The sequence below is a fragment of the Petromyzon marinus genome, unplaced genomic scaffold, assembly GCF_048934315.1.
Source record: "Petromyzon marinus isolate PM22_M1 ecotype Great Lakes invasive population unplaced genomic scaffold, UKy_Petmar_22M1.pri1.0 PM_Scaffold_28, whole genome shotgun sequence".
In the NCBI taxonomy this organism is placed as follows: Eukaryota; Metazoa; Chordata; class Hyperoartia; order Petromyzontiformes; family Petromyzontidae; genus Petromyzon; species Petromyzon marinus.
The window spans coordinates 954406-1026494 of NW_027423257.1; the positions used below are offsets into that span (position 1 = coordinate 954406).

Here is a 72089-nt window from a genome sequence, read left to right on the forward strand (position 1 = left end):
AGAGCTGCCGTGGCAAGATGTTAAATAGGTAAGAAAGGGGGGTAGGAGCAAGGAGGTCAGAGAGAGGGAGGGGGGGAGTGGGGTAGGGGGATGGGGGGGGGGGCTGCGTGAGCGCTAAGGGGAGAGAGGACGTGAAGCTGGGGGGGAAGTGGGCGGGGCTGCAAGTGGGAGGCTGGGAACGCTGGGGATGCAGAGGGAAATTAACTTTGATAAATAGACTAGTACCCGACAGATGTGATGGAACAACCATCAACAGTTAAGGTTTTACTTGGTTAATAACATCCTTCCAATGATTGCTCAATTTGTATCCATCTTCTCTTTTGAAGTTATGTCTATGTTTATAAATCTGGATGGCTTCATGAACAAAACTTTGATGGTAGCCCGAAGGTTTGCAGAGTACCTTGGTATCTGAAAAAACAATATCATGCGAGCCCACAGTGTTATAATAATGGTCAGCCATGGCAGAGGTATTGGTTCTGCCGTGTTTCAGATCTGCCTTGTGTTCGCGAACACGGTCCGAGACATGTCGTTTTGTTTCCTCAATGTAGCTGCTACCGCAGGTACAAATCAGTTTGTAGACTCCAGATGGGATTAGATCACGGATTAAGAAGGTATTCCACTTCGGCCAATCGTTTCCACTATCAACTCACCTACCTACAAACTGGCCCGTTTTCTGTCTAATACCTTGCTTCCATTCACGGGCAAGACTACCTCAGCAGTACGTAACTCAGCTCACTTGGTCTCTCTAATCAAGGGAATTTCACTGTCCCCAGATGATTTGCTAGTCAGCTTTCATGTGGTTTCTCTGTTCACCAAGGTTCCTGTACCTGACACTTTAGCAATAATTGAAGATTTAGTCCAACATGGACTGAATCTTGATGTACCTACTCTGCTTAGGCACTGCCTTACCAACACGTACTTCACCTGGAATGGTACTTTCTACAAACAAAATGAAGGTACCCCCATGGGTACCCCCTCATCACCAGTGATAGCGAATGTTTTCATGGAGAAATGTGAAACAGATGCCATCCAGACATTCACCCTACGTCCTTCCTCGTGGAAGAGATATGTAGATGACACTTTCGCCATTTGCCCACATGGCTTGCCAGCATTGAACGAATTTCTCAACCACATCAATTACATACACCCATCCATCAAATTCACCATTGAAGTAGAGAAGGATGGTAAGCTACCATTCCAGGATGTTTTGTTTGAGAAGAGACCTGACGGCTCGTTGGGACACGCTGTCTACAGGAAGCCACCCACACATATTCCTATCTGAAACCTGATTCCCACCACCATCCGGCACAGAAGAATTCCCTCATCAAAACACTGCACCATAGGACCCACTGCATTTCCGACCAACACCACCGAGCAAGTGAACTGGAACACGTACACCATGCCCTCAAGATGAAAGTTTTCTCGGACCGCATTATTCGTAAAGCTGTTTCTCCAACCATTGGAGAAACAACCCCCTCAGAAGCCAATCAAAACCATCACGTTACCAAACATAGCAGGTGTTACCAAAAATATGTCCAAAATCTTAAACAAACACAAGATCCAGGTCCGATTCAATAAAGTACACAAAATCCGTGATCTAATCCCATCTGGAGTCTACAAATTGAGTTGTACCTGCGGTAGCAGTTACATTGGGGAAACGAAACGACACGTCTCTGACCGTGTTCGCGAACACAAGGCAGATCTGAAACACGGCAGAACCAATACCTCTGCCGTGGCTGAAAATTGTTATAACGCGGTGAGCTCGCATGATATTGTTTTTTCCGAGACCAAGGTACTCTGCAAACCTTCGGGCTACTATCAAAGGTTTGTTCATGAAGCCATCCAGATATATAAACATAGACATAAATTCAACGGAGAAGATGGATACAATTTGAGCAATCATTGGAAGGATGTTATTAACCAGGTAAAACCTTAACTGTTTATGGTTGTTCCATCATATCTGCCGGGTACTAGTCTACTTTTCAGAGTTAATTTCAGCCTGCATCCCCAACGTTCCCAGCCTCCCACTTGCAGCCCCGCCCACTTCCCCCCCCCCCCCAGCTTCACGTCCTCTCTCCCCTTAGCACTCACGCAGCGCCACCCCCCATCCCCCTACCCCACTCCCCCCCTCCTTCTCTCCCCTCTTGCTCCTCTCCTCTTTCTTACCTATCTAACCTCTTGCCACAGCAGCTCTCTCACCCACTGCATTCGCATTGTTGCGGCATTGGCATTGTTGCTACATTGGCATTGTTGCTGCATTGGCATTGTTGCTACATTGGCATTGTTGCTGCATTGGCATTGTTGCTGCGTTGGCGCTCGTGCACCACCCATGCTCCTGGTGCTGTTGATACACTTGGGCTACGTCTATCCCCAAACCCTTATAAACAGTTTGCCTTTAGAGGCTGACTCCTCTGCCTGATGACGACTGCTTGTGTTGCGATCGAAACGTGGTGATTTGTTTTATTTTATTTCTAAAGACACAAAGTTTATCACATTAACAAAAACTTCCAATTAGTTTCTCCTATAGCACACTGGTGTGTTGGAGACTAACCCAAAAAACCTTTATTATGGATAATATTAGTTGTGAAAGTCGAGCTCTTAAATCCTCTACACCCCTAACCCTCTCAACCCCTAAACCTCATCACCCTATAAACCTCTAATCCTCAAAACCCCTAAACTTTGAAAACCCAAATCTTCTAATCCCCCAAACATCTAAACCCCTAAACTTATAACCTTCTAAACTCCAAACCCTCCAAACCAATAAACATCTAACAATCGAAACCCATAAACTCTCTAAACTTCTTAAACACCTAACTCTCTAAACTCATAAACTTCTAAACCCTAACCCAATGAACCCCTAACCCTCAAAACCCCTCACCCTCTAAGCACCTATACCATAAAACCCTAAACCTCTAACCCCCTAACCGTCTAAACCCCTAAAAAACCCCCAAACTCTAAAACCTATACCCTTATAAACTACTAAACTTCTAACCCTCTAAACCACTAAACCTCTACATATCGAAACCCATAAAGCATCTAGACCTCTAAACACCTAACTATCTAAATCCCTAACTCTCTTAACCCATAATATTCTAAACCTTAACCTTCTAAAACCCTAATCCATAAAACCCTAACCCTCTCAACCCCGAACCCTTTAATTCCCTAAACCCCGAAAACAATAACCATCTAAACACTTAACCCTCTAAACCCCTTATGCTTGAAAACCCTCACCCTCTAAATCTCTAAAACCTCTAAACCCTTAAAACCCTAACCCTCTAAACCCCTTACCCTTTAAACCCCTCCCTCTAAAACCTTAAACCCATCATCCTTTAAACCTGTAAACCCCTAAACTCTTAGTCCAATAAATGTCTAACCATCTAAACTTCCAACCCTCTAAACCCATAACCCTCTAAACCCCTATACCCTCTTAAACCCCTAACCCTCTTAAACCACTAACCCTCTTAAACCACTAACCCTCTTAAACCACTAACCCTCTTAAACCACGAACCCTCTGTGTGGAGTATGTTGAGTAGTCGGTATCACGCTGTGGGTGGGTGCAGGGTGTGTGTGATGGGTTCAGGTTGTGTGTGGTGGGTGCAGGGTGTGTGTGGTGGGATCAGGTTGTGTGTGGTGGGTGCAGGGTGTGAGTGGTGGGTGCAGGGTGTGTGTGGTAGGTGCAGGGTGTGTGTGGTGTGTGGTGGGTGCAGGGTGTGTGTGGTGTGTGGTGGATGCGGGGTATCACAGACTGGGTGCGTGCAGGGTGTGTGTGGTGGGTGCAGGTTGTGTGTGGTGGGTGCAGGGTGTGGGTGGTGGGTGGAGGGTATCACACGGTGGGTGAGTGCAGGGTGTGTGTGGTGAGTGTGGTGAACGTGGTCATGGTTCACACCATGCCTACTGTGCAGTGGACCGGCCACCACAAAGCAGCACGCGTCGGAAGAGTGAGCGGATGGCTCTCCCTATGCGGGCCAGGCTCCCTTGCTTCTTCTTCTCCTCTTGTACCACCAACTCCTCCACAAGGGTCTCCTTAAGTACCACAAACTCCTCCACAAGGGTCTCCTCCAGTACCTCCAGCTCCTCTATCAGCGTCTCCTCCTGTACCACCAACTCCTCCACCACGATCTCCTCCTGTACCACCAACTCCTCCACCAGGGTCTCCTCTTGTACATCCAGCTCCTCCACCAGGGTCTCCTGCTGTACCACCAACTCCTCCCCCAGGGTCTCCTCCTGTACCACCAACTCCTCTACCAGGGTCTCCTCCTGTACCTCCAGCTCCTCCACCATGATCTCCTCCTGTACCACCAACTCCTCCACCAGGGTCTCCTCAAGTACCTCCAGAACCTCCACCAGGGTCTCCTCCGGTGCCTCCAGATCCCAAACCAGGGTCTCCTGCTGTACCACCAACTCCTCCACCAGAGTCTCCTCCTGTACCACCAACTCCTCCAACAGAGTCTCCTCTTCCTCCAGCAGCACCAGCTCCTCCACCATGGTCTCTTCTTCCTCCACAACCTTCAACTTCTCTTTAGAGGCCTTGGCGAGCAAGGAGGATGGGCGCTGTGCCGGCTCCACTCTGTGAAGAGATGCGCATGACACCGTTCCAACTTCCTGCTCCAGCAGAGATCAGTCCCCCCCCCCTCCTCCCCCCCGCCCCCCCATCGTCCATGGGTGGACTGTGTGCCGCAGAAGATTAACCCATATAATTAACAGTGCCGCTATAATGCAGCATAGCTTTGCCCACCGTGAGTCTGGTTATGAAATGGGCATTAGTCTGGCGGTGTCTCAGTGGATGCAGGGCAAAATGGCAAAGAAATTGCCGCTTCATTATCTGTCCTAACCCAGAAACCAATTATGGAATCTACACGTTCTTTATGGCTGGAACTCACAGCCAGAGAGGACCTGGGTTTGATTCCCATACGTGGGCCACTTTCTCCGTGTGGAATGTGGAGTGTGTTCTACCAACCCCCCTACCCTGCGCCCGCCCCCTGCATGGGTTTCCAGAATCAGAATCTTTATTTAGACTGGATGAAGAGGAGTCTGATGAGCTATTAAGCTCTTCTTTCACAGATGTCCAGTCAAGGCACAGGATCAGCAAGTTACAACAACAAACAAAACAAAAGGAGTACAAAGTATAGAAGAGTCACTAAAAAAAAATGTAGGCGTATAAATACAAATGGCATAAATAAATAAAATCCTGTCAGTTTTTCAACACTAAATGCAAGCTTGGGCAAGGCAGCGAAACAACAACAAAAACAGCCTCACACCACACCAAGACAACACAATCCTTCAATAAAATTGCACATTAAAATTTCACTTCCATTCCTCTGGGTTTGGCAACGGAACCCTCAGAAACACGCCGTGCAACCAGTGTTGGATGGACATCTCCGCCAGTGTTGTAAATTGCACCTCCAAATCACTCAATTGGGATCGTACAGCAGCAGTAGCAGTAGATTTGTTCTGTACAGCAAGCAACTTGGCAGGACCCTCCTGAAAAATAGTCTTGAGACTGAGTGAGGCTATTGCTGGCTAAATAAGCGTAAAAGTAGAATAAAGAGAAATCGATATTAAACACACACAGGAGCAGAGTCGTCCCCCAGGTACGGTGTATGGGGGTGACCACCCCGGGCCCTGAGCTTTGGGGGGCCCTGAGCTTTGGGGGGCCCTGCGCTTCGATGTCACGGTGCAAGACGTAATACTTCCGTTTAACACATAGGCTCTCGCTCCGGATTGGCTTACAAGTGGTGACATTACATTCATCCCTCTATTTAAGACCGAAAGAGGGTGATTTCTCCGGGATTCGAAAGGCCACACGGTGTAACTTGCCCCAGGCCCCGCACCCTCGTATAGACTGCCTTGACCACTGGACTAGCAGATAGTGGCTTACCGTCGCTTAGCAGTTCCAGGGCGCTTCACACTGCCAGGAGCAGCAGCGGTGGTGGTGGTGGCTTTGCTGGCCGTGGTGGTGCTGGTGGCTGCGGTCCGGAGCCAGCTATGAGCCAACGCCTGCGCTGGCGTCATACGGCAATTCGGATCCCATCTGTTGAGAGATGCACGGGGGACACACGCGGCCACGTGGTGAGAGAGGCATGCTGAGAGCTTTGATGTTCCTTCCTGTTCCCACGAGGTCCAGGAACGCACAGCAGCAGCGGAAGCCGCAGCAGCAGTGGGAGCCCTCTGATGCCCAGCAGTGGCTTGCACAGACCTCCCACTCCTCCACAGAGGGCTAACTTCACAGAGGGCCAGTGACACCGCTTATTGGCAGGTCCACTCAGCTCCACATCTTCCTGGTGATCGGTGCAGAGCGGTCGCTGATAAATTGGAGGGGGGAATCCTCGTGGGGAGGGGGGGGGGGGGAGTGGTGGGTGGCTCTTACCGCAGACAGGAGCTGATAAATTCGACAAACTCCGGGTCGTCGCTGTTGAGCACCTTGTGCAGTGGGAAGCTCCCCGGCACCCTTTTTTTGCCTGGGCAGAACATCTTCCCCCGATGGTCTGCAGGAGCCATGCACAGCGGGAGAGACGAAGTCACCAATCACCACGTCGCCCACCTACTCACTTACTGACCGATCCATCAACCCACTCATCCACCTACCCACGCATACTCTTCCACCTACCCAATTGCTCACCCACTCATCTACCCACCCACTCACCCACCCTCTCACTGACCCGCTGACCCACTCACTCACACACTCACCCATCCATTCGCGCAATTACCCACCAACCTACTCGCCTACTTACCCACATACCCACCCACTTGCCCACACACCCATTTACCCACCCACACACCCAAGGAATTAAAAATACAAAAACGCCCCCTCCAAAACAAAATAACAACAGCCTGAGGCTACTCCCTAAAACTGAATCCGGTCTGTCACTCACCCCACGCTTCAACTCACCAAAGAAGTCCGTTCTGTCGGGTGCTGCATTCACAAAGTATCTTGGAGGCATCCCCAGAATCTGCACATGGTTGACATGAAGACAAAGGTCACCCGTAAACTGTAGGGGCAAGTGCTGTTAGATCAAGTAGCAAAAGCAGCAGCGTTTGTTGAGGGCCAGCACTGTGGCGCACAGAGACAGGAGTGGCGGGCCACATTGACCCAGGTACTTCACACATTCCACGAGGTACTCAGTTGAGGCTGACTCAAACTAGAGGAGGCCCAGGACAGTTCCGACAATCGTCACTGGTGTTGGCCATGAGCTGGAATCGAACTCAGTTTCTAGCACAGCAGGCTGACCGCTATACTACCGCTCCCTTACACATACAAGACACACACGTGTACACGCAACATATGACGGCCGTTATTCACAGATCACCAAGTGGCCACCCCCCCTCCTGCCACCCCCATAGCCCACGACTCCACGGAAAGAGAGGGGGATCACGAGCGGACAGACGCCGTGTGGGAAATACCTCTATGCAGCGCGGGAGGTGATCTTCATGGCTGTTGGACCGGAATAATTCCCTGCCCGTCGCCAACTCCGCCACCGTGCAGCCCAACGCCCACATATCCACTCCACATGTCAAGCTATAACCCAGCAACAGCTCCGGAGCCAAGTATTCTAGGGTCCCACCAACATTCATAGCTGTACAATAATCACAAGAACAACAAACATTGGTGCGTGTGTACACACTGTGTCTTAAACAGCATCATCATTATACACATAAACAGTCACATGTACAGACACTCAGATACTCACACACAGACACACTCAGACAAACGCTAACATATAGACACTCACCCGGACGCAGAGACACCCATGCGTAAAGACAGCCATACAGACACCCACACGCAGACACTCACACACCCAGGTGAGGTCACTCACGTTGACTTTCCACAAAAAAGCTCGTGCCAAAGTCCGTGATCCTCACGGTGCCAGTCACGGTGTCTTTGACGAGAACATTTTCCTGGAGGAGGGGTAGAATTAATTCAAACTCAGAGGTTACGCTGATATCATTCATCCAGCAGTGGATCAATCACATACCACGACACGCGCTAAACAGGGGAACTAGATGAGGCATAGCGCTGTCGACTAGCGTCAGTCAAGTGCAATATTCGCTGTTTTCTGACAGCTGTCACTGGGTGGTGCCCCTTTCAAGTACGTCAAAATTGGAGATGTGAGTAGAGGCGTGTCATGTTCAAAGCACTCTCAGGCACCATCAAAGTAAAGGGGGTGGCTCTATTGACAACCGATTGCCGTTGCTCCAACAGGAGAGCTGCATGGAGCTCACAGCTGGATGAGTGCCCGTTAACGAGTTACAGACAAAAAGCCACTCACAAGAGAGTGCAAGGATTCCGTGATGGTTTCCACTGCACCTTTGTCTTTGGACGTTTTCAATTTGTAGAATGGGATTCGATAACGAGCAGTTGTCAGGCCAAAATGTACGTTATTTTAGACTCCGTTTCGTGTCTCCCAGGGTTTGGGGCAACGCTGATCAACGTTGCCGGTTTTGTCTCTGGTGAGTCCCCAAGAGCGACACGACTCTACACTATAGTTTAATTCATACCAGATCATCTTCACCAGAGGTAGCATGACCCTGCCTCCTTCCAGTGAGAAGGGCAGAGCTAACGTATCAACCTTGTGACCAACATGGCCGGTTTTCTCTGTGGAACGAGTCCCCAATGAAGATACACCTCTGCACCAAAGTGAAAGCTGAATGCTGTGTCCACTCACTGGCTTGATGTCTGCGTGGACGATTTTCCTGGAATTGATGTGGCACAAGAACTTGAGGATGCCCCTGGTGTAGGTTTTCACCATCGCCATGTCCAACCGCCGGAGCCCCGCTTTTCTATTCACTTCATGAAGGCTCTCCCTGCGAGAGAGGCAGAAGCAGCAACAAAAACAGCATCAGTGCCATCCCCTACAATGCTGCACTGATTCTGATAACGATAATCATGTTAATCTTGTACGTTCATGTGCACGTTCATGACCAATATTAAGAGTTATAGTTCCGTGTGGGTTGAGGTCGTCAGTTTGTCAATAAACCAAATAAATTGGCATATATGCCAACTTGACAACTTTATTTCATTGGCTTTGTTGCCGGGTGGTGGAGGGTTATCTATTGGGAGAAGATAAAAACTCCACACAGAAAAGAAGCTCGGATTCTCGCCGAGAGACACAAGCATCACCACTGCTATCCAGCCACCCTGCTGATTGAGTGGAGGCGTGGCTTGGTAAAAGTGTCAGGGCTAATGGAGAAAAGAGAAGTGGCCTCCAATGCACCCATGACACATGGCAGCTCCAAAGTATTGCAATGCATGGGTGGCGTGGGAATCTCAAAATTAACAGCTTGCCGCGGTGGCGAGATGACATCTCCCCCGCCTGGTATGGAGGAGGTCGTAGGTTTGATCCCGACCGTGACGCCTGTACATTTGGAGTTTGCATGTTCTCCCCGTGGGCACGTGGATTTTTCTGTGGGTCCACTGGTTTTCCCCTCCACATTTAGAAACTACATGTTACTTTTTAAATTTCGATTTAAAGCTTTCGTGACTGCAGGGATTCATATTCTTGGTTCTTTCGGTAAAGTCACGTAGAAGGGAAACAATAAAATAATAAAAATAAAAAACAATCAAATTCCCACGACGTTTTGACTGCAACACAAGCAATCATCATCAGGTGTGAAAACCACAACAAGAAAATTTGAAAAAAGTGGTGGTTATTTTTAACGTCGTGAGAATTGTATTGTTTTATATTTCTATTATTTTATTGTTTCCCTTCTACGTGACTTTACCGAAAGAATCAAGAATATACATGTTACTTTGTTAAGTTTTTATTTGTGGCCAGGTCGCTTCTAAAAAATAACGAAAGTTTGTTAAGTTAGTTAACCACATTATTGGCGGAGGCGGGGGGGGGGGGCATGCAGTACATACTTCAACAGCTCCAGGACGATACAGTGGTGTCCTCTGAAATAAAATGTATTCAGGACTTTGATGATGTTGAAATCTTCATCACTGCCCTCGCCCTGAAGTTCCAGAGCTATCTGGAGTTCCATCTTCTGGAATGTTTCTTGCTTGGAGCTGCACAGAGGAAGTCCACAAATGAAGATCCTATATTTGCTTAAGGGATATCCAGAGCCACATTCTAGCCAGAATAAATTAATTAAATATGAATTCACCAGGTCTAACAGCACCATGAGTTCCAGTAGTACACTCAACTATCATTGGTGAGGAGCTACCACAGAGGGAGCAGGAGCCGATGTAGTGCACCCGATAAGATTTGGAAGTGAAGAGCCATTCAAATCGGATTGGTCATTTGAGAAATATAAATGAAAAAGCATGTTAACACAACGCATCTTAGCTTCAATGTGGCTCTTCTATTAGGGCACACTTTTCGCACAACGCGGAATGTGCCCGTAATAACACGAACGCGTCCATTGCATAATGGAACGCTTTTCGATTTAAAACAAAACACACTTGTTAAAACGTGGAACATGCCTGTTAAAGCACGGAACCCGCGCGTTATAACACTATTTGTGAGTAGTCAACAACGAACTACTTTCTTGAGCTGCAATGATAAATTACTCGCAATGATAAAGTAACATGACGGTATACCCTCAGTTATTGGTCTCGTCATCTCAAGGTGTATGAGTGCATTGTATCTCGCCAAACATTATTATTACATTATTTATGGGTAAATTATTTTCGCTCAATACTTTTTTGCTGAACGCGGAACTTTTCAGGAATTTATCTACAGCATTAAATGAGGAATTACCGTAATGTGCAGGTAATCCTTCAGCAATGGGATGCTTTGCCCCAATATTAGTTTACACTGTGTGTGTATTTTAAGCTTCATGGAGTAAAAATTTGAGAACCCAGAAGGAACTGATGCAGAACAGGGGTATAACATGTAAACTCCATACAGGAGGGCACCCGAATCAGGAGTCGAACCCAGGCCCCCCTTCTCACTTTGATGCACAGGTGTCACCACCGCATCGCACGGCTGCCCGTGGCAACGGACTTAACAACATCGGCCTCGTGACGGCGCGGCTCTGAAGTCTTACCTTGATGGTGACACCAGGATCTTGATGGCCACCAGGATGTTCCTTTTGTGATCAAGGCACTGGATCACCTGGCCTTGACCTCCTTCTCCAATCTTCTTCAGCACCTCATAGCGGTAGTGGAGGTGCTCATGCCGGAACTGCACAAAAGGTACAATCATTTAAAGTGAAAATAATTCCAATCACAAAGTTTAAGAAGTGAGGATGTATATTCTTTGGGTCTTTCGGTAAAGGCACGTCGATAGGTTCAAAGAAAATAACCAAAAAACAATCAAAGGGCTGCCAGGTGAAAATTAGCATGTTATTGAGAGATTAGCATGTTAATGAGAGATTAGCATGTTAATGAGAGATTAGCATGTTAATGAGTCATGAGTATGCTAATTAGAGATTAGAATGCTAATGGAAGATCGCAGAGCAGCAACCGAGGGGTCGGCGCGCGAAGTGGCTGTGTTCGTGAGAATCCTGTGAAAGCGCAAGTTTGAAATGGGCATGAAGCACAACTAACATCGGAAGGTGGTAGGATGGGAACATCATAGCCAGTTATGACTTAAACTGGTTGATAACGTCCTTCTAATGATTGCACAGTTTGTACCCATCTTCTCGGTGGAAATTGTGTCTGTGTCTATATATATGGATGGCTTTATGAACAAATCTTTGTTGATAGCCAGTAGGCTTGCAAAGTACCTTCGTCTTAGAGAAATACATTTCGTGTGAGCCCACCGCGTTAAAACAATGATCAGCCACGGCTGAGGTATGGTCCTACCGTGTTTCAGATCCTAACGAGTTTCGGATCTGCCTTCTGTTCCCGAACATAAGGCAGATCTGAAACTGTCGGGTTGGCTGCCCACCACTTGCATTAATATTGGCTGCTGACATTTGGGCTACGCCCAATTCAAACCCTTATAAACAGTTTGCCTTGGGAAGCTAACCCCCCTTTTCCTGAAGACGACCACTTGTGTTGCGATCGAAACGTCATAGTTTTTGTTTTTTGTTCTTTTCTTTGAACCTATATATGTGACTTTACCGAAAGACCCAAAGAATATGAATTCCTGCAGTCACAAAAGCTTTAATTCAAGATTTAAGTGAGAATGTAATTTTCAAAAGTATTCTCTGTAATTATTACGTTTTTTTTTTACCTGTCATTGTGGAATATTCTAATGTCCGCTGGCTCAGTCACCCTTGAAAAAAGAGCTTCTTAGCTCAATGGGCTTTACTCGGGATTAAAAATTCTGATTCTGAAGTACATTGGTGTGTGTGTGTGTGTAATAGCCCTGGTTGGTACTTCAGGTGCAATAACAAGAAGCCGCAAACCCCGCTACCGATGGGCCCTGTGACCGCCCCCACAGTTGGTGTTTTGTGACAAGCCTCACCAGAATGTAATTTCGTTCGTAGTCGTCGTATCCACCATTGTTGAATCCCTCAGATTTGTTGTAGAGTGCAAAGTACCACACTTCCTGCATGGCTGCGAGTTCCAGCTTCTCACGGTTGGTCAAGTGAGGGCCAAAGAGAGCCATGATTTCTGCAGACATGAGAAGAACAACAACAGCTGTGTGATCCCAAATTTGAGCAATTTGTAGGAAAATATTTCAGGATTGGGATATTTTGGCCAATACCAGGTATGTCTGTATGTATGCTAAACTTCTTTTGCACCGTACGTTGGCCACCTGGATATCACCCATGCATCATGGTCGCTATGAAATCTCCACTGCATCATGGCCACTGTGACATCCACCATACAACATGGCCATCGTGATGTTACAGCATTCACCATGGCCCTCTGTGACGTCCCTCATTACCGTTCTTACCTTGCGGTGATTTGCTGCAGGCGGAGGCGGTGCCCTCTGGGGACAGCGCACTCCACGTGGTGCAAGATTCGCCCTTACTCCTCGCCTCTCCAGCTCGGCTCATCTACACGCACACAAAGACAAAGGTCCACCACATAAGCTTTAGCAAGATGTTGGAGAAAGCGCAGGAGGCGAGCACTGAGCCAGGATCTCTGAGATCCTGGGCTCCACAATCAGGAGGGTCCTGCCAAGATGTTGTAAGTTCTCAGCGTTGGGATATTTGGCTGATATCTGATGTCACACCTGGATTTACAATGAGACACGTGTGGATTTAGAGGACACACGCAGGTGAATGGCATCCTTCAAACTGTTAAGAGAAGTGGGGCTGGGCCAGGAAATGCCACGGCCAGGAGGAACAACGATGGCCGATGGTCAAGAACAATAACGGAGCTGCAGCCAAGTATCGGAGCATGTCTGAGAGGACCGCTGCCGGAAAGATGGAGCGACAAAATCGGCGCTTGGTGGATTATTCAATCGCAGGATCATGAGGGGTGGTAGCAGGGTCTCAGGGAAGGAGGCCTTCATCCAGTAGTGGATAGATAAAAGTACTGTAGATTATTCACGTGTAGACAGGCAGGTACACAGGATCTCGGGGGAGATACTCTGATAGATGCACACACACTCAGGCAGGCAAGCAGATGCACACTCAGGTATATGGATAGGTGACTGGTAGCCACACGCAAAGTGGAGAGCACACGTCCATCCATACTTCACCACACGAGTGGAGGAGCCACACGTACCTCCATGGTGGCAACTTGCAGAGCAGGGTGCACAGAACTCGCAGCGTCTCTCGCACAGTCCGGGTCTCTGCATGCGGAGCAGGAGACGAAGGCGAGGATCACAAATAGTCGAGGGGGCGTGACGGCACCCAGATCTCAACACGAGGACTCACATCCTCACCATGAACCCACATCATCAACGCAGACTCACATCATCACCACTTACTCACAACACGAAACACAAAAACAACCAACATTCGCCACAAAGTAGCGGTGATGTCACCACGGCGCCTGTGCCGGGCCAGGTGCACTTTTAGGCCACATCAAGTGCCGAAGGCTGTCAAGACGTCACGGGATAGACCCAGGTTCCAAAGGTTGGCTGAGATGACTGGTAGATACACCAGCTGTATCCCAAACTGTGCCAACTTGCTGAATTTTATCCGCCACTCGTTGTGAGCGTCACTCCTCTGCCCTCAGTTGTTGTTGGAGGGCGACTGCCTCCAACTGCCCAGTAGCATCCTTCACGAGCTTCCTCGTGAAGGATGCTATTTACACCGCTGATACCACTCTTCTGCAAGTCCACTCAGCTCCACATCCTCCCAGACAGCATCAGTGCATATTTTCGACAGCCCATGTCATGCCCGTCTAGCCCCCTTTATGCGGCCAAAAAAACTGCTTGGATATTCGGGCTACAAGACCCAGCCAACGCAGCCTTGCCTGCCGGAGGAGCTTACTGGTGGGAAAGTGTCCAGATCTTTCAAGGATTTGTGAGCCCCTCACACAATCCAGCCTGTTTAAAGCCATGACGGATCGTAGGAACCACCACTAACACCACGAACAACACCACCACCAACAACACCAGCACCACCACCAACAAGAATATCACCACCATCAACACCATCACCAAAAACATCACTAACACCACTAACAATACCAACACCACCCCCATCAACACCACCTACATCAACACCACCCCCATCAACACCAACAACACCACCATCAACAACACCACCACCAACTCGACTACCAACACCACCAACAGCACCACCAACAGCACCACCAACAACACCAATACGACCACTAAAACCACCAACACCACCACCATCAACACCACCAACACAACCACCAACAACACCCCAATCAACACCACCAACACCACGAACACCACCACGACCACCAAAACCACCAACAACACCATCACCACCACCATCAAAACCACCAACAACACCACCAACACCACCAGCAACACCACCACCATCAACAACACCACCATCAAAAACACCACCACCAACTCGAGTACCAACACCACCAACAGCACCACCAACAACACCACCACCATCAACACCAACAACACCACCATCAACAACACCACCATCAACAACACCACCACCAACTCGACTACCAACACCACCAACAGCACCACCAACAACACCACCACCACCACCAACACAACCACCATCAACACCAACACCATCAACACCACCAACAACACCACTAGCAACAAAGATAAAGATCCCCCTTATAGATGAAATAGACTGTTGGGGAAGTGCTGATAGCCAGCAGTACCTATGAAGGCCAGAACGGCACACGAGGGAATGGGTGGCCAACACAACGCCCGACCGCCTTTGTCTCCCTAGTGGCGACGCTTTCACACCACACGAGGTACTCATTTGAGGCTGAGTCGACCTAGGGGAGGCCCAGGACCGGTTCACATAATCGCCACCGTGTTGGCCTTGAGAGGGAATCCAACTCGGGATCACCGGGTTCATAGCGCGGCGCGTTAACCACTACACACACACAGACTCACACACACACACAGACTCACACACACACAGACACACACACACAGACTCACACACACACAGACACACAGACTCACACACACACAGACTCACACACACAGACTCACATCACCTCACCGCTCCTCACCTTCGCCAGATGCGCTCCCCGCCTCTCCAACGGACAAACTGCCAGGGGGAAGCGCGTGGCTCGAGACGAGGGGGCGGTACCATGAGACCACGCCCATCGTGACGTAAACAGCCCTGAGCCCCTCCCCCCACCGGAGCTCCTCCCCCCCATGGCCACACCCCCTCGCCCCACCCCTTTACCCCCCTCACCCCGCCCCCTCTCCCCACCCCACCCCCCGCTGCTTCTTCCGCTGAGGCCGGGGCGAGTGGAGGCGGCGCTGTGCATTGTGGGTGGCGAGCGGCCGATTTGGATTCCCGCTCACGGCCACCGTCGGTGGCTCGCGAGCTTCTGAAGCGGCGGCTCGCTGGCTGGGCCACCTCTACGTCGACTCAGCCCGAAGAAGGCGAGAAGCTTGCACGGTGTGGACACAGCAGCAGTGGCGGTGGTGCGGGGGAGGCAGAGGAGGCGCCTGGCCCACAGCCGTCACGCGCTAGGCGCCTGCTGAGTTCACGGCCCTGCTGCTGCTGCTGATGATGAGGAGAGGCACTGGCAGATTGCGGCTGATGGGATGAGTTAAATTTAGTTTTTTTGTATCTCTGGAGGGACGGATTTGCTGTCGTGGCAGAAATGGTCTCCACTAGAGGCCGCGATGTGGAGTATTTGGTCTCCCCTTCCACGCTGGGCGTAGCCACACTTTACCCCTCCACACGCGGGCCGTGAGCTCACTGGACTTGCAATGCAGAGGTGCAGGTTCGAGTCCATTTCACACTCAGCCACCCACTCACTCAGCCACCCACTCACTCAGCCACCCACTCACCCACCCACTCACTCAGCCACTCACTCACCCACCCACTCACCCACAGAGGGATAAAGACCCTTCATGCAGTGGTTGTGTAGTATCTGCGTTAATATTTTTGTTGTTTGGTTATGGTGGTGGTTGTGGTGGTGGTTGTGATTATATTTGGTTGTAGTGGTGGTTGAGGTTACAGTTGTGTTGTAGGTGGTTATATTGGTTGTTATGGTAATTGTGGCTCTGGTTGTGGTGGTTTTGGTTGTGGTTATAATTGTGGTTGTGTAGGTTGTGGTTAAATGTGCGGTTGTGGTCTTTGTGGTTATATTTGTTATAATTGTGTAGGTGGTGGTTGTAATGGTCATAGTTGTGGTGTAGGTGGTTATGATGGTTGTTTTGGTAGTTGTATGTATTTTGAACTTCTATCGCACCCTACCCAGCCAACCGTGATAATTGGAGGTGTGGTATTAGTTGTGGTTATTTTATGGTTGTTTTGGTTATAGTTGTGGTGGTGATTGTGGTTGCTGCAGGTGCTGGGATGAAGGATGCGTTCTGGGTCCTCTGCCCATGCGGCTCCAACAGCGATGGCTCCAGCCAGCACTGCCGCCCCTGTGTCGCATTGGTCACATGACCTTGCCTCCCAGCATACCTTGCAGTCGTCGTTGATTCTGGGCCATCTTTACCTCCTGCATCTCGAGAGGAGCTCTCGCTTCCTGCACGCGCTCTCCTCCTACCTCTGCTCTCTCTCCCCGTGTCTCCCTCCTCTCTCTCCCCGTGTCTCCATCCCCCTCTAATTTCTGGGTGGTCCAGGTTCAGGGGTCAGGAGTTTACTGGCTGCACTCCAACCTTTGACCTTGGCTGTCACTCGAGTGGATTTGTCACACAGCAGTCAACCCATAGCATCAGGATCTGTCCCGTGACCTCCTCCTGTGCCTAGCCTGGAACAGCAGTCAACCTGTGGCACCAGGATCTGTCCTGTGACCTCCTCCTGCACCTAGCCTGGTACAGCAGTCAACCCATGGCACCTGGGTCTGTCCCGTGTCCTCCTGCATCCAGCATGGCTTAGCAGTCAACCCATGGTACTTGGGTCTATCCCGTGTACTCCTGCTCCTGCACCTGCACCTAGTCTGGCACAGCAGTCAACCCATGGCACCTGGTTTGTTGTGATGACATTACCGCCACGTAGTGGCGAATGGTGGCCATTGTCGTTGTGAGTTGGTGGGCTTGTGTGTAAGTAATTGTGATTGAGTGTGTGACTATCATGTCGTGTGTGCGAGTTGGATGGTAATGGTGTGCTTATGAGGGTGAGTGTGTGTGGGTGTGTGAGTTTCGTGGTGAGGATGTGAGTGATGGTATGTGACAGTGTGAGTTTGATGGTGATTGTATCATGGTGAGTGCAAGCAATACTGTGAGTTTGACTTAATTCCCCCCCCCCCTCCCTTTACCCACTACCCACTCTTCCTTCCTCTTCCTCTCCCCCCACTCTCCCCACCCCCTCTACCTCACCCCCTCTACCTCCCTCTCTACCTCCCTCTCTTTCCCTGCCTCTATCCCTCTCCTTTCTCCCGTAACTACCTCGCCTGTAATACAGGAGGTCGTGGGTTCGATCCCTACCCTCACACCTGCTATATATTTTAAGTTTGCATGTCTCTCTCTCCCTGTGGTCGCGTTCAGAGTGTTTGGTTTCTATAAGTGTCGACGTGATGATAAGCCACTTCGTTGACCGATAATTTTTGGCCTTTTCTCTTCTGAAGAAGAGCTGTGTAGCTCGGTGGGCCTCACCTGGTAAAATATAAATAGTTTAGTTTCCTCTCTTCCTCCTTCCTTCCTCCCTCTCCACACCCCCTACCCCCCAGCACAATAACAAGAAGCAGGAGGAGGAAGGTTCGTCTCCCAAGCCGAGCGCTTCCAGGTCCACCTTCATGATCCTCCCTCTGCCCCAGGGTGGAAAGATCCCCTCGCACAGGGTTACGGTATCCCACCCACATACACACAGGGTTACAGTACCCCCTACTCACATGCCAGGCTATGTGCACCACACAGAGACCTAAAGACTTGCACATAGATCCATAGACTCACACAGACCCATAGACTTACACAGAAACCAATTAACTCAAACAAAGACCTGTCGAAACACAGACAATATTCTTGCACAAAGACCCATAGACTCGCACAGACTCATCCACTCGTGCACTCATCCACTCAACGACTCACAGGCTTACTCGCTCACCCAATCCCTCACCTACTCAGCCACTCACTCAAGAACGCTCTCACCCATTTACCCACCCACTTGCTCACCCACTCGTGCATCCACTCACATAATCACTCATAAACTCACCCACTCACACGCTCAGAAACTGACTCACAAAATAATTCACCCACTCGTGCACTCACTCGCCCACTTCCCCATGTGCACACAGATTCACCCACTTACTTACTCGCTCACAGACTCCCTCTCTGATAGACTCGCTCACTCACAGACTCAATCGCTCACAGACTCACTAAGAAGCTCTCACCCACTAACTTATTCAGAAACTCACTCAACCACCGACCCACTTACTTAAAAACTACCTCACTTATCCGCACCCACTCACTGACCTACTTACTCATTCACTCGCTCAGCCACTCACTGACCAACTCGCTCACTTGCAGACTCACTCACTCACTCATCCACTCACTCCGAAACTCATTCATCCACCCACCGACTCACTCGCAACCATTAACCCATCCACTCAATCATTTCATCCATTCACTCATCCACTCACTCAACTACTCACTCATTCAACAACCCACTTACTCAGCCACTCATTCAGAAACTCATTCACCTACTCACCCACACACTCACTCACCCACTTACCTATCCACTCTTCCACTCATTCAAGCATCCACTCTCTTAACCACGATCTCAGAATATCACTCACCCACTCACCCTCCCAATAATTTCATCACTCACTCACCCACTCACTCCATCAGTCACTCACCCACTCACTCATCCACTCAATCAATAACCTGCTCATTTACTTACTCACAAATGCGCTCATCTACTTGCTCAATTAGTCACTCACTCACCCACATTTTCACATTTATTCCTTCCGTCACTTCCTCATTCAGCTACTTCGCCAATTATTATCTTATTCATTCACTCAATCACGTATCCACTCACTCAACTACTCACCCATCCACCCAATCACTCAGAAACTCACTCACCCACTCACCCACTCAATTATCCACTCACTGACCCACTCACTAACTCACTCAGAAATGCACTCACCCACCCACTCATTTATCAAATCATCCACTCTCTCACCTACTCACCCACTCACACACAAATGTACACACTCACTAACCCACTCCCTCACCTACTCACTCACCTACTCACTCATCCACTCGCTCAACCACTCACAGATTCACTCACTCACAGACTCTCTCATCCACCAATTCTCACTTGGTCACCCACTCATCTACTCAATAATTCACCCACCCACAAACGCACACACAAAAACACCCACAAAGATAAAGATCCCCTGTATGGCCATAACAGACCGTTGGGGCAAATGCTGTTAGCAAGCACCTATGAAAGCCAGCATGGAACACGAGGGGGTGGGTGGCCAGCAACAGGCACGGCCAACTTTGTCTCCCTAGTGGTGAGGTGTGTGCACATCACCACTAGGGAGATGTGTTGACCTACGGGATGCCTGGTTCAGATAATCGTCACCAGTGTTGACCATTAGAGGGAATCAAACCTGGGTCGCCAAGTTCGTAGCGCAGCACACTAATCGCTATACTACACACTCACTCTCACAAGCTCACTCACTCTCACAAGCTCACTCACTCTCACAAACTCACTCACTCTCACAATCTCAATCACTCTCTCACAAGCTTACTCACTCCCACAAGCTCGCTCTCACAAACTCACTCTCATAATCTCCCTCACTCTCACAAACTCACTCACCCTCACAAACTCACTCTCACAAGCTCACTCACTCTCACAAGCTCTCTCTCACAAACTTACTCACTCCCACATGCTCACTCACATTCACAAGCTCACTCACACTCACAAGCTTACACTCACAAACTCACTCTCACAAGCTCACTCACTCTCACAAACTCACTCACTCCCACATGCTCACTCACTCTCACACACTCACTCGCTCTCACAAGCTCACTCGCTCTCCCGAACTCACTCGTTCTCACAAACTCACTCGCTCTCATAAGCTCACTTACTCTCACAAGCTCACTCTCTCTCACAAGCTCACTCACTCTCAAAAACTCACTCACTCTCACAAGCTCACTTACTCTCACAAACTCACTCGCTCTCACAAACTCACTCACTCTCACAAACTCACTTTCACAAACTCACCCTCGCACAAACTCACTCACTCTCACAAACTCACCCTCGCACAAACTTACTCTGACTCACTCTCACACAAAGACAAATACATTCCCTGTTTGAGATTCCCTTTTAGCCTGAAGAGACTGTTGGGGAATGTGCTGTTAGCGAGCACCTATTGAGACCGAATCAGCACACTCGGGAGTGGGTTGCTTTAGAGTTCAGTGTTACTCACTGGGGCTTCCATAGAGTTCGGTGTTAATAACTGGGACTTCCTTAGAGTTCAGTGTTACTCATTGGGGCTCCAATAGGGTTAAGTGTTAATCACTGGATCTCCCATAGGGTTCAGTGTTGCTCACTGGGTCTCCCATAGGGTTGCATGTTAATCAATGGGTCTCCCATAGGGTTCGTGTTACTCACTGGGTCTCCCATAGAGTTCAGTGTTACTCACTGGGTCTCCCATAGGGTTGAGTGTTAATCACTGGGTCTCTCATAGGGTTTGGTGTTAATCACTGGGGCTCCAATAGGTTTCAGTGTTACTCACTGGGTCTCCCATAGGGTTCAGTGTTAATTACTGGGTCTCCCATAGGGTTCAGTATTAATCACTGGGTCTCCCATCGGGTTCAGTGTTACTCACTGGGTCTCCCATAGAGTTCAGTGTTACTCACTGGGCATTCCATAGGGTTGAGTGTTACTGGGTCTTCCATAGGGTTCATTGTTATTTACTGGGTCTCCCATAGGGTTGAGTGTTAATCACTGGGGCTCCCATAGAGTTCAGTTTTAATAACTGTGTCTCCCATAGAGTTCAGTGTTAATCACTGGGGCTCACATAGGGTTCAGTGTTAATCATTGGGTCTCCCATAGGGTTCGTGTTAATCACAGACCCATAGATTCCTAAAACCCTAACTCTATAAACACCTAAGCCTCTATACCCCTAACCCTCTAAACCCCTATACTCCGAAAACCATAACCCTCTAATCTCCTTCACCCTTAACACCCTAACTTTCTAATCCCCTTAACCCTTAAACCCCTCACCCTCTAAACTCCTCACCCTCTAAACCCCTATGCCTCTAACCCCCTAACCCTCTGAACCCAAACCCCTAACTCTTTGAGCCCCCAACTTTCTAAATCCTTAAAAACCAAACCCTCTAAAACCCTAACCCTCGAAACCTATGTCCTTCTAAAGCATAACCTTCAGAACCCTTAACCCTGTAAACCTCGAAACCTTAACATTCTACAACCCTAATCCCTAACCTAAATCCGAACCCATCTAAACCCCAACCATCTCAAAATCTAACTAACCCCTAACCCTCTAAACACCTAACCTTCTAAACCCCAACTTTCTAAACCTCTAACCCTCTAAAAACCCTAAAACCCAAACCCTCTAAACACCTAACCCTCTAATCTCCTAACCGTTTAAACCCCTATACCCCTACAACCCAAACCCTAAAAAACCCCTAACCCTCAAACCTTTATTACACTAAACCCATAACCCTCTAAACCCCCAACTCTCCAATCCCATGTTTTTTTTTTGCGGTAAGATCGTGTAAATATAAATGTCTTAAAACCCGTCACCACCCGACACAGCCAATTAATAAAGTTTGTCACGTGAACAAAAGTGCCAATTAGTTTCTACTTTGGCACATCGGTGTGTTGGAGACTAACCCAAATAAACCTTTATTATGCATAACGCCTCAACCCCATAACTCCCCCTGCGCCACCCCCCATGTCCCCCCTCACCCCCCACACCCCCCTCACCCCCCACACCCACCACACCCCCCTCGCCTCCCCCCGCTGCTACTTCCGCTGAGGCCGGGGCGAGTGGAGGCTGCGCTGTGCATTGTGGGTGGCGAGAGGCTGATTTGGATTCCCTCTCACGGTCACCGTCGGTGGCTCGCGAGCTTCTGAAGTGGTGGCTCGTTGGCTGGGCCTCCTCTACGTCGACTCAGCCAGAAGAAGGTGTGAACCAAGCGCGGTGTGGACACATCAGCAGTGGCGGTGGTGGGGGGGAAGACAAAGGAGGCATCTGGCCCACAGGTGCCTCCTTTGTCTCACTCCCCCCGTGTCTCCCTCCTCTCTCACCCCGTGTCTCCCTCCCCTCTCTCCCCGTGTCTCCCTCCTCTCTCTCCCCGTGTCTCCCTTCCTCCTCCATCTCCCCGTGTCTCCATCATCTCTCTCCCTGTGTCTCCATCCTCTCTCTCCCCGTGTCTCCCTTCCTCCTCTCTCTCCCCATGTCTCCATGTCCCCTTCTCTCTAGGTGGTGCAGGTTCAGGAGTTTACTGGCTGTACTCCGACCTTTGGCCTTGGCTGTCGCCCAAGTGGGATTGTCACACAGCAGTCAACCCATAGCATCAGTATCTGTCCCATGACCTCCTCTTGCACCTAGCCTGGCACAGCAGTCAACCCATGGCACCTGGCTCTGTTCCGTGACCTCCTCCTGCACCTAGCCTGGCACAGCAATCATCCCATGGCACCTGGGTTGTTGGGATGACATCACCGTCATGTAGTGGCGAATTACGGCTGTTGTCATTGTGAGTTTGTAGGCTTGTGAGTAATGGTGCATGTGTGACTTTCATGACGTGTGTTAGAGTAGGATGGTAGGGGTGTGTTTTTGAGGGTGAGTGTGTGAGTGTGTGAGTATCATGGTGAGTGTGAGGGTATGTGAGTATCATGGTGAGTGTGTAGGTGTGTGAGTATCATGGTGAGTGACCTGGTCAAGGCCTATGATACCATCAGTAGGCCTGGGCTCTGGGTCGTTCTTCGTGCTTTTGGAGTACCTGACCCTCTGCTCACGATTATTAAGGACCTTCATGATGGTGAGCGGGCCCGGGTAAAACTACGTGGCCGGGAGTCAGAGCCATTCCCTGTACACCTTGGTGTGCGACAGGGATGTCCTCTGGCTCCCACATTATTTAACATCTATTTTGACCACGTAGTTCGTGAAGCCTTCAATAGCTGTACCGGGGGAATCTCCATATGGTACAGATATAATGGGAGGCTGATCGATGCCCGGGTGCGGTCAAGGGATGGCTCCCTATTGCTCAACCACGTTATGTATGCTGATGATTTGGTAATAGCTGCTCAGTCAGAGGAGGAGTTGGAGACGCTGCTGCTGAGACTGGAGCGTGCCACTAAGAGGTGGGGCCTTACCATCAGCCCCACCAAAACTAAGCACCTGCCTGGGTATTTTGTACCATCGGACACTCCACCCCCACAACTCATGATCGGTGATGGGGCAGTTGTGGAGAGAGTGGAGCGTTTCCCATACCTGGGCAGTGTGCTTATGACTGGCTCCAGTTTAACAGCAGAGGTCTCACTCCGAATCAGTCGAGCGGCAATATCTTTTCATCGGTTGTGTAACGCTGTGTGGAAGCTACCTGGTCTGTCGCTCCGCACTAAGCTTCAGGTCTTCTCGGCCACGGTCATTCCCTCCCTTCTCTACGCTTGCGAAACGTGGACCCCCCAAATGGAACTTCTTCGCCGGTTAGAAACATTTAGGCTGGCCTGCCTACGATCCATCCTGGGTTTAACCAGACTGGATTGTGTGAGGAGCTCACAAATCCTTGAAAGATCTGGGCAAGGTCCCATCGGTGAGCTCCTCCGCCGGGCAAGGCTGCGATGGCTGGGTCATGTAGCCCGCATGCCCAGCCACCGCATGCCGAAACAGCTTTTGTTCGGCCGGATTGAGGGGGCAAAGGGGGCGCGGCACGGGCTAGAGAAGAGATGGAGTGATGTGGTACAGGAGGACGTGGAGCTGAGTGGACTTGCCGATGACTGGTAGCAGCGGTGTCAAGATCGGCCTCTGTGGAGGAGGCTCGTGAAGGATGCTACTGGGCAGTTGGAGGTAGTCGCCCTCCAACAACAACGGAGGGCGGAGGAGCGACGCTCACAACAACGAGCGGAGCGCCGGGTGGCTAAAGCACAGCAGGTTGGCACAGTTGGGGGCACAGGTGGTGCATCAGCCAGTCATCTCAGTCAGTCGACCCGTGGCACCTGGGTCTGCCCCGTGATCTCCTGCCAGCGGGCGTTCGACACTTCACGTGGCCTCAGGGTGCACATAGCCTGGCACAAGCGTCGTGGTGACGTCACCGCCACTTAGTGGCGAATGGCGGTTGTTGTTGTTGTGTGGGTGTGTAAGTATCATGGTGAGTGTGCGTGTGTGTTAGATGGCTGGCAATGTTGATGGGTGGTGATGATGATGCACGCCTTTTGCTAGAGAATGGCACACTGAAACTAATATCACGTAGCTATTTCTGAGTACCCTTCAAGTGCTGTCTGGTCCACATCGTAAAGGGCAGGACTTTCCCACCTGTTCTTTATTTTAAGAGCAACGTTGGTCACAACAATGTTGTTTCTTCTTACAGCTGGAATTTATCCTAAGTACATGGAGAACCACATTGCAGCCATGTGATAGTTTATGTTGTGCAGTGAATGATGACCGGGCTGAGACCATTAACTCGCTAGACTTGAGAATCTGCTTTGATCACAGGCTGCTGCCTGGATTCAAACCCAGGTACTCCGTGGTGCCAATTCAGTGCTTTGACCACTAGGTACATGGGCCGCCTCTAAACATCCCCCACGTTAAATACATAAGCAGCAACCTGTTTAGTGAGCAGCAGCATTCTTTTAATATTTTGCCAAAGCAATTGGGATTGTGGAGCAGTGGCACAGTCCTGCATTTGCTTTCTCTTTAATCCACCAAACGCAACTTGCCGCTTGATTGTTGCGCACCCATTTTCACTGGTTGGTGCACAGAGGCAGGTGGATTTAAGATACTCAATCATTTGTTTCAACTGCTGTGGCAGATGGTGGAGCAGAGGGGCAGTGGGCAGAGGGCCAATGGAGTGGTGGGGTAGCGTAGCTGTGGGGCAGAGAATGGGATTATTTGTGGAGAAGAAGGCGAATCACCTGAATGTTTTCCCACCACCGCTTGTATGTACTCTGAAGAAGAACCATTTCGTAAAACGTCTCTTATTATCTATTTGTCCTTGTACCGCCGCAAACATAGCCGGGACAGCGCACACACGAGCCAAGGCACATTTAACCAACCCAGGCAGCACTCGCAAGCAATGCAACGTTACGTTTTGTCCTCATGGGTTGATTTCACAAAGTTTATAGTAACACCAACAACAAATATATTGATCCTAATTCTTAACAGGGTGGCCTTGAGACTTGGCACGTGCAGGTTTTGTTCATTGTCTGCACCAGACCCCTCCAGCTCTCTCACACTGGGTCAGCTGCCCCTTCCACGTCCTGGAAACCATGGCAAGGTCATCCCATGAGGACTGCCCCTAATGAAAACCAGCATGGAAGGGGCCCAGTGTGGGGCCGGCTATGCTTTAGGCATAGTCCCGTGTGTATGTGTGATGTGAGGTGTCCTGATAGCAGTCATTCTCCCCTGTAGTCCTGACATCTTCTGCTCAGCTTCATTCCCCAGCTGTGGTCCCAGTGGCACAGTCTCTCTGGGGAACCGTGCGGTGTGTGTGTGGCGTGTGTCACGGGGTGGGTGGGTCGTATGGTGATAGCGGTCATTGTTGGCACCGATCCACGACCACCGCCACCACGCCTACTCCTCCATCTCCTCCTCCTTTGTCTCATCCTCCTCCACCTCTTCATCCTCCACCACCATCTTCTCCCCCTTCTCTGTTTTCTCCGTTCTCTCCTCCTCATCCTCCTCATCCTCCTTGTCCTCGGGAGGTGGTAGAGGTGGTGGTGGAAGCAGCGGTGGTGGCGGAGGTGGTGGAGGTGATAGCGGTGGAGGTGATAGCGGTGGTAGCCGTGGTGACGGTGGTGTTTGCCATGGTGGTGGCTGTGATGGCGGTGGTGGCGGAGGTGGCAGTGGTGGTGGTGGCGGTAGTGTCAGTTGCAGTGGTAGCGGCAGAGGTGGTGGTTGCTGCGGTGGTGTTGGCGGTGGCGCCACCTCTGTCTTCTCCATCTTCTCTGCCTCCACCACCACCATTGTTTCCGCTTTGTCCGTCGTCTCAATCTCCTCCACCACGACCATCTGTTCATCCTTTGTTGTCTCCTTGCCTTCCGTCTCCGTATTGTCTTTATCCTCTCCCTCCGTGTTCTCCTCCATTGTCACCATCACAATCTCGTCCTCCTTTGCCTTCTCTTCCTCCGATTTCTCCTCCTCTGTCTCTACCTCATCCTCCATCATCTCCTCCACCTCTTCTTTCGACTCCTCCACAACATCTGACTTCACTTCAAAGGCCTGGACAAGTGAGGAGGAGGGCTGCGCTGGCTCAGATCAGTGAAGAGACAAACACGACACCGTTTCACCTTCCTGCTACGGCAGACATCGCCATCTCCCCATCCGTGGGTGGAATGTGTGGTGGATTCATTCGAGCTTAATATAAACAGCAGTAACGACATGGCCAGTGAGTGTGCTTGGTATTGGCGCTGCCATTCTCATGGGGCAAGGCTATCCTTGAGATAGGTGCAGCTGTGTCTCACACATACTGTTGTAGTTTCACAGTAGTGGGTGGCGTTGCTGTGTAAATTTAGCTGATTCATTTTTAGTGATATTTTTATGTGTCATTCTCCCCTTGGACATAGTGGCCTAAGCATTTAACATTACATCGGTGGAGATCCTGAACATCCGCTGTAACGGAATGGGTGTGTATCTTTGTGGTTAATGCAGCGGCACTAATAGCCAGGGCGGGAAGCAAGATCTGAACTGTAAGCGGTGAGCGATGAGTGTGCGACCCTTTGGCTGCTTCAACCCATCCAAAGATTTCGATAAAATATCCGACAGTGATTTGAGGTCGACAAAGCCGCCTCCCTTGACGTCAAAGGCATCTTAGAGTGCAATGAGTGCAATGAGCCACTCACATCTCGCATATCAACGCATTTGAAATTGGACACCCCTCCCAGTGGTAGCTGTCTCTGTGCATTCCAAGGCAACTTGGCAGCTGGCCTGGAAACAGTCGTAAGAAGTCTGCCAAAATATCACGGTGTCTACGTAAGGGAGAACCCATGGGTACCCCCATGGGTTCTCCCTTATCACCAGTGATAGTCAATGTTTTCATGGAGAAATTTGAATCAGACGCCATCCAGACTTCCACCCTCAGACCTTCCCTGTGGAAGAGATATGTAGACGACACTTTCGTCATTTGGCCACATAGCCTCCCAGCTTTGAACCTCTTCCTACACCACATTAATTCCAGACGTCCCGCCATCAAATTCACCATGGAAGTGGAGAAAGATGGCAAGTTGCCGTTCTTGGATGTTCTGTTTGAGAAGAGACCTGATTGCTCATTGGGACATTGTCTACAGGAAACCCACCCACACAGATTCCTACTTGAAACCTGATTCCCACCACCACCCGACTCAAAAGAATTCTCTCATCAAAACGTTATACCACAGGGCTCATTGTATTTCGGACCAACACCTCCTGGCCAGTGAATTAAAACACGTACATCTGGCCCTCAAGAGAAACGGATACTCTGACCATACCATCCGCCAAGCTGTTTCTCCCTCCATACAGAAACAACCACTTGATACTCCGGTCAAAACCATCACACTACCATATATAGCAGGCGTTATTAAAAAGATCTCCAAAATTCTAAACAAACACAAGATCCTGGTCCGGTTCAATACAGTACACAAAATCCGTGACCTGATCCCATCCGTGAAGGATGTCATTCCTGATTTACAGTACTCCGGGGTTTACAAATTGAGCTGCACTTGTTATTGCTATATCGGGGAGACGAAACAACATGTCTCTGACCGAATTCGCCAGCACAAATCAGATTTGAAACACGGCAGAACGAATTCTGCCGTAGCTGATAATTGTTTCAACGCTGTGGTTGATCACGATATAATTTTCTCCGATACCAAGGTCCTTTGCAAACCGACAGGTTATCATCAGAGATTTGTTCACGAGGCAATTCAGATCTACAAACACAGACACAATTTCAACCGAGAAGATGGTTTCAAATTAAGCAACCATTGGAAAGATGTTCTAAATCGAACCAAACATTAAACTAATTTCAATGGTACAGTATATTTATTTCAAATAGTGGCTCTCCAAACTTCCAAGGTCGTGATTTTTGTTGTTTTATTTTTTACCTACGTGACTTTACCTAATAGAACCAATGAGTATGGATCCTTGCAGGCACGAAAGCTTCAAATCTAAATTTCAATGGTACAGTATATTTATTCTAGTAGTGGTATTCCAAACTCCCAGGGTGGTGTATTATCATCTTGTGCTAATTCCAAGCTTTGTCAGTGGTGCGTTTCATGCTAATTTTCTTTGTCAGGGCGTTTGCTGTTTGCCCCCTCACAGCTTAAAGGGAGGCGACCAGCGCTTGGCTTTCTTCACTCCAACGCTGTCCGCTGGACAGGTTGGTCCCTTCACCTGATGAAGGCCGTGATTTTTATTGTTTTAATTTTTTACCTACGTGACTTTACCGAATAGAACCAAAGAGAATTGAGCAGCGCGCTAACCACTACACTACCACTAAGCTACCACTACACTACCACTACACTACCACTAAGCTACCACTACACTACCACTACACTACCACTACACTACCAGTACACTACACTACCACTAAACTACCACTACACTACGCATGTCCATACGCACAGCAGTGTAATAGGATAACAGCGTTTTGTGATTATTTTCACAGGTTAAACATAACACTGAAGGACTTCATGACGATGACAAAAATGCACGCCATTCTAATGCATTCTGCATTCAATTACTACTGATATTGATAAATTTGGCCTCTTGTTCAGCTTGGCCTCAGGTTCAGTAAATAATATTGTTTATGTGCGTCAAGTCTTTTTCAAGTCCATACTTCCATTTATTTGCCTTTTGCCGCAACGTACTGGGTCAGATTATCCTGCGCATTTGTAAAATATCTCTCATAATCCCCCCTGGGGATGCAAATCTTCGGTTCTAGACGTCGCCTTTCATGAACGTTGCATTCACTTGTTGATTTCGTAAATTTTCAATCCGCATATTAATCAGCGCTCCTAAGCTAATGTGGTCATTATACTTATGCCTATGTGTGCTGTATTGTTTTAGGAATGGCCCATTTTTGTTTTTCATTTTGTAGTGGTGTTTTGTGTTGAGTTCCGTCTCTTGAGTGTTTAAGTTTATTCTAGACTTCGTCACGTTAAGGTGGTGCTTTGTAGTCCTTTGTAGTCCTATTGACGAATAGCTTAAATCGAAAAGGACGTCAATTGGAAATGATTAATCGACGTTAACGTGTTTGATTTGAGAATATTTTATAACTGTTGAATTCCTGAAAGTGAAATAATTTTCCTAGTTCCTTAACTGTTTGACCAAGCTAATTAATACATATTTTGATGCGAGTTTTAACATTAAAATTCTTGCAAATTAATAAAGACCTGATTTGTTTTTAAAGATGACTGATCGTACATTATTGATACCATATTCTTCCTTAAAAAAACACGGACGAGTAGACAGGCACACGAGTGTGTATCCAAACACGACTGTCTATACAGCGGTGAGCATTCACTTACGAGTGTGCATATACAGGGGTGTACATACATACAGAGATACAATGCAGTGTACATGCACAGCAGTGTATGTACACAAGGATTGCGTTCCACTGCGAACACGACCGATTGTACCTACATACATATGCACACAAACGTGTACATACACAGACGAGTGCTCGTCTTGTGGTGTTTCCTATATTATGGTTTGTTATACATACACGCAGAAGTACATATATACACACGTGAGTGTACATACACAGCAGTGTACACACGCGCGAGTGTGCATGCACAGCAATATTATCGTTAATATTTTTTTGCAGATGAATACAAATCAGATTTTTTTAAGTTTTCTGATCGTTCGTTAACTGTACAATGCTTACAACAAACACCTGTACACACACACGAGTCAAAGTCAAGTGTACATACACAGCAGTGTAAGTACACTCTCTTACAAGCCATACCATTTCGATGATCATTAAAAGTGTATTACAGCAATTGTAAAAAAATTCGTGGACAAATCACCTTGGTTGTTCTGACAAACAATTATCAACACGAGTGTCCGTAAATATATTTATAAAACAAGGTCAGCACGGTATAAACTTGCACCTCAAATTCCAAATCACAATTTGAATACTGCATGTTCCTGGTAACGCCTTTGAATTGGCAGCAGTTTGCAGCACATTTCAGGGTGAATATTAGCAAATTAACGCGAATAATGCGGTGAGATGAACATACGTATTCAGGCTTAAGCTCAATGGCCAGATTAGCGAAGCTCTGTTGCTAGATATGCATATTGTAAATTCAAAAAATAACAATGGAATGTAAAGTTCATGAAATGCAAAGTCGAGAACTCCATCTTTCATCATTGCAACATCATTCCAAACGACCCCACCATTGTGTGCTGGTGTCATTGTCTCAATTCGAATAATACCTGTGACTTACGGCTTTCTACACCTTACGCCACGCTCCCACACCCCCTTCATTCGTTTTTTGTTTCTCAGAAGGAGGCACTCCCTGTTGTTTGTCATTCCCCTGCCACGAGTAAAGTTTTGCAAAAACAACCCTCTTCCTTCATTGACGGTGCCGGACAGTAACGCTGTGGTGGATGTGAGCAATTTCCCCCACCACAGTGGCCCACGAGGCCTCTGGATGGGTGCAAGGGGCTGGTAAACCCCTCAATATTGAATGTAATTACCATGAAAACACGTCCAACATATTAAACGTGCTAAATATTGAATACATACACTGGTGTATACACACACACCGAATGTCGTATGTTACAGACTAAAAGGTGACGATTGGTTTTTTTGACGTTACGTTATTATAAACCATGCTTACAAGCTAAACCATGCAGATGATTATTCAAAGTTTATGACAGAAATTGGAAGCATAACCACCCTCGTTTTCTCGAAGCACCCTGCTCAACAAGAGTGTCCTTAAATATATTTATAAAACACGGTCAGCACAGCATAAACTTGCACTTCTTAGTCCAAATTGAACTCGACATCATTTTGATCCTTCAGACTGTATGTCGCTATTAAATCCTCTAAATCTGCAGAAGTTTACAGAACATTGTGGGCGTGAATATTAGCAAATTAACACGAAGTACAGAATTATTCAGTGAGATGTGCATACTTATTATATTTGAAGGACAATGGCCAGATTAGCGAAGCTATGTTGCTAGGAATGCGGATTGTAAATGTAAAAATTTACAATTGAATGCCAAGGCCCTCATAGGCCACGTTGAGAACAAAGAATTTGGATGCTAGAGGGGCGTTATAAGGGGCTTAAAATTACACATCAAGATCATTTGGAGAGTAATTTTCCTGAGGATAGACGCTCGACTCCTCGCCCTGCAGACTACCCTTCTCCTGCGAGACCCAGCGTGTTGAGCACGATTGCGTGGCGACTTGTTGGCGACTTTGCTTCGGGAGAGGTCGTGTCGATCTCATCAGGGATATCGATACGTCGTGCATAAACAAGTACGTTTCTTTGTTAGTGGATAATCTGGTAATCGCGTGTAGTTCGACTTACGAGACGTTACTCTGTCTCGGTTAGACGTTATTTAGAATTTGCTTAGAGTTTGCCTTTAATTATCAACAATGGAAAAGATAAACTCTCCACAGTGCCACGCACACACGCGTAAGCAGCCGTTCAATTGCTGTGTGTGGGAAGGCATTTGCACATAAACCACATCTTCATCGTCACCAGAAAACTCACACGGGCGAGAAACCGTTGAATTGTTCTCCGTTGGAGAGGACGTTTTCACGGTCATCACCCCGAAACAAGCATGAGAAGATCCGCAATGATAGCGAAGTGCAATCAAAAGGTGAAATACAAAGTGCTGCAATGAGTCCTGGAACAAAATCATCTTTCAACCCTATACAGGTGGATCCGGAGAGGTGCGTGGATGTAGTGGATGTGATGAGCCCTGATGACAATTCCTCTTTCGACCCCATGCGGTTGGATCCTGCGAGATGGCTAGATGTAATGAGCCCTGACGACAATTCCTCTTTCGACCCCATGCAGGTTGATACTGAGAAATGGCTGCTGGAGTGGCTGGATAATCAAAGTATTGAGTACTTCTGTTAAAGTCCTGGAATGTGCATGTTAGATCAATTAATAAGGCCGTCTTGTTTTAGGATTTGTCCATTCCTGTTATTCATTTTGTGGTGGTGTTTTTTGTTGAATTCCGTCTTGTGAGTGTTGAAGTTTATTCTAGACTTCGTCACGTTAAGGTGGTGCTTTGTAGTCCTATCGGATTACTTGTTGATGTGGTGTGATACGCAGTGGTTGTGAGGTGGTTCAATTCCTGATTTTACTCTCGCGGTTAAGTGGTCTTGTTGAGCAAAAGTTGGAGAAAGTCTGTGATTACAACTTTGCTCAATATTTTAAACATGTTCTTTAATTTTCATCATTGTGTACTGAATTAAATCACTTCAAATAATAGGTTTCAGAGTGTGCGTGGATAGCACGTTCGTTGTTCCTGTGTTTGATGGCTTGGACTTCTAGACGAATGGCTTCAGTCGAAAAGGATGTCAATTGGGGAAATCGACGTTTACGTCTTTGATTTTGAGATTATGTTTTAACTGTTGAATTCCTATTGGGAAATAATTTGCCTAGTTCCTTTCCTGTTTGAGCATGCGTATTAATAAAGATTTTGATACGAGTATTAATGTGAATTTTCTTGCATATTAATAAAGACCTTAATTGTTTTTAAAGATGACTAATCGTACGTTATTGCTACCATATCCTTCCTTAAAAAAACACGGACGAGTAGACATACACACACGAGAGTGCATCCAAACACGACTGTCTATAAAGCCTTGTGCATTCACACACGAGTGTGCATGTGTTTCTACGAGTTCTAACGTTAATATACTTGCAGAACAATAAAGACCTGCTATGTTAAAGATGACTGATCGTCCCTTATTGCTACAATGTTCATTGCGAACACGTGTGGAGGCGAGTTTCAGGTGAAGCATCTCCATCACACAAGTTTACCCTTACCTGGTAGCATCGTGGCGGTCCGCCGGTCACACTCACTACGTCACACTCATTACGTCACACTCCTTACGTCACACTCACGAGCTGTAGGGGCGGGGCTCTGTCTGCTCTGGCGCTGTTTTCATTAATTTAGCACCACGAGCGGGGAGTCTCATCCCTGTAGTTTCCTGTCGTGGTGGCGCATTCATTACCACGTTGCCCCTCAATTCTTTGTACGACACAATGAAAAATAATTTGTTTGTTCCAATTCACAATCATACACGAGTACACATATACACTCCCATGTACACCCATACACGAGTGGACATACACAGCGCTGTAAAAACATACACGAATGTACATACACACCGCTTCATACATACACACACGGGTGCACATGCATACAAGAGTGCGCATACACACACGAGTGTACATACACTGCAGTGTACGTACACCGGGATTGCGTTCTACTACACGAACAAATGTGCGAACAAACGATTGTACATACCTATACACATTCACGCATGTACATATCCACATAAACGAGTGTAAATAAACACACGAGTGGACATACACAGCAATACAGATTAATGTACATACAAACAGTAGTAGACTAGGATAGCAAGGTTTTGTGATTATTTTCAAAGGTTAAACTGACGATATGAATCTTAGATGCCCCACAACACTGAAATACGTTATGGTATTGAAAAAAAAGCGTGCCATTCTAATTCATTCTCTGTTTCCACTACAAACGTTTGGAATTATTAACAATATCAAGAATATTGACCTCATGTTTAATGAGCAGTGAAGTTATTCGTTTAGTTGATTTGCATGAAGTCTTTTTCAAGTTCATACTTCAATGTTTTGCCTTTGCTTCGGCACACTGGTTCGGATTATTCTTCCCATTTATGAAGTAACGATCCTTATATCCAGCAACATACCTACGCTCATGTGGCCATTCTGCTAAGCCTAAATAGTAATGTGCATTTCACTGCATCATTTTTCGCTTTAGTTTGAATACGAATAAGCATCTCCTTGCATAATCATGTGCATGTTGTTAGTTTGCAAATTTATTTTGGCCAGTAAACTTCTATCAATTCATCGGCCCAAACTGTGAAATACCGTCTAAAATATTACAATGTTTATCGAGATACACTTAAACTAAGAGGTGCATGCTTCATAGCGTGTTGACGTGGTTTTATGAATATATGTAAGGACTCTTGTTGATCACTGTGTGTCTAGACAACGAAGGTGAATTGTTATATTCGATCATTTTAAATGGTTATAATTGCTGTGCTTACCCATTTGGAGTGTATAGTTTGTAAGTGTTGTAGATTATTATAACCATTGTCAGCCTATAGCAGAAAGTCTCGTGTGTACTTACACTGTGGTGTATGTACAGTGCTGTGTGTACGTATGTGTGTATATATTGTCTACGCGTTTTCACGGTAAGTGCATTGAATGTTGAGGGGTTAAAAGCCCCTCGCAACAGTCCGGAGACCTCGTGGGCCGCTGTGATGGCTATCAGCCTTCCCTCTAGGCGATTCCTCACATTTACAACAGCTTTACCGTCTGCCACCGCCGATGAAGTATGGGGTTGTTTTTACAGAACTTTACTCGTGGCAGGGGAATGCCAAACAACAGGGAGAGTGGCAGTGGCTCTTCTTCTGAACAAAGCAATATAAGGGGCATGGGACCGTGGCGGTGAGCTGTAGGAAGCTGTATGCCCCAAGCGTGGAGTGGTGGTTGTTCCTGCCTGCACTGAAGGTGAACATCGGTGAGCTGTAGGAAGCTGTATGCCCCAAGCGTGCAATTGTGGTTGTTCCTGCCTGCACTGAAGGTGAACATCGGTGTTGGGATGCAGGCAAGGCCGATAAGTCAAGTGCCTTTCGTAATTACCTGTATTAGAATCACACTGTGCTCGAATGAATACATTTTGTATGTATATATGCAAACTGCATGCTGTGGGATTTGAATTGCATTATCACTAGCATCACGTTGTGGTCGTATTAAAATCACACTATCCACTGCTGGATCTGCCCTCTCAACGGATTCATATATATACACACAGTATGATTATTCGACGTTTACGTATTGTTTTTTTAACTGTTGAATTCATGAAAGCTTCCAGCTGTAAGTAGCAGCTCGGCAGGACTGTGGGGTTAGAGCGGGGATGTAAATGCGGCGCTTTTGGTACGTGCCTAATTTTCCAGGCTCACTTTATCGCCCCCACTGTTACATTTTTAATCAGCCAAAACTTGAGGCATTTCAAGAGGGTTGGTTTGTTTTGAATATTTTAGATCACCCACCCTGCGTATCTCTGATACCACCCGATACGCTCGCAATACACCGCAGAGTGACTCATCCCGACATTGATGTCTGGATCAAATCGCCAAAAAGCAAACTCTCACTAACGTCTAACCGAGACACAGTAGCGTCCCGTAAATCGGACTACACGCGATTTCAAGTTTATCCACTAACAAAGTCAAGTACTTGTTGATGCATGGCGTATCGATGCCCCTGTAACCCGTCTGAAGAGATCGCCACTAACTTTCCCGAAGCAAAGTCGCCAACCAGACGCCACGCAATTGTGCGCGCCAGGTTGGGTCTCGCAGAAGAAGAGTAATCTACAGAGCGAGGAGTCGAGCGTCTATCCTCAGTAAAATTACTCTCCAAATGGTCTTGAGGTCTCATTTTAGGCCCCTTATAACTCCCCTGTAGCATCCAAATCCTTTGTTCTCGACTTGGCCTATCATGGACTTTGCATTCAATTGTTAATTTTAACATTTACAATCCGCATATGAATCAACATAGCTTAGCTAATCTGGACATTGTAATTACACCTTAATATGTATGTACATCTCACTGCATCGTTGTATGCTTCTGTTTGAATACAGATGTACATCTCCATGCATAATTCCGTGCTTCCTGTTAATTTGCAAATATTCACCCGGTTATGTCCATTAAACTGCTGAAAGTTTAGAGGATATAACAGCGACATACAGTCTAAAGTATCAAAATGGTGATGTCCAGTTTGATTTGGACTAAGATTTGCAAATTTATATTGCACTGACTTTGTTTTATGAACGCATTTAAGGACACTCGTGTTGAGCGGAATGTTTCTAGAAAACGAGGTTGTTATGTTATAATTTCAGTCACACACTTTGAATAATCATCTGTATGCTTTAGCTTGTAAGCGTGGTCTAATATAACGTACCGCAACAAAATAAATCATCACCTTTTCGTCTTCAGTGCGTATGTATACTCTTGTGTATGTGTTCAATATTTTGCACGTTTTATATTTTGGACGTGTTTTTGTAACGGTAATTGTGTAGTGCCGTAGATGGGCCACACTTACCGGCAGTGGCCCATCTGCAGGCGGGGTCGGGGACCACGTGGCTCCCTCCGCGCAAAACTAGTTTAGCACCAATGGATTTGACTAAAACCAATCATGCACAAGACCAGTTGAAAAACTATCCTGACATTTTTACAAATTAATACACACCTTGAGGAGGGGAATTCCTTAATCGGCATGCTCGAAGTGGTCGAGTGACACGGACGTATGTTCTCCTGTACGTGCATTACACGTAGTTATGTTCTCCTGTAAACGAGGGCTACTCCGAGTAAAATGTGCACAGCGCACGCTGCGCTCCCACGGTTTCGTCTTTATGATGAGCCGCGCTTTCCATGTCACAGCGATCTGCAGGTTCTGCGCTTGTTTAGCTTGAGGCTGTAGTCATCGCCGCGATGTCGCCAGGGAGTCTGCTGAGTGAGCTCCTGCGCCCCGTTATCAATCGAAGGCTCGCATCGACGAGCCGCGTGCCGTCAGGCTCGTTCGGAACAGGACTGTGGCTGGGAGGGCTCGGCGGGTTGTTTACAAGTTCTTGGGAGACGCCGCCGTGTTTACACAACCAATGGGGGAGCAACGTCGGCTCGGAATGAAATCGGCAAAATTATATCACTTGAGAGAGAAGGCTGCTGATTTGTGCGTGTCGTTGTCTCGCTACCAGCTTTTGGTGAACACTTGGGTGTCACGTGGTGCATTTTGTCATTCTCGTGACAGACTGCAAAGGCTATAGGGGAATTTCCTCACATCCGACATGACACAATATACGCACAGACACACGTAAACTTTACCCCCTGTACTTTCCAATATTCCTATAACCGTGCTTGATTCAAGACACTTATTACCTCTTTATCGGTGACACATTTAATAGTCATGTTTTTTGCTGGCTGTTTTGTGTGTTTGGGTCTTTGGGACTGTCCGTGATGAACAAAAATAAAATTAGTTCCTTGAATGTAATCCCCTCCATATACGTAGGCTTTGTTCGGGCACTCCAGTTTGCTGCCATACACGACGACCAATTCAGCTCCTTCCCTCGCCCTCAGGACCCTCTTGGAAATGCAGCTTGAGACCACCAATCACTGCACCGCCACTCCCCGAATGCATGATATTGCAACATGGGTCAAAAATAAAATCCATTCCAGTCATTCTCAGCACAACAACGGATGAAGGCCCCTCCCGTACGTCGCGTTAATAATGGGGGTCATTTTACCATATTTCACCACGCTGGTGAGTGCGTGTTAGCAAAGTGTGGGTGCCAGTCAGTCCAGATGTCGCTCGCCACTGATGCGTGCCGTGGGTGGGAATCAAACTCGGGTCGCCGGGTTTGTAGCGTGATGCGCGTAGCACTGCGTCACCGCTTCCCAAACGCACGTATTGCACCATGTACCTGTACTGTGCAAAACAAGTGTTGGCACACACGCATGTCCTCCTTTCTTACAATTGCTCTGACGCTTCTCTGAATCCCCTTGCTGGCAGGTGCTCAAGTCATCCACTCGCTCACCATAGCACTCTCATGGGACAGCTGCCGGGAAGAGGTTTCTGATGGGGGCGGGGTGGTATCTTTTAAACAGCGCCAGGCACACCCCCAAATCTCCATTTCACAGCCTCGAGACGTTTTGCACATTTGTAGATGCAGGGCTTTACATTCCTCGCTCTATATTCCCCCCAGGATGCTACTGTAGGCTGGCTCGGAGTGGGAAATATCGGCGTAAGGCACTACCACTAGAGTGTAAGGTATGCCTTTCCATTATAATGTTTCATTATCGTCCTCATATTCTTATAAGTCTATAAACAATTGTATACAAAATTGTGAGGACCAAATAAAGAGAGATTGATGTGGCGTGGCAAAATAATTCCCGGTGCAGCGATCCGGAGCCGTTCTGGCTGAAAGTAAACATTGAGCGGCGCGATGGAGAGAAAGAGCAGTCTAATCACGAGAGAAGAAGGAGCGATGAAGGGACCGCTCCTACCCCTTGTAGCAAGCCTCCCTTCTCACGCCTCTGGATACTTCGCTGTCTATCAATGCTCACAACACGCTCGATTATTTCCTTGTTTTTTTATTCTCGTCGATTCTTTTGTATGGAAGCCCCCGTTTCAGTGAGCCCGGTGCTCTCCTCCATCCCGTAGGCATTAGGACGTGACTCGCCTCCTCCCGTGGAACGTCTGACCTCCATGCCCCTCCCTGCGCTCCGCTCCCACAATGCTCCGTCTCCTCACCAGTTCCCAAGTTCTCCATTCGGTGGCCACACTTCCCCTACAAGGTGAGCCTGCAAGCGGACCCGGGAAGCTGCGATCCTTCGTGAACTCGCCAGCGCTTTCCTTCAGCATCTTTCTCTGGAGGCTTCCTGGGGTCCGGAGCTCCGGGAAGGTGGGAGGGGGGGTTCCAGGCAACGTGGACCTGGGCTTCACGACCCGGCTACCCTTATGCCGCCCCCTGCTGGCGTGGGGTGGCGACGCCTGTTCATCACCCATATTCTGAGTCCTCATTCCCCGCCGTTCTTGCCTTAGTGATGGAATAAGGAGGTGCTTCGGAATACAAATTAAATGTAACTAAATCAGAGTTGATGCCCCAATCATCTGTGTCCCCCCAGTCCCTGGATGGCTTGGTGCCCTTCAAGTGGTCTCCAGCTCACATAAAATACCTGGGCGTGATGATTCCTTTCTCGTTGTCGTTACTTTTTCGGAAGAAACCCGCCCCCCCCCCTGCTCCAGTACATCAGTGTTTCCCTGTCCACGTGGGCAGATGACCCTTTCTCGTTTCATAACAGGATGCGTCTGATTAAAAAGCTGACTCTCTCAACTCTTTTATTACCTAAGGATGATTCCTTCCCGCGTTATTTTTTGTACGGTGTGGCCCAAAAATCTGGACACATCGGGTTATTATTGTAGAGTGTGGCCCAAAAGTCAGGACACATAAGGTAATTTTTTTACAAGGTGGCCCAAAAGTCAGGACACTGAGTTATTGTCCAGGGTGGCCAAAATGTCATGGCACATCGGGGTTATTGTTGTACAGTGTGGCCCAAAAGCCAAGACACATAGGGTTATTGTACAGGATGGCCCAAAAGTCATGGCACATCGATTTATTGTTCAGGGTGGCCCAAAAGTCAAAAGACAATTGGTTATTATACAGGGTCACCCAAAATTCTTGACAAGTTTCACACAGAAAGACATAGACTCACACTCAAACTCACTCACACTAAGACCCAGAGGCGTTGGGACCATGGAGACCCATAGATTTACATATTGCCTCACACCAAGACCCATCGAAACACAGAGACAATATACTTACACAAAGACACATAGACTCACAAAAAGAGACTTATATACTCACACACACAATAGACTCTCACAGAGAAAAGACTCACACAGAGACCTATTGACATACACATAGACTCACACTGATACCCATCAACTCATACAGAGACCCATAGACTCACACAGAGACTCATCCACTCGCTCACCCACTTCTTCACTGCTTGTGCACCCACCCACTTACTTACAGACTCACTCACAAGCTTACTCGCTCACTCGATCCCTCACCGACTCACACATCCACTCAGCCACTCACTCACGCACTCACTCACTCATAGACTATCTCAGACATTCACACACTCACACCCTCAAATGCTCGCTCACCCAAACATTTACCCACTCATCCACTTGCTCAACGACACGTGCCCAGACTCACTCGCACCCAGTCTCATTCGCTCCCAGACTCACTCGCTCCCAGACTCACTCACTTTCAGACACTCACTCACAGTTCTTGCTCAGAAGCTCACTCACCCACTAATTCAGAAACTAACTCAACCACCAAACCACCGACTCAAATAATTCCCTCACTCATCCGCACCCACTCACTGACCTATTTCTTCATACATTCACTCTGCCACTCACTGGCCAACTCACTCACTCATCCACTCACTCAGAAACTCCTACAAACCCCGACCCATTCACTCAAAAACTCACCTTCTCACTCACCCACCCATTCACCCACTCACTCATCTAATAACTCACTCACTCATTAAAGTACTCACCCATTTTCTCAGCCACTCAATCGGAAACTCACTTACCAACTCGCTCAGACACTCACTTACTCATAAAAGGACCGTTTTACTCGCCCACTCACTCAATAACCTGCTCCTTCACTCAGAAAATAATTCAACCTCTCAGTCACAAACTCGCTCATCCACTTGCTCAAGCAGTCACTCGCTCACTCAATATTTTTTCCATTTATTCCCTCCATCAATCATTCAGCAACTCACCCAATCATTAAAGAATGATTTACTCACAAACGTACTCACAAACTCAGTTAACCACCCACCCTCTTACTCAAAAACTATAATTTCCAATCATTCACCTACCCACTCATCTCGCTCACTTCCTCACCCACTCACTCATATACAAACTCGGTCACCCACTCACTTAGAAACTTACTCACTACTCACTCACTCACCCACTCACCCACTCACTCACGGACTCACTCACAAATTCACACTGTCACTCACTAAGAAACTCACTCATCCATGTGTAACGACCCCAAGAGACCGTTCATCGTGTGGTTTCCACCACGCGAACGACTGCGGTTGTTGATTGCGCAGCTCCGGCCACGACGATCCCCTCCACGGTTTACAGTGTTTCCCCCTCGTAACCGTGGAGTTTCTCCGGGTGCTCCGGTTTCCCCCCACTTGTGTAAGCGCTCGTCATTCATTGGTCGAAATATCTTAAAATGAAAACTCAATTCAGGACCTTACTATGACTTAGTGTGGCTTTCCTGGAGTAAATATATTATTATAAAACATTACAGGAAGTTAATATTCAATTCTGATTCCGCACCCCTCAATGCCCTTTTTAAGTTCAATTTGTGCATGTCTAATGACATGATGACACCTGCTGGTTACAAAAGGGAAGCACGGGTACAGGCACCGCTGAAACAACATCCAATCCGAAAGGGAGAGGCATCTGGGCCAAAGGTAATGGGTGGGGCTGGCCGGGATGCTTCGGGAACCCGCTCGAAGGTTCTACTATAGGGCGTGGCCAGTGGCGGAGCCTAGCCGCGCTTGCGGTGATATAAGCGGGGGCGGAGGACTCTTGGGTCCGGACTGCGTCGCTGCTCGCCGTCATCTCTCTCTGTCGTCCGACCACGTGGAAAATCTACCTCGGCTTCCATCACCCTCCCCCGCACGCCGCCAGCCAGCAGCTTGGCCGAGCGCGGATGGTGGAACCACGCTGAGTGATCGGCCGTGTGTGTGTAGCCCGTAGAGACGCTAACATCCAATGTTGTACTCAGAGTGAGAGATAAGGTGTTGTGCCCGTATATGAATAAAAGAAATACCCTCTACACGACGTGTCGCGGAAATCGCTCATTACACATGTAAGTCTCACACAAACATCCATACTCAGAGACCCATAGATTCCAACAGACATCCACACACTGCAATACACACACACACACAGACTCACACAGCGACCTTATAGACTCACACACAGACCCATAGCCTCAGAGATCCATCCATTCAAAGAGACCCAAAAACTTACACCGAAATCCATAGACTCGAGGCCAATAAGAATAAAAATAAAAAATATTTATTTGTACTGCAGGAATCTAACGAGCGATAAAGATATTTTTCACAGATGTCCAGTCAGGCGGGTCAAAATGTAACAACAAAAATAGAATACAAAACACGACAGGAGAGGTATACAAATTATCTACAAATATACAAATGAAACTAAACAATTTTTTATCTTATCACAGACCCCTTAGACTCAAAGAAACCTAAACTCCTTAATTACTAAACCTATAAGAATCGAAACCCATAAACCCGCTAAACCTCTAAACACCTAACCCTCTAAACCTATAACCCTCTAAACCCGTAACCTTCTAAACCCTAAAACTCTATCCTTAACCTTCTCATCCTCAAAACCGTAACTTTCTAAAACCCTCAATCCCTAACCTTCTAAATCCCAAACCATCTAAACCCCAATCCTCTTAAACACCTAACCTTCTAAACCCCTAACTCTCTAAACCTCTATAACCCTAAATACTAACCCTCTCAACATGTAACTCTCTAAACCCTCTAAACACATAACCCTCTAATCCTATAAAGGGTTTTTGGGGTAAGTTAATGTAAATGTATCGTTACACCAGCCACCACACGACAGCCAATTCATAAATTCTATCACATAACTAAAAAATGCCGATTTGTTTCTACTTTAGGACACCAGTGTGTTGGGAGACTAACCCCAAAAAAAACCTTTATTACAGATAATATTGTTAAGTGTAGGTGTTAAACCCTCTCATCCCTGGCCCTCTAATCCTTTAGACCCTTGAAAATCCTCAAACCCATAACAAACATCGCTGGAGAGTTTCTTTGAAACAGGGGAAAGACCCAATGATGAACCCCCCCACCTCTGGTCCATGAAAAAATTGTCTTCCACGAAACCGGTCCCTGGTGCCAAAAAGGTTGGGGACCGCTGCTCTAAACCACTCACCCTCTAAACCTCTAAACCAATAAAACCATAACCCTTTACAACCCTAACCCTCTCATACCATAATAATGGTTTGTTGGGTTAGATTGTGTAAATATAAATGTGTCGTTAAACCCGCCACCATCCGACAGCCAAATTAGTAAATCTTGATTTGAAGCTTTTGTGACTGCAGGAATCCATACTCTTAGAAATAAAATAAATCATGACGTTTCGATCACAACACAAGCGGTCATCATCAGGCAAAGGAGTCAGCCTCTAAAGGCAAACTGTTCATCAGGGTTTGGGATGGGCATATTCCAGGTGTATCAACAGCACCAGGAGCATGGGCGGTGCACGAGTGCCAATGCAGCAACAATGCCAATGCAGAAACAATGCCAATGTAGCAACAATGCCAATGTAGCAGCAATGCGAATGCAGTAACAATGCCAATGCAGTGGGTGAGAGAGCTGCCGTGGCAAGATGTTAAATAGGTAAGAAAGGGGGGTAGGAGCAAGGAGGTCAGAGAGAGGGAGGGGGGGAGTGGGGTAGGGGGATGGGGGGGGGGGGGCGCTGCGTGAGCGCTAAGGGGAGAGAGGACGTGAAGCTGGGGGGGAAGTGGGCGGGGCTGCAAGTGGGAGGCTGGGAACGCTGGGGATGCAGAGGGAAATTAACTTTGATAAATAGACTAGTACCCGACAGATGTGATGGAACAACCATCAACAGTTAAGGTTTTACTTGGTTAATAACATCCTTCCAATGATTGCTCAATTTGTATCCATCTTCTCTTTTGAAGTTATGTCTATGTTTATAAATCTGGATGGCTTCATGAACAAAACTTTGATGGTAGCCCGAAGGTTTGCAGAGTACCATGGTATCTGAAAAAACAATATCATGCGAGCCCACAGTGTTATAATAATGGTCAGCCATGGCAGAGGTATTGGTTCTGCCGTGTTTCAGATCTGCCTTGTGTTCGCGAACACGGTCCGAGACATGTCGTTTTGTTTCCTCAATGTAGCTGCTACCGCAGGTACAAATCAGTTTGTAGACTCCAGATGGGATTAGATCACGGATTAAGAAGGTATTCCACTTCGGCCAATCGTTTCCACTATCAACTCACCTACCTACAAACTGGCCCGTTTTCTGTCTAATACCTTGCTTCCATTCACGGGCAAGACTACCTCAGCAGTACGTAACTCTGCTCACTTGGTCTCTCTAATCAAGGGAATTTCACTGTCCCCAGATGATTTGCTAGTCAGCTTTCATGTGGTTTCTCTGTTCACCAAGGTTCCTGTACCTGACACTTTAGCAATAATTGAAGATTTAGTCCAACATGGACTGAATCTTGATGTACCTACTCTGCTTAGGCACTGCCTTACCAACACGTACTTCACCTGGAATGGTACTTTCTACAAACAAAATGAAGGTACCCCCATGGGTACCCCCTCATCACCAGTGATAGCGAATGTTTTCATGGAGAAATGTGAAACAGATGCCATCCAGACATTCACCCTACGTCCTTCCTCGTGGAAGAGATATGTAGATGACACTTTCGCCATTTGCCCACATGGCTTGCCAGCATTGAACGAATTTCTCAACCACATCAATTACATACACCCATCCATCAAATTCACCATTGAAGTAGAGAAGGATGGTAAGCTACCATTCCAGGATGTTTTGTTTGAGAAGAGACCTGACGGCTCGTTGGGACACGCTGTCTACAGGAAGCCACCCACACATATTCCTATCTGAAACCTGATTCCCACCACCATCCGGCACAGAAGAATTCCCTCATCAAAACACTGCACCATAGGACCCACTGCATTTCCGACCAACACCACCGAGCAAGTGAACTGGAACACGTACACCATGCCCTCAAAATGAAAGTTTTCTCGGACCGCATTATTCGTAAAGCTGTTTCTCCAACCATTGGAGAAACAACCCCCTCAGAAGCCAATCAAAACCATCACGTTACCAAACATAGCAGGTGTTACCAAAAATATGTCCAAAATCTTAAACAAACACAAGATCCAGGTCCGATTCAATAAAGTACACAAAATCCGTGATCTAATCCCATCTGGAGTCTACAAATTGAGTTGTACCTGCGGTAGCTGTTACATTGGGGAAACGAAACGACACGTCTCTGACCGTGTTCGCGAACACAAGGCAGATCTGAAACACGGCAGAACCAATACCTCTGCCATGGCTGAAAATTGTTATAACGCGGTGAGCTCGCATGATATTGTTTTTTCCGAGACCAAGGTACTCTGCAAACCTTCGGGCTACTATCAAAGGTTTGTTCATGAAGCCATCCAGATATATAAACATAGACATAAATTCAACGGAGAAGATGGATACAATTTGAGCAATCATTGGAAGGATGTTATTAACCAGGTAAAACCTTAACTGTTTATGGTTGTTCCATCATATCTGCCGGGTACTAGTCTACTTTTCAGAGTTAATTTCAGCCTGCATCCCCAACGTTCCCAGCCTCCCACTTGCAGCCCCGCCCACTTCCCCCCCCAGCTTCACGTCCTCTCTCCCCTTAGCACTCACGCAGCGCCACCCCCCCCCCATCCCCCTACCCCACTCCCCCCCTCCCTCTCTCCCCTCTTGCTCCTCTCCTCTTTCTTACCTATCTAACCTCTTGCCACAGCAGCTCTCTCACCCACTGCATTCGCATTGTTGCTGCATTGGCATTGTTGCTACATTGGCATTGTTGCTGCATTGGCAGTTGCTACATTGCCATTGTTGCTGCATTGGCATTGTTGCTGCGTTGGCGCTCGTGCACCACCCATGCTCCTGGTGCTGTTGATATACTTGGGCTACGTCTATCCCCAAACCCTTATAAACAGTTTGCCTTTAGAGGCTGACTCCTCTGCCTGATGACGACTGCTTGTGTTGCGATCGAAACGTCGTGATTTGTTTTATTTTATTTCTAAAGACACAAAGTTTATCACATTAACAAAAACTTCCGATTAGTTTCTCCTATAGCACACTGGTGTGTTGGAGACTAACCCAAAAAACCTTTATTATGGATAATATTAGTTGTGAAAGTCGAGGTCTTAAATCCTCTACACCCCTAACCCTCTCAACCCCTAAACCTCATCACCCTATAAACCTCTAATCCTCAAAACCCCTAAACTTTGAAAACCCAAATCTTCTAATCCCCCAAACATCTAAACCCCTAAACTTATAACCTTCTAAACTCCAAACCCTCCAAACCAATAAACATCTAACAATCTAAACCCCTAAACTCTCTAAACTTCTTAAACACCTAACTCTCTAAACTCATAAACTTCTAAACCCTAACCCAATGAACCCCTAACCCTCTAAACCCCTCACCCACTAAGCACCTATACCATAAAACCCTAAACCTCTAACCCCCTAACCGTCTAAACCCCTAAAAAAACCCCAAACTCTAAAACCTATACCCTTATAAACTACTAAACTTCTAACCCTCTAAACCACTAAACCTCTACATATCGAAACCCATAAAGCATCTAGACCTCTAAACACCTAACTATCTAAATCCCTAACTCTCTTAATCCATAATATTCTAAACCTTAACCTTCTAAAACCCTAACCCTCTCAACCCCGAACCCTTTAATTCCCTAAACCCCGAAAACAATAACCATCTAAACACTTAACCCTCTAAACCCCTTATGCTTGAAAACCCTCACCCTCTAAATCTCTAAAACCTCTAAACCCTTAAAACCCTAACCCTCTCAACCCCTTACCCTTTAAACCCCTCCCTCTAAAACCTTAAACCCATCATCCTTTAAACCTGTAAACCCCTAAACTCTTAGTCCAATAAATGTCTAACCATCTAAACTTCCAACCCTCTAAACCCATAACCCTCTAAACCCCTATACCCTCTTAAACCCCTAACCCTCTTAAAACCACTAACCCTCTTAAACCACTAACCCTCTTAAACCACGAACCCTCTGTGTGGAGTATGTTGCGTAGTCGGTATCACGCTGTGGGTGGGTGCAGGGTGTGTGTGATGGGTTCAGGTTGTGTGTGGTGGGTGCAGGGTGTGTGTGGTGGGATCAGGTTGTGTGTGGTGGGTGCAGGGTGTGAGTGGTGGGTGCAGGGTGTGTGTGGTAGGTGCAGGGTGTGTGTGGTGGGTGCAGGGTGTGTGTGGTGTGTGGTGGATGCGGGGTATCACAGACTGGGTGGGTGCAGGGTGTGTGTGGTGGGTGCAGGTTGTGTGTGGTGGGTGCAGGGTGTGGGTGGTGGGTGGAGGGTATCACACGGTGGGTGAGTGCAGGGTGTGTGTGGTGAGTGTGGTGAACGTGGTCATGGTTCACACCACGCCTACTGTGCAGTGGACCGGCCACCACAAAGCAGCACGCGTCGGAAGAGTGAGCGGATGGCTCTCCCTATGCGGGCCAGGCTCCCTTGCTTCTTCTTCTCCTCTTGTACCACCAACTCCTCCACAAGGGTCTCCTTAAGTACCATAAACTCCTCCACAAGGGTCTCCTCCAGTACCTCCAGCTCCTCTACCAGCGTCTCCTCCTGTACCACCAACTCCTCCACCACGATCTCCTCCTGTACCACCAACTCCTCCACCAGGGTCTCCTCTTGTACATCCAGCTCCTCCACCAGGGTCTCCTGCTGTACCACCAACTCCTCCCCCAGGGTCTCCTCCTGTACCACCAACTCCTCTACCAGGGTCTCCTCCTGTACCTCCAGCTCCTCCACCATGATCTCCTCCTGTACCACCAACTCCTCCACCAGGGTCTCCTCAAGTACCTCCAGAACCTCCACCAGGGTCTCCTCCGGTGCCTCCAGATCCCAAACCAGGGTCTCCTGCTGTACCACCAACTCCTCCACCAGAGTCTCCTCCTGTACCACCAACTCCTCCAACAGAGTCTCCTCTTCCTCCAGCAGCACCAGCTCCTCCACCATGGTCTCTTCTTCCTCCACAACCTTCAACTTCTCTTTAGAGGCCTTGGCGAGCAAGGAGGATGGGCGCTGTGCCGGCTCCACTCTGTGAAGAGATGCGCACGACACCGTTCCAACTTCCTGCTCCAGCAGAGATCAGTCCCCCCCCACCTCCTCCCCCCCCCCCCCATCGTCCATGGGTGGACTGTGTGCCGCAGAAGATTAACCCATATAATTAACAGTGCCGCTATAATGCAGCATTGCTTTGCCCACCGTGAGTCTGGTTATGAAATGGGCATTAGTCTGGCGGTGTCTCAGTGGATGCAGGGCAACATGGCAAAGAAATTGCCGCTTCATTATCTGTCCTAACCCAGAAACCAATTATGGAATCTACACGTTCTTTATGGCTGGAACTCACAGCCAGAGAGGACCTGGGTTTGATTCCCATACGTGGGCCACTTTCTCCGTGTGGAATGTGGAGTGTGTTCTACCAACCCCCCTACCCTGCCCCCGCCCCCTGCATGGGTTTCCAGAATCAGAATATTTATTTAGACTGGATGAAGAGGAGTCTGATGAGCTATTAAGCTCTTCTTTCACAGATGTCCAGTCAAGGCACAGGATCAGCAAGTTACAACAACAAACAAAACAAAAGGAGTACAAAGTATAGAAGAGTCACTAAAAAAAAAAATTTAGGCGTATAAATACAAATAGCATAAATAAATAAAATCCTGTCAGTTTTTCAACACTAAATGCAAGCTTGGGCAAGGCAGCGAAACAACAACAAAAACAGCCTCACACCACACCAAGACAACACAATCCTTCAATAAAATTGCACATTAAAATTTCACTTCCATTCCTCTGGGTTTGGCAACTGAACCCTCAGAAACACGCCGTGCAACCAGTGTTGGATGGACATCTCCGCCAGTGTTGTAAATTGCACCTCCAAATCACTCAATTGGGATCGTACAGCAGCAGTAGCAGTAGATTTGTTCTGTACAGCAAGCAACTTGGCAGGACCCTCCTGAAAAATAGTCTTGAGACTGAGTGAGGCTATTGCTGGCTAAATAAGCGTAAAAGTAGAATAAAGAGAAATCGATATTAAACACACACAGGAGCAGAGTCGTCCCCCAGGTACGGTGTATGGGGGTGACCACCCCGGGCCCTGAGCTTTGGGGGGCCCTGAGCTTTGGGGGGCCCTGCGCTTCGATGTCACGGTGCAAGACGTAATACTTCCGTTTAACACATAGGCTCTCGCTCCGGATTGGCTCACAAGTGGTGACATTACATTCATCCCTCTATTTAAGACCGAAAGAGGGTGATTTCTCTGGGATTCGAAAGGCCACACGGTGTAACTTGCCCCAGGCCCCGCACCCTCGTATAGACTGCCTTGACCACTGGACAAGCAGATAGTGGCTTACCGTCGCTTAGCAGTTCCAGGGCGCTTCACACTGCCAGGAGCAGCAGCGGTGGTGGTGGCTTTGCTGGCCGTGGTGGTGCTGGTGGCTGCGGTCCGGAGCCAGCTATGAGCCAACGCCTGCGCTGGCGTCATACGGCAATTCGGATCCCATCTGTTGAGAGATGCATGGGGGACACACGCGGCCACGTGGTGAGAGAGGCATGCTGAGAGCTTTGATGTTCCTTCCTGTTCCCACGAGGTCCAGGAACGCACAGCAGCAGCGGAAGCCGCAGCAGCAGTGGGAGCCCTCTGATGCCCAGCAGTGGCTTGCACAGACCTCCCACTCCTCCACAGAGGGCTAACTTCACAGAGGGCCAGTGACACCGCTTATTGGCAGGTCCACTCAGCTCCACATCTTCCTGGTGATCGGTGCAGAGCGGTCGCTGATAAATTGGAGGGGGGAATCCTCGTGGGGAGGGGGGGGGGGGAGTGGTGGGTGGTTCTTACCGCAGACAGGAGCTGATGAATTCGACAAACTCCGGGTCGTCGCTGTTGAGCACCTTGTGCAGTGGGAAACTCCCCGGCACCCTTTTTTTGCCTGGGCAGAACATCTTCCCCCGATGGTCTGCAGGAGCCATGCACAGCGGGAGAGACGAAGTCACCAATCACCACGTCGCCCACCTACTCACTTACTGACCGATCCATCAACCCACTCATCCACCTACCCACGGATACTCTTCCACCTACCCAATTGCTCACCCACTCATCTACCCACCCACTCAACCACCCTCTCACTGACCCGCTGACCCACTCACTCACACACCCACCCATCCATTCGCGCAATTACCCACCAACCTACTCGCCTACTTACCCACATACCCACCCACTTGCCCACACACCCATTTACCCACACAACCAAGGAATTTAAAATACAAAAACGCCCCCTCCAAAACAAAATAACAACAGCCTGAGGCTACTCCCTAAAACTGAATCCGGTCTGTCACTCACCCCACGCTTCAACTCACCAAAGAACTGCGTTCTGTCGGGTGCTGCATTCACAAAGTATCTTGGAGGCATCCCCAGAATCTGCACATGGTTGACATGAAGACAAAGGTCACCCGTAAACTGTAGGGGCAAGTGCTGTTAGATCGAGTAGCAAAAGCAGCAGCGTTTGTTGAGGGCCAGCACTGTGGCGCACAGAGACAGGAGTGGCGGGCCACATTGACCAAGGTACTTCACACACTCCACGAGGTACTCAGTTGAGGCTGACTCAAACTAGAGGAGGCCCAGGACTGTTCAGACAATCGTCACTGGTGTTGGCCATGAGCTGGAATCGAACTCAGTTTCTAGCACAGCAGGCTGACCGCTATACTACTGCTCCCTTACACATACAAGACACACACGTGTACACACAACATATGACGGCCGTTATTCACAGATCACCAAGTGGCCACCCCCCCTCCTGCCACCCTCATAGCCCATGACTTCACGGAAAGAGAGGGGGATCACGAGCGGACAGACGCCGTGTGGGAAATACCTCTATGCAGCGCGGGAGGTGATCTTCGTGGCTGTTGGACCGGAATAATTCCCTGCCCGTCGCCAACTCCGCCACCGTGCAGCCCAACGCCCACATATCCACTCCACATGTCAAGCTATAACCCAGCAACAGCTCCGGAGCCAAGTATTCTAGGGTCCCACCAACATTCATAGCTGTACAATAATCACAAGAACAACAAACATTGGTGCGTGTGTACACACTGTGTCTTAAACAGCATCACCATTATACACATAAACAGTCACATGTACAGACACTCAGATACTCACACACAGACACACTCAGACAAACGCTAACATATAGACACTCACCCGGAAGCAGAGACACCCATGCGTAAAGACAGCCATACAGACACCCACACGCAGACACTCACACACCCAGGTGAGGTCACTCACGTTGACTTTCCACAAAAAAGCTCGTGCCAAAGTCCGTGATCCTCACGGTGCCAGTCACGGTGTCTTTGACGAGAACATTTTCCTGGAGGAGGGGTAGAATGAATTCAAACTCAGAGGTTACGCCGATATCATTCATCCAGCAGTGGATCAATCACATACCACGACACGCGCTAAACAGGGGAACTAGATGAGGCATAGCGCTGTCGACTAGTGTCAGTCAAGTGCAATATTCGCTGTTTTCTGACAGCTGTCACTGGGTGGTGCCCCTTTCAAGTACGTCAAAATTGGAGATGTGAGTAGAGGCGTGTCATGTTCAAAGCACTCTCAGGCACCATCAAAGTAAAGGGGGTGGCTCTATTGACAACCGATTGCCGTTGCTCCAACAGGAGAGCTGCATGGAGCTCACAGCTGGATGAGTGCCCGTTAACGAGTTACAGACAAAAAGCCACTCACAAGAGAGTGCAAGGATTCCGTGATGGTTTCCACTGCACCTTTGTCTTTGGACGTTTTCAATTTGTAGAATGGAATTCGATAACGAGCAGTTGTCAGGCCAAAATGTACGTTCTTTTTGACTCCGTTTCGTGTCTCCCAGGGTTTGGGGCAACGCTGATCAACGTTGCCGGTTTTGTCTCTGGTGAGTCCCCAAGAGCGACACGACTCTACACTATAGTTTAATTCATACCAGATCATCTTCACCAGAGGTAGCATGACCCTGCCTCCTTCCAGTGAGAAGGGCAGAGCTAACGTATCAACCTTGTGACCAACATGGCCGGTTTTCTCTGTGGAACGAGTCCCCAATGAAGATACACCTCTGCACCAAAGTGAAAGCTGAACGATGTGTCCACTCACTGGCTTGATGTCTGCGTGGACGATTTTCCTGGAATTGATGTGGCACAAGAACTTGAGGATGCCCCTGGTGTAGGTTTTCACCATCGCCATGTCCAACCGCCGGAGCCCCGCTTTTCTATTCACTTCATGAAGGCTCTCCCTGCGAGAGGCAGAAGCAGCAACAAAAACAGCATCAGTGCCATCCCCTACAATGCTGCACTGATTCTGATAACGATAATCATGTTAATCTTGTACGTTCATGTGCACGTTCATGACCAATATTAAGAGTTATAGTTCCGTGTGGGTTGAGGTCGTCAGTTTGTCAATAAACACCAAATAAATTGGCATATATGCCAACTTGACAACTTTATTTCATTGGCTTTGTTGCCGGGTGGTGGAGGGTTATCTATTGGGAGAAGATAAAAACTCCACACAGAAAAGAAGCTCGGATTCTCGCCGAGAGACACAAGCATCACCACTGCTATCCAGCCACCCTGCTGATTGAGTGGAGGCGTGGCTTGGTAAAAGTGGCAGGGCTAATGGAGAAAAGAGAAGTGGCCTCCAATGCACCCATGACACATGGCAGCTCCAAAGTATTGCAATGCATGGGTGGCGTGGGAATCTCAAAATTAACAGCTTGCCGCGGTGGCGAGATGACATCTCCCCCGCCTGGTATGGAGGAGGTCGTAGGTTTGATCCCGACCGTGACGCCTGTACATTTGGAGTTTGCATGTTCTCCCCGTGGGCACGTGGATTTTTCTGTGGGTCCACTGGTTTTCCCCTCCACATTTAGAAACTACATGTTACTTTTTAAATTTCGATTTAAAGCTTTCGTGACTGCAGGGATTCATATTCTTGGTTCTTTCGGTAAAGTCACGTAGAAGGGAAACAATAAAATAATAAAAATAAAAAAACAATCAAATTCCCACGACGTTTCGACTGCAACACAAGCAATCATCATCAGGTGTGAAAACCACAAGAAAATTTGAAAAAAGTGGCGGTTATTTTTAACGTCGTGAGAATTGTATTGTTTTATATTTCTATTATTTTATTGTTTCCCTTCTACGTGACTTTACCGAAAGAATCAAGAATATACATGTTACTTTGTTAAGTTTTTATTTGTGGCCAGGTCGCTTCTAAAAAATAACGAAAGTTTGTTAAGTTAGTTAACCACATTATTGGCGGAGGCGGGGGGGCATGCAGTACATACTTCAACAGCTCCAGGACGATACAGTGGTGTCCTCTGAAATAAAATGTATTCAGGACTTTGATGATGTTGAAATCTTCATCACTGCCCTCGCCCTGAAGTTCCAGAGCTATCTGGAGTTCCATCTTCTGGAATGTTTCTTGCTTGGAGCTGCACAGAGGAAGTCCACAAATGAAGATCCTATATTTGCTTAAGGGATATCCAGAGCCAAATTCTAGCCAGAATAAATTAATTAAATATGAATTCACCAGGTCTAACAGCACCATGAGTTCCAGTAGTACACTCAACTATCATTGGTGAGGAGCTACCACAAAGGGAGCAGGAGCCGATGTAGGGCACCCGATAGGATTTGGAAGTGAAGAGCCATTCAAATCGGATTGGTCATTTGAGAAATATAAATGAAAAAGCATGTTAACACAACGGATCTTAGCTTCAATGTGGCTCTTCTATTAGGGCACACTTTTCGCACAACGCGGAATGTGCCCGTAATAACACGAACGCGTCCATTGCATAACGGAACGCTTTTCGATTTAAAACAAAACACACTTGTTAAAACGTGGAACATGCCTGTTAAAGCGCGGAACCCGCCCGTTATAACACGATTCGTGAGTAGTCAACAACGAACTACTTTCTTGAGCTGCAATGATACATTGCTCGCAATGATAAAGTAACATGACGGTATACCCTCAGTTATTGGTCTCGTCATCTCAAGGTGTATGAGTGCATTGTATCTCGCCAAACATTATTATTACATTATTTATGGGGAAATTATTTTTGCTCAATACTTTTTGCTGAACGCGGAACTTTTCAGGAATGTATCTACAGCATTAAATGAGGAATTACCATAATGTGCAGGTAATCCTTCAGCAATGGGATGCTTTCCCCCAATATTAGTTTACACTGTGTGTGTATTTTAAGCTTTATGGAGTAAAAATCTGAGAACCCAGAAGGAACTGATGCAGAACAGGGGTATAACATGTAAACTCCATACAGGAGGGCACCCGAATCAGGAGTCGAACCCAGGCCCCCCTTCTCACTTTGATGCACAGGTGTCACCACCGCATCGCACGGCTGCCCGTGGCAACGGACTTAACAACATCGGCCTCGTGACGGGGCAGCTCTGAAGTCTTACCTCGATGGTGACACCAGGATCTTGATGGCCACCAGGGTGTTCCTTTTGTGATCAAGGCACTGGATCACCTGGCCTTGACCTCCTTCTCCAATCTTCTTCAGCACCTCATAGCGGTAGTGGAGGTGCTCATGCCGGAACTGCACAAAAGGTACAATCATTTAAAGTGAAAATAATTCCAATCACAAAGTTTAAGAAATGACGATGTTTATTCTTTGGGTCTTTCGGTAAAGTCACGTCGATAGGTTCAAAGAAAATAACAAAAAACAAAACAACAATCAAAGGGCTGCCAGGTGAAAATTAGCATGTTATTGAGAGATTAGCATGTTAATGAGAGATGAACATGTTAATGAGTCATTAGTATGCTAATTAGAGATTAGCATGTTAATGAGAGATTAGCATGTTAATGAGTCATTAGTATGCTAATTAGAGAGTAGAATGTTAATGGAAGATCGCAGAGCCACAACCGAGGGGTCGGCGCGCGAAGTGGCTGTGTTCGTGTGAATCCTGTGAAAGCACAAGTTTGAAATGGGCATGAAGCACAACTAACATCGGAAGGTGGTAGGATGGGAACATCATAGCCAGTTATGACTTAAACTGGTTGATAACGTCCTTCTAATGATTGCACAGTTTGTACCCATCTTCTCGGTGGAAATTGTGTCTGTGTCTATATATATGAATGGCTTCATGAACAAAATCTTTGTTGATAGCCAGTAGGCTTGCAAAGTACCTTCGTCTTAGAGAAATACATTTCGTGTGAGCCCACCACGTTAAAACAATGATCAGCCACGGCTGAGGTATGGTCCTACCGTGTTTCAGATCCTAACGAGTTTCGGATCTGCCTTCTGTTCCCGAACATAAGGCAGATCTGAAACTGCCGGGTTGGCTGCCCACCACTTGCATTAATATTGGCTGCTGACATTTGGGCTACGCCCAATTCAAACCATTATAAACAGTTTGCCTTGGGAAGCTAACCCCCCTTTTCCTGAAGACGACCACTTGTGTTGCGATCGAAACGTTATAGTTTTTGTTTTTTGTTCTTTTCTTTGAACCTATATACGTGACTTTACCGAAAGACCCAAAGAATATGAATTCCTGCAGTCACGAAAGCTTTAATTCAAGATTTAAGTGAGAATGTAATTTTCAAAAGTATTCTCTGTAATTATTACGTTTTTTTTACCTGTCATTGTGGAACATTCTGATGTCTGCTGACTCAGTCACCCTTAAAAAAGAGCTTCTTAGCTCAATGGGCTTTACTCGGGATTAAAAATTCTGATTCTGAAGTGCATTGGTGTGTGTGTGTGTGTAATAGCCCTGGTTGGTACTTCAGGTGCAATAACAAGAAGCCACAAACCCCGCTACCGATGGGCCCTGTGACCGCCCCCACAGTTGGTGTTTTGTGGCAAGCCTCACCAGAATGTAATTTCGTTCGTAGTTGTCGTATCCACCATTGTTGAATCCCTCAGATTTGTTGTAGAGTGCAAAGTACCACACTTCCTGCATGGCTGCAAGTTCCAGCTTCTCACGGTTGGTCAAGTGAGGGCCAAAGAGAGCCATGATTTCTGCAGACATGAGAAGAACAACAACAGCTGTGTGATCCCAAATTTGAGCAATTTGTAGGAAAATATTTCAGGATTGGGATATTTTGGCCAATACCAGGTATGTCTGTATGTATGCTAAACTTATTTTGCACCGTACGTTGGCCACCTGGATATCACCCATGCATCATGGTCGCTATGAAATCTCCACTGCATCATGGCCACTGTGACATCCACCATACAACATGGCCATCGTGATGTTACAGCATTCACCATGGCCCTCTGTGACGTCGCTCATTACCGTTCTTACCTTGCGGTGATTTGCTGCAGGCGGAGGCGGTGCCCTCTGGGGACAGCGCACTCCACGTGGTGCAAGATTCGCCCTTACTCCTTGCCTCTCCAGCTCGGCTCATCTACATGCACACAAAGACAAAGGTCCACCACGTAAGCTTTAGCAAGATGTTGGGGAAAGCGGAGGAGGCGAGCACTGAGCCAGGATCTCTGAGATCCTGGGCTCCACAATCAGGAGGGTCCTGCCAAGATGTTGTAAGTTCTCAGCGTTGGGATATTTGGCTGATATCTGATGTCACACCTGGATTTACAATGAGACACGTGTGGATTTAGAGGACACACGCAGGTGAATGGCATCCTTCAAACTGTTAAGAGAAGTGGGGCTGGGCCAGGAAATGCCACGGCCAGGAGGAACAACGATGGCCGATGATCAAGAACAATAACGGAGCTGCAGCCAAGTATCGGAGCACGTCTGAGAAGTCAGCAGAAAGATGGAGCGACAAAATCGGTGCTTGGTGGATTATTCCATCGCAGGATCATGAGGGGTGGTAGCAGGGTCTCAAGGAAGGAGGCCTTCATCCAGTAGTGGATAGATAAAAGTACTGTAGATTATTCACGTGTAGACAGGCAGGTACACAGGATCTCGGGGGAGATACTCTGATAGATGCACACACACTCAGGCAGGCAAGCAGATGCACACTCAGGTATATGGATAGGTGACAGGTAGCCACACGCAAAGTGGAGAGCACACGTCCATCCATACTTCACCACACGAGTGGAGGAGCCACACGTACCTCCATGGTGGCAACTTGCAGAGCAGGGTGCACAGAACTCGCAGCGTCTCTCGCACAGTCCGGGTCTCTGCATGCAGAGCAGGAGACGAAGGCGAGGATCACAAATAGTCGAGGGGGCGTGACGGTACCCAGATCTCAACACGAGGACTCACATCCTCACCATGAACCCACATCATCAACGCAGACTCACATCATCACCACTTACTCACAACACGAAACACAAAAACAACCAACATTCGCCACAAAGTAGTGGTGATGTCACCACGGCGCCTGTGCCGGGCCAGGTGCACTTTTAGGCCACATCAAGTGCCGAAGGCTGTCAAGACGTCACGGGATAGACCCAGGTTCCAAAGGTTGGCTGAGATGACTGGTAGATACACCAGCTGTATCCCAAACTGTGCCAACTTGCTGAATTTTATCCGCCACTCGTTGTGAGCGTCACTCCTCTGCCCTCAGTTGTTGTTGGAGGGCGACTGCCTCCAACTGCCCAGTAGCATCCTTCACGAGCTTCCTCGTGAAGGATGCTATTTACACCGCTGATACCACTCTTCTGCAAGTCCACTCAGCTCCACATCCTCCCAGACAGCATCAGTGCATATTTTCGACAGCCCATGTCATGCCCGTTTAGCCCCCTTTATGCGGCCAAAAAAACTGCTTGGATATGTGGGCTACAAGACCCAGCCAACGCAGCCTTGCCTGCCGGAGGAGCTTACTGGTGGGAAAGTGTCCAGATCTTTCAAGGATTTGTGAGCCCCTCACACAATCCAGCCTGTTTAAAGCCATGACGGATCGTAGGAACCACCACTAACACCACGAACAACACCACCACCAACAACACCAGCACCACCACCAACAAGAAAATTACCACCATCAACACCATCACCAAAAACATCACTAACACCACTAACAATACCAACACCACCCCCATCAACACCACCTACATCAACACCACCCCCATCAACACCAACAACACCACCATCAACAACACCACCACCAACTCGACTACCAACACCACCAACAGCACCACCAACAACACCAATACGACCACTAAAACCACCAACACCACCACCATCAACACCACCAACACAACCACCAACAACACCCCAATCAACACCACCAACACCACGAACACCACCACGACCACCAAAACCACCAACAACACCACCACCAACACCACCACCATCAAAACCACCAACAACACCACCACCAACACCACCACCATCAACAACACCACCATCAACAACACCACCACCAATTCGAGTACCAACACCACCAACAGCACCACCAACAACACCACCACCATCAACACCGACACCACCATCAACAACACCACTATCAACAACACCACCACCAACTCGACTACCAACACCACCACCAACACCACCACCATCAACACCAACAACACCACCATCAACAACACCACCACCAACTCGACTACCAACACCACCAACAGCACCACCAACAACACCACCACCACCAACACAACCACCATCAACACCAACACCATCAACACCACCAACAACACCACTAGCAACAAAGATAAAGATCCCCCTTATAGATGAAATAGACTGTTGGGGCAAGTGCTGATAGCCAGCAGTACCTATGAAGGCCAGAACGGCACACGAGGGAATGGGTGGCCAACACAACGCCCGACCGCCTTTGTCTCCCTAGTGGCGACGCTTTCACACCACACCAGGTACTCATTTGAGGCTGAGTCGACCTAGGGGAGGCCCAGGACCGGTTCACATAATCGCCACCGTGTTGGCCTTGAGAGGGAATCCAACTCGGGGACACCGGGTTCATAGCGCGGCGCGTTAGCCACTACACACACACAGACTCACACACACACAGACACACACACACAGACTCACACACACACAGACACACACACACAGACTCACACACACACAGACTCACACCACCTCACCGCTCCTCACCTTCGCCAGATGCTCTCCCCGCCTCTCTAACGGACAAACTGCCAGGAGGAAGCGCGTGGCTCGAGACGAGGGGGCGGCACTATGAGACCACGCCCACTGCGACGTAAACAGCCCTGAGCCCCTCCCCCCACCGGAGCTCCTCCCCCCCATGGCCACACCCCCTCGCCCCACCCCTTTACCCCCCTCACCCCGCCCCCTCTCCCCGCCCCTCCCCCCGCTGCTTCTTCCGCTGAGGCAGGGGCGAGTGGAGGCGGCGCTGTGCATTGTGGGTGGCGAGCGGCCGATTTGGATTCCCGCTCACGGCCACCGTCGGTGGCTCGCGAGCTTCTGAAGCGGCGGCTCGCTGGCTGGGCCACCTCTACGTCGACTCAGCCCGAAGAAGGCGAGAAGCTTGCACGGTGTGGACACAGCAGCAGTGGCGGTGGTGCGGGGGAGGGGGAGGCAGAGGAGGCGCCTGGCCCACAGCCGTCACGCGCTAGGCGCCTGCTGAGTTCACGGCCCTGCTGCTGATGATGAGGAGAGGCACTGCCAGATTGCGGCTGATGGGATGAGTTAAATTTAGTTTTTTTGTGTCTCTGGAGGGACGGATTTGTTGTCGTGGCAGAAATGGCCTCCACTTGAGGCCGCGATGTGGAGTATTTGGTCTCCCCTTCCACGCTGGGCGTAGCCACACTTTACCCCTCCACACGCGGGCCGTGAGCTCACTGGACTTGCAATGCAGAGGTGCAGGTTCGAGTCCATTTCACACTCAGCCACCCACTCACTCAGCCACCCACTCACTCAGCCACCCACTCACCCACCCACTCACTCAGCCATCCACTCACCCACCCACTCAGCCACTCACCCACCCACCCACAGAGGGATAAAGACCCTTCATGCAGTGGTTGTGTAGTATCTGCGTTAATATTTTTGTTGTTTGGTTATGGTGGTGGTTGTGATGGTTATGATGGTGGTTGTGGTGGTGGTTGTGATTATATTTGGTTGTAGTGGTGGTTGAGGTTACAGTTGTGTTGTAGGTGGTTATATTGATTGTTATGGTAATTGTGGCTCTGGTTGTGGTGCTTGTGGTGGTTTTGGTTGTGGTTATAATTGTGGTTGTGTAGGTTGTGGTTAAATGTGCGGTTGTGGTCTTTGTGGTTATATTTGTTATAATTGTGTAGGTGGTGGTTGTAATGGTCATAGTTGTGGTGTAGGTGGTTATGATGGTTGTTTTGGTAGTTGTATGTATTTTGAACTTCTATCGCACCTTACCCAGCCAACCGTGCTAATTGGAGGTGTGGTTTTAGTTGTGGTTATTTTATGGTTCTTTTGGTTATAGTTGTGGTGGTGATTGTGGTTGGTGCAGGTGCTGGGATGAAGGATGCGTTCTGGGTCCTCTGTCCATGCGGCTCCAACAGCGATGGCTCCAGCCTGCACTGCCGCCCCTGTGCCGCGTTGGTCACATGACCTTGCCTCCCAGCATACCTTGCAGTCGTCGTTGATTCTGGGCCATCTTTACCTCCTGCATCTCTAGAAGAGCTCTCGCTTCCTCCACGCACACTCCTCCTACCTCTGCTCTCTCTCCCCGTGTCTCCCTCCTCTCTCTCCCCGTGTCTCCATCCCCCTATTATTTCTTGGTGGTCAAGGTTTAGGGGTCAGGAGTTTACTGGCTGCACTCTAACCTTTGACCTTGGCTGTCACTCGAGTGGATTTGTCGCACAGCAGTCAACCCATAGCATCAGGATCTGTCCCGTGACCTCTTGTGCCTAGCCTGGAACAGCAGTCAACCCGTGGCACCCGGATCTGTCCTGTGACCTCCTGCACCTAGCCTGGTACAGCAGTCAACCCATGGCACCTGGGTCTGTCCCCTGTCCTGCATCTAGCATGGCACAGCAGTCAACCCATGGCACCTGGTTTGTTGTGATGACATTACCGCCACGTAGTGGCGAATGGCGGCCATTGTCGTTGTGAGTTGGTGGGCTTGTGTGTAAGTAATTGTGATGAGTGTGTGACTATCATGTCGTGTGTGTGAGTTGGATGGTAATGGTGTGTTTACGAGGGTGAGTGTGTGTGGGTCTGTGAGTTTCGTGGTGAGGATGTGAGTGATGGTATGTGGCAGTGTGAGTTTGATGGTGATTGTATCATGGTGAGTGCAAGCAATACTGTGAGTTTGACTTATTTACCCCCCCTCCCTTTACCTACTACCCACTCTTCCTTCCTCTCTCCCTCCACTCTCCCCCACCCCCTCTACCTCCCTCTCTTTCCCTGCCTCTCTATCCCTCTCCTTTCTCCCGTAACTACCTTGCCTGTAATACAGGAGGTCGTGGGTTCGATCCCTACCCTCACACCTGCTAGATATTTTGAGTTTGTGTGTCTCTCTCTCCCTGTGGTCGCGTTCAGAGTGTTTGGTTTCTATAAATGTCGACGTGATGATAAGCCACTTCGTTGACCGATAATTTTTGGCCTTTTCTCTTCTGAAGAAGAGCTGTGTAGCTCGGTGGGCCTCACCGGGTAAAATATAAATAGTTTAGTTTCCTCTCTTCCTCCTCCCTTCCTCCCTCTCCACACCCCCTACCCCCCAGCACAACAACACGAAGCAGGAAGAGGAAGGTTTGTCTCCCAAGCCGAGCGCTTCCGGGTCCACCTTCAAGATCCTCCCTCTGCCCCGGGTGGGGGGGGGGGGAAGATCCCCTCACACAGGGTTACGGTGCCCCGCCCACATACACACAGGGTTATGGTACCCCACCCACATACACACAGGGTTACGGTACCCCCTACTCACATGCCAGGCTATGTGCACCACACAGAGACCCAAAGACTCGCACATAGATCCATAGACTCACACAGACCCATAGACTCGCACAGAGACCCAAAACTCACACATAGATCCATAGACTTACATAGACTCATTGACTCACACAGAAACCAATTAGCTCAAACAAAGACCCGTTGAAACATAGACAATATACTTACACAAAGACCCATAGACTCACACAGACTAATCCACTTACTCACCCACTCGTGCACCCACCCACTCAACGACTCACAGGCTTACTCGCTCACCCAATCTCTCACCTACTCACTCAGGCACTAACTCAAGAACTCTCTCACCCATTTACCCACCCACTTGCTCACCCACTCGTGCATCTACTCACAGAATCACTCATAAACTCACCCACTCACACGCTCCGAAACTGATTCACAAAATCATTACCCACTCACTCATGCCCTTACTCGCCCACTTACCCATGCGTGCACAGATTCGCCGACTTACTTACTCGCTCACAGACTCCCTCTCTGATAGACTCGCTCATAGACTCACTCGCTCACAGACTCAATCGCTCACAGACTCACTCAAAAGCTCTCACCCACTAACTTATTCAGAAACTCACTCAACCACCGACCCACTTACTTAAAAACTACCTCGCTCATCCGCACCCACTCACTGACCTACTTACTCATCCACTCGCTCAGCCACTCACTGACCAACTCACTCACAGACTCGCTCACTCATCCACTCACTCCGAAACTCATTCATCCACCCACTGACTCACTCGCAACCATTAACTCGCCCACTCAATAATTTCACCCATTCATTCATTCATCCAATTGCTCATCCACTCACTCAACCACCCACTCACTCATTCAACAACCCACTCACCCACTCACTTGGAGACTCTCTCTCACCCACTCACTCACTTGCTCGCCCAGTCTATCAGTCACTCATTCATGAACTCACTCACCTACTCACCCACACAATCGATCAACAGCTCACATACTCAATCACGCACCCACCCACACACTCACTCACCCACTTACCTATCCACTCCTCCACTCATTCAAGCACCCATTCCCTTAATCACGAACTCAGAATATCAATCACCCACTCACCCTCCCAATAATTTCATCACTTACTCACTCACTCCATCAGTCACTCACCCACTCACTCATCCACTCAATCAATAACCTGCTTATTCACTTACTCACACACTCACAAACTCGCTCATGTACTTGCTCAATTAGTCACTCACTCACTCACTCACCCATATTTTCCCATTTATTCCTTCCGTCACTTCCTCATTCAGCAACTTCGCCAATGATTAACTTATTCATTCACGTATCCACTCACTTACCTGCTCACCCATCCACCCAATCACTCAGAAACTCACTCACCCACTCAATTAGCCACTCACTGACCCACTCACTAACTCACTCAGAAATGCACTCACCCACCCACTCATTTATCAAATCATCCACTCACTCACCTACTCACCCACTCACACACAAATGTACACACTCACTAACTCACTCCCTAACCTACTCACTCACCTACTCACTCATCCACTCGCTCAACCGCTCACTCACAGATGCACTCACTCACAGACTCTCTCATTCACCAATTCTCACTTGGTCACCCACTCATCTACTCAATAATTCACCCACCCACAAACGCACACACAAAAACACCCACAAACAGAAAGAACCACGGAACAATGATAAAGATCCCCCGTATAGCCATAACAGACCGTTGGGGCAAATGCTGTTAGCAAGCACCTATGAAAGCCAGCATGGAACACGAGGGGGTGGGTGGCCAGCACCACGCACGGCCATCTTCGTCTCCCTAGTGGTGAGGTGTGTGCACATCTCCACTAGGGAGACGAAGTTGGCTGTAGGTCAACACAGCCTCAAATGAGTGCCTGGTGGGGTGCACACACCTCACCAGACACTCATTTGAGGCTGTGTTGACCTACGGGATGCCTGGTTCAGATAATCGTCACCAGTGTTGACCATTAGAGGGAATCAAACCTGGGTCGCCAAGTTCGTAGCGCAACACACTAACCGCTATACTACACACTCACTCTCACAAGCTCACTCTCTCTCACAAACTCACTCTCTCTCACAAACTCACTCACTCCCACATGCTCACTCACACTCACAAACTCACTCACTCTCACAAGCTCACTCACACTCACCAACTCACTCTCTCTCACAAACTCACTCACTCTCACAAACTCACTCACTCTCACAAACTCACTCACTCTCACAAGCTCACTCACTCCCAAAAGCTCACTCACTGTCACAAACTCACTCACTGTCACAAACTCACTCACTCGCTCTCACAAACTCACTCACTCTCACAAGCTCACTTACTCTCACAAGCTCACTTACTCTCATAAGCTCACTCACTCTCACAAGCTCACTCTCTCTCACAAACTCGCTCACTCTCATAGTCTCCCTCACTCTCACAAGCTGACACACTCTCACAAACTCACTCCCACATGCTCACTCACACTCACAAGCTCACTCACTCTCACAAACTCACTCTCACAAACTCACTCACTCCCACATGCTCACTCACACTCACAAACTCCCTCACTCTCACAAGCTCACTCGCTCTCACAAACTCACTCGCTCTCACAAACTCACTCTCACAACCTCACTCACTCTCACAAACTCACTCACTCTCACAAGCTCACTCACATCCACAAGCTCACTCACTCTCACAAACTCACCCTCACACAAATTTACTCTGACTCACTCGCTTTCACACAAAGTCAAATACATTCCCCGTTTGAGATTCCCTTTTAGCCTGAAGAGACTGTTGGGGAATGTGCTGTTAGCGAGCACCTATGAAGACCGAATCAGCACACTCGGGAGTGGGTGGCTTTAGAGTTCAGTGTTACTCACTGGGGCTTCCATAGAGTTCGGTGTTAATCATTGGGTCTCCCATAAAGTTCAGTGTTAATCACTGGGTCTCCCATAGGGTTGAGTGTTACTCACTGGGTTTCCCATAGGGTTCAGTATTAATCACTGGGTCTCCCATAGGGTTGAGTGTTACTCACTGGGTCTCCCATAGGGTTCAGTGTTAATCACTGGGTCTCCCATAGGGTTCAGTATTAATCACTGGGTCTCCCATAGGTTTTGGTATTAATCACTGGGTCTCCCATAGGGTTCAGTGTTAATCACTGGGGCTCCCATAGGGTTCGTGGTGTTAATCACTAGGGCTCACATAGGGTTCAGTGTTAATCATTGGGTCTCCCATAGGGTTCGTGTTAATCATTGGGTCTCCCATAAAGTTCAGTGTTAATCACTGAGAGTTGCATAGAGTTCAGTGTTACTCATTGGGGCTCCAATAGGGATAAGTGTTAATCACTGGATCTCTTATAGGGTTCAGTGTTGCTCACTGGGTCACCCATAGGATTGAGTGTTAATCAATGGGTCTCCCATAGAGTTCAGTGTTACTCACTGGGGCTCCCATAGGATTCAGTGTTACTCACTGGGAATCCAATAGGGTTCGTGTGTTAATCACTGGGTATCTAAAATAATTCAGTGTTACTCACTGGGTCTCCCATAGGGTTGAGTGTTAATCACGGGGTCTCCAATAGGGTTCAATGTTAATCACTGGGTCTCCCATAGGGTTCAGTATTAATCACTGGGGCTCCCATAGGATTCAGTGTTAATCACTGGGGCTCCCATAGGATTCAGTGTTACTCACTTTGTCTCCCATAGGGTTTAGTGTTAATCACTGGGTCTCCCATAGGGTTCAGTATTAATCACTGGGTCTCCCATAGGGTTGAGTGTTAATCACTGGATCTCCCATAGGGTTCATTGTTAATCACTGGGGCTCCCATAGGGTTCAGTGTTAATCACTGGGGCTCACATAGGGTTCAGTGTTAATCATTGGGTCTCCCATAGGGTTCGTGTTAATCACAGACCCATAGATTCCTAAAACCCTAACCCTATAAACACCTAAGCCTCTATACCCCTAACCCTATAAACCTCTAATCCTCTAAACCCCTATACTCTGAAAACCATAACCCTCTAATCCCCTTCACCCTTCACACCCTAACTTTCTAAGCCCCTTAACCCTTAAACCCCTCACCCTCTAAACTCCTCACCATCTAAACCCCTATGCCTCTAAATCCAACCCCCTAACCCTTTGAACCCCTAACGTTCTAAACCCTTAAAAAACAAATTCTCTAAACCGCTAACGCTCTAAACCTCTTTACCTTTAAAACCCTAACCCTCTAAACCCCTCACCCTCTAACCCCTAACCCTCTGAACCCAAACCCCTAACTCTTTGAGCCCCTAACTTTCTAAACCCCTAACTTTCTAAACCCTTAAAAACCAAACCCTCTAAAACCCTGACCCTCTAAACCCATATCTTTCTAAAGCGTAAACTTCAGAACCCTTAACCTTGTGAACCTCGAAACCTTAACATTCTACAACCCTAAATCCCTAACCTAAGTCCCAACCCATCTAAACCCCAACCCTCTCAACATCTAACTAAGCCCAAACCCTCAACGCCTAACCCTCTAATCCCCTCACCATTTAAACCCCTATACCCCTACAACCCAAACCCTAAACACCCCCTAACCCTCAAACCCTTATACCACTAAACCCGTAACCCTCTAAACCCCCAACTCTCCAATCCCATAATAAACGCTTTTTTATGCGGTAAGATCGTGTAAATATAAATGTCTTAAAACCCGTCACCACCCGACACGGCCAATTAATAAAGTTTGTCACGTGAACAAAAGTGCCAATTAGTTTCTACTTGGGCACATCGGTGTGTTGGAGACTAACCCAAATAAACCTTTATTATGCATAACGCCTCAACCCCATAACTCCCCCTGCGCCGCCCCCCATGTCCCCCTCACCCCCCACACCCCCCTCGCCCCCTCGCCTTCCCCCGCAGCTACTTCCGCTGAGGCCGGGGCGAGTGGAGGCGGTGCTGTGGATTGTGGGTGGCGAGAGGCTGATTTGGAATCCCTCTCACGGTCACCGTCGGTGGCTCACGAGCTTCTGAAGTGGCGGCTCGCTGGCTGGGCCTCCTCTACATCGACTCAGCCAGAAGAAGGTGTGAACCAAGCGTGGTGTGGACACATCAGCAGTGGCGGTGGTGGGGGGGGGAGACAAAGGAGGGACCTGGCCCACAGGTGCCTCCTTTGTTTCACTCCCCCCGTGTCTCCCTCTTTCTCCCCGTGTCTCCCTCCTCTCTCTCCCTGTGTCTCCATCCTCTCTCTCCCCGTGTCTCCCTTCCTCCTCCATCTCCCCGTGTCTCCATCCTCTCTCTCCCCGTGTCTCCCTTCCTCCTCTCTCTCCCCATGTCTCCATGTCCCCTTCTCTCTAGGTGGTGCAGGTTCAGGAGTTTACTGGCTGTACTCCGACCTTTGGCCTTGGCTGTCGCCCAAGTGGGATTGTCACACAGCAGTCAACCCATAGCATCAGTATCTGTCCCATGACCTCCTCTTGCACCTAGCCTGGCACAGCAGTCAACCCATGGCACCTGGCTCTGTTCCGTGACCTCCTCCTGCACCTAGCCTGGCACAGCAATCATCCCATGGCACCTGGGTTGTTGGGATGACATCACCGTCATGTAGTGGCGAATTACGGCTGTTGTCATCGTGAGTTTGTAGGCTTGTGAGTAATGGTGCATGTGTGACTTTCATGACGTGTGTTAGAGTAGGATGGTAGGGGTGTGTTTTTGAGGGTGAGTGTGTGAGTGTGTGAGTATCATGGTGAGTGTGAGGGTATGTGAGTATCATGGTGAGTGTGTAGGTGTGTGAGTATCATGGTGAGTGACCTGGTCAAGGCCTATGATACCATCAGTAGGCCTGGGCTCTGGGTCGTTCTTCGTGCTTTTGGAGTACCTGACCCTCTGCTCACGATTATTAAGGACCTTCATGATGGTGAGCGGGCCCGGGTAAAACTACGTGGCTGGGAGTCAGAGCCATTCCCTGTACACCTTGGGGTGCGACAGGGATGTCCTCTGGCTCCCACATTATTTAACATCTATTTTGACCACGTAGTTCGTGAAGCCTTCAATAGCTGTACCGGGGGAATCTCCATATGGTACAGATATAATGGGAGGCTGATCGATGCCCGGGTGCGGTCAAGGGATGGCTCCCTATTGCTCAACTACGTTATGTATGCTGATGATTTGGTAATAGCTGCTCAGTCAGAGGAGGAGTTGGAGACGCTGCTGCTGAGACTGGAGCATGCCACTAAGAGGTGGGGCCTTACCATCAGCCCCACCAAAACTAAGTACCTGCCTGGGTATTTTGTACCATCGGACACTCCACCCCCACAACTCATGATCGGTGATGGGGCAGTTGTGGAGAGAGTGGAGAGTTTCCCATACCTGGGCAGTGTGCTTATGACTGGCTCCAGTTTAACAGCAGAGGTCTCACTCCGAATCAGTCGAGCGGCAATATCTTTTCATCGGTTGTGTAACGCTGTGTGGAAGCTACCTGGTCTGTCGCTCCGCACTAAGCTTCAGGTCTTCTCGGCCACGGTCATTCCCTCCCTTCTCTACGCTTGCGAAACGTGGACCCCCCTAATGGAACATCTTCGCCGGTTAGAAACATTTAGGCTGGCCTGCCTACGATCCATCCTGGGTTTAACCAGACTGGATTGTGTGAGGAGCTCACAAATCCTTGAAAGATCTGGGCAAGGTCCCCCATCGGTGAGCTCCTCCGGCGGGCAAGGCTGCGATGGCTGGGTCATGTAGCCCGCATGCCCAGCCACCGCATGCCGAAACAGCTTTTGTTCGGCCGGATTGAGGGGGCAAAGGGGGCGCGGCACGGGCTAGAGAAGAGATGGAGTGATGTGGTACAGGAGGACGTGGAGCTGAGTGGACTTGCCGATGACTGGTAGCAGCGGTGTCAAGATCGGCCTCTGTGGAGGAGGCTCGTGAAGGATGCTACTGGGCAGTTGGAGGTAGTCGCCCTCCAACAACAACGGAGGGCGGAGGAGCGACGCTCACAACAACGAGCGGAGCGCCGGGTGGCTAAAGCACAGCAGGTTGGCACAGTTGGGGGCACAGGTGGTGCATCAGCCAGTCATCTCAGTCAGTCGACCCGTGGCACCTGGGTCTGCCCCGTGATCTCCTGCCAGCGGGCGTTCGACACTTCACGTGGCCTCAGGGTGCACATAGCCTGGCACAAGCGTCGTGGTGACGTCACCGCCACTTAGTGGCGAATGGCGGTTGTTGTTGTGTGGGTGTGTAAGTATCATGGTGAGTGTGCGTGTGTGTTAGATGGCTGGCAATGTTGATGGGTGGTGATGATGATGCAAGCCTTTTGCTAGAGAATGGCACACTGAAACTAATATCACGTAGCTATTTCTGAGTACCCTTCAAGTGCTGTCTGGTCCACATCGTAAAGGGCAGGACTTTCCCACCTGTTCTTTATTTAAGAGCAACGTTGGTCACAACAATGTTGTTACTTCTTACAGCTGGAATTTATCCTAAGTACATGGAGAACCACATTGCAGCCATGTGATAGTTTGTGTTGTGCAGTGAATGATGACCGGGCTGAGACCATTAACTCGCTAGACTTGAGAATCTGCTTTGATCACAGGCTGCTGCCTGGATTCAAACCCAGGTACTCCGTTGTGCCAATTCAGTGCTTTGACCACTAGGTCCATGGGCCGCCTCTAAACACCCCCCACGTTAAAGACATAAGCAGCAACCTGTTTAGTGAGCAGCAGCATTCTTTGAATATTTTGCCAAAGCAATTGGGATTGTGGAGCAGTGGCACAGTCCTGCATTTGCTTTCTCTTTAATCCACCAAACGCAACTTGCCGCTTGATTGTTGCGCACCCATTTTCACTGGTTGGTGCACAGAGGCAGGTGGATTTAAGATACTCAATCATTTGTTTCAACTGCTGTGGCAGATGGTGGAGCAGAGGGGCAGTGGGCAGAGGGCCAATGGAGTGGTGGGGTAGTGTAGCTGTGGGGCAGAGAATGGGATTATTTGTGGGGAAGAAGGCGAATCACCTGAATGTTTTCCCACCACCGCTTGTATGTACTCTGAAGAAGAACCATTTCGTAAAACGTCTCTTATTATCTATTTGTCCTTGTACCGCCACAAACATAGCCGGGACAGCGCACACACGAGCCAAGGCACATTTAACCAACCCAGGCAGCACTCGCAAGCAATGCAACGTTACGTTGTGTCCTCATGGGTTGATTTCACAAAGTTTATAGTAACACCAACAACAAATATATTGATCCTAATTCTTAACAGGGTGGCCTTGAGACTTGGCACGTGCAGGTTTTGTTCATTGTCTGCACCAGACCCCTCCAGCTCTCTCACACTGGGTCAGCTGCCCCTTCCACGTCCTGGAAACCATGGCAAGGTCATCCCATGAGGACTGCCTGGATGAAAACCAGCATGGAAGGGGCCCAGTGTGGGGCCGGCTATGCTTATGGAATAGTCCTGTGTGTATGTGTGATGTGAGGTGTCCTGGTAGCAGTCATTCTCCCCTGTAGTCCTGGCATCTTCTGCTCATCTTCATTCCCCAGCTGTGGTCACAGTGGCACAGTCTCTCTGGGGAACCGTGCGGTGTGTGTGTGGCGTGTGTCACGGGGTGGGTGGGTCGTATGGTGATAGCGGTCATTGTTGACACCGATCCACTACCACCGCCACCACGCCTACTGGGCGGTGGACCTGCCACCACAAAGCAGCACATGGCGGAGGAGTGAGGTGAACGCTGTCGTCACGCGAGCGAGGCCCCCTCGCTTCCTCTTGTTTTCGTGCATCTCCACCTGCACCTCCTCCATCTTCTCCTCCTCTGTCTCATCCTCCTCCATCCCCTCTTCTTCATCCTCCACCACCGTCTTCTCCTCTACCTCCTCATCCTCTTCCTGCGCCACCTCTGTCTTCTCCACCTTCTGCTCCTCCACTAGCACCATCTCTTCCTCCTTCATCTTTTCCTCACCCTCCAGCACCACCATCTCCTCCACCCTCTTCTCTTCCTCCACCACCACCACCACCATTGTTTCCGCTTTGTCCGTCGTCTCCATCTCCTCCACCACGACCATCTGTTCATCCTTTGTTGTCTCCTTGCCTTCCGTCTCCGTATTGTCTTTATCCTCTCCCTCCGTGTTCTCCTCCATTGTCACCATCACAATCTCGTCCTCCTTTGCCTTCTCTTCCTCCGATTTCTCCTCCTCCGTCTCTCCCTCATCCTCCATCATCTCCTCCACCTCTTCTTTCGACTCCTCCACAACCTCTGACTTCAATTCAAATGCCTGGACGAGTGAGGAGGAGGGCTGCGCTGGCTTAGATCAGTGAAGAGACAAACACGACACCGTTTCACCTTCCTGCTACGGCAGACATCGCCATCTCCCCATCCGTGGGTGGAATGTGTGGTGGATTCATTCGAGCTTAATATAAACAGCAGTAACGACATGGCCAGTGAGTGTGCTTAGTATTGGTGCTGTCATTCTCATGGGGCAAGGCTATCCTTGAGATAGGTGCAGCTGTGTCTCACACAGACTGTTGTAGTTTCACAGTAGTGGGTGGCGTTGCTGTGTAAATTTAGCTGATTCATTTTTAGTGATATTTTATGTGTCATTCTCCCCTTGGACATAGTGGCCTAAGCATTTAAAATTACATCGGTGGAGATCCTGAACATCCGCTGTGACGGAATGGGTGTGTATCTTTGTGGTTAATGCAGCGGCAGTAATAACCAGGGCGGGAAGCAAGATCTGAACTGTAAGCGGTGAGCGATGAGTGTGCGACCCTTTGGCTGCTTCAACCCATCCAAAGATTTCGATAAAATATCCGACAGTGATTTGAGGTCGACAAAGCCGCCTCCCTTGACGTCAAAGGCATCTCAGAGTGCATTGAGCGCGATGAGCCACTCACATTTCGCATCTCAACGCATTTGAAATTGGACACCCCTCCCAGTGGTAGCTGTCTTTGTGCATTCCAAGGCAACTTGGCAGCTGGCCTGGAAACAGTCGTAAGAAGTCTGCCAAAATATCACGGTGTCTACATAAGGGAGAACC

General features: G+C 48.5%; 2 long non-coding RNA genes across 2 annotated transcripts in view; both read left to right on the top strand.

The window, feature by feature from the left end:
* The first annotated feature begins 15699 nt into the window (after nucleotides 1-15699).
* On the top strand, nucleotides 15700-31115 carry LOC142923099 (uncharacterized). The gene is made up of 4 exons (XR_012940522.1): nucleotides 15700-15876; nucleotides 18104-18220; nucleotides 22389-22536; nucleotides 28842-31115. It is a non-coding gene; the product is annotated as an uncharacterized LOC142923099 (long non-coding RNA).
* A 28438-nt stretch (nucleotides 31116-59553) lies between these two features.
* The window catches only part of LOC142923095 (uncharacterized), an 18133-nt gene continuing 5597 nt past the window's right edge, over nucleotides 59554-72089 (top strand). The window contains exons 1-3 of the long non-coding RNA XR_012940518.1: nucleotides 59554-59706; nucleotides 61870-61956; nucleotides 66987-67148. This is a non-coding gene — a long non-coding RNA (uncharacterized LOC142923095). The remainder of the gene's footprint in view (nucleotides 59707-61869; nucleotides 61957-66986; nucleotides 67149-72089) is intronic.